General features: G+C 36.3%; 3 protein-coding genes and 2 pseudogenes across 6 annotated transcripts in view; 4 read left to right on the forward strand and 1 right to left on the reverse strand.

Moving 5' to 3' along the window:
* Nucleotides 1-468, reverse strand: part of LOC143560203 (cathecol O-methyltransferase 1-like) — a 6,371-nt pseudogene extending 5,903 nt beyond the window's left edge. Inside the window, exon 1 of the transcript XR_013140078.1 lies at nucleotides 129-468. The product of XR_013140078.1 is annotated as a cathecol O-methyltransferase 1-like (transcript). The remainder of the gene's footprint in view (nucleotides 1-128) is intronic.
* Nucleotides 469-22,680: 22,212 nt separating this feature from the next.
* Nucleotides 22,681-26,334, forward strand: LOC143560204 (protein PSK SIMULATOR 1-like). The gene is made up of 2 exons (XM_077048556.1): nucleotides 22,681-22,774; nucleotides 24,490-26,334. The coding sequence occupies exon 2, from the start codon at nucleotides 24,516-24,518 to the stop codon at nucleotides 26,214-26,216; it is 1,701 nt and encodes a 566-aa protein (XP_076904671.1). The 5' UTR covers nucleotides 22,681-22,774; nucleotides 24,490-24,515; the 3' UTR covers nucleotides 26,217-26,334.
* A 1,158-nt stretch (nucleotides 26,335-27,492) lies between these two features.
* LOC143560190 (uncharacterized) lies at nucleotides 27,493-28,113 on the forward strand. Its single transcript, XM_077048548.1, has one exon. The coding sequence runs from the start codon at nucleotides 27,493-27,495 to the stop codon at nucleotides 28,111-28,113; it is 621 nt and encodes a 206-aa protein (XP_076904663.1).
* LOC143560186 (uridylate kinase PUMPKIN, chloroplastic-like) lies at nucleotides 28,015-31,025 on the forward strand. Of its 2 annotated transcripts, XM_077048544.1 has the most exons (7): nucleotides 28,015-28,093; nucleotides 29,122-29,245; nucleotides 29,332-29,385; nucleotides 30,070-30,161; nucleotides 30,243-30,478; nucleotides 30,554-30,709; nucleotides 30,789-31,025. In XM_077048544.1, the coding sequence occupies exons 2-7, from the start codon at nucleotides 29,147-29,149 to the stop codon at nucleotides 30,869-30,871; spliced, it is 720 nt and encodes a 239-aa protein (XP_076904659.1). In that variant the 5' UTR covers nucleotides 28,015-28,093; nucleotides 29,122-29,146; the 3' UTR covers nucleotides 30,872-31,025. The 2 variants fall into 2 exon arrangements, with proteins under 2 accessions (XP_076904659.1, XP_076904660.1); XM_077048545.1 differs by lacking the exon at nucleotides 28,015-28,093 and having other exon boundaries at nucleotides 29,059-29,245.
* Nucleotides 31,026-35,371: 4,346 nt separating this feature from the next.
* LOC143560205 (pyruvate kinase 1, cytosolic-like) lies at nucleotides 35,372-39,351 on the forward strand (annotated as a pseudogene). Its single transcript, XR_013140079.1, has 14 exons — nucleotides 35,372-35,518; nucleotides 35,629-35,784; nucleotides 36,594-36,671; nucleotides 36,742-36,874; nucleotides 36,981-37,061; nucleotides 37,156-37,227; nucleotides 37,378-37,467; nucleotides 37,560-37,704; nucleotides 37,905-37,993; nucleotides 38,396-38,491; nucleotides 38,572-38,639; nucleotides 38,722-38,821; nucleotides 38,920-38,979; nucleotides 39,043-39,351. The product of XR_013140079.1 is annotated as a pyruvate kinase 1, cytosolic-like (transcript).
* Nucleotides 39,352-72,089: the final 32,738 nt, after the last annotated feature.

The following is a 72,089-nucleotide window of genomic DNA, read 5'->3' on the forward strand; positions in this document are numbered from 1 at the left end:
TATATTCTAACTTAAAAAAAATAACAAATTTAAAACACTTGTAATGTTATAATTCACTCTACACTATATTTTCGTATAGAAGATTACCACTTTTATTGATTCTATATCGATGATACCACTAAACTTACCAACCGTCAGTGAACACTTTATCTTGAACCAACTGCATGAAGGGACCTAAGGATGCCCCATCTTCGTTCGGGATGAAGTATTTGGCAACGGGAGCGAGTCCATACACTCGAACCAGCCTTGATTCATGGACCCCTTATGTGCAAGTGACAATCGAGTGGCTTGCAAGCAAACGAAGCATCCGATCAAGCATGTTGGGTGCATCTGGGTTCGAGATTGATAAACGAGAAGCAATATCATAACTTGAGAGTCGGGCGTCCGGCCCACGCCCACACTCGGCTATAGTCTTAAGACATTAAGCTTGAGTATATTCCCTAGCACCTTGGACAATGATGCGGAGGAAATCAATGTTGGAAAATTTGTTACGTGTGCATTAGTAGGTTGTTATGACACAACAAATGCACACTAATAGACATTGATGAATGAGATATCGATGTGTGATTGTGTGTATTTGAAAGAAAATACTATAGTGGTGTATCCCACATCGGTGGGATGGAGAACTTGTGCCTTGTTTTTCCTCTATAAATAAAGAGGTAAACTAAGTTGCAACACACACCAAACCTTACACACAACACAAGCATTGTTGCAAGGTTTTTCCAACTTCTTCTTCTTCTACATTTCTAGTTTCTTTTATTCGAACCTTTTTCAGGTTTACGGTTGACTCCGACAGTACTACTGCTCCGGCTGTTGTGCCCTGGGAAACAACGAGTTCTCTTGGGAGACTCGAAATATTGTTTTAAGGGCCCCGTGTTCAACACGATCCTCAGCCAAACCGTTTACATTTTTTTTATATTGTATTTGGTTTATTTCTTTGATTCTGTATTGTATTTCAGATTCTTATATTCTATTGTATTGTATGAGTAATAAAACTGTTTGTTAATTTTCTGTTTATTTACTCAATTCACGAATTCGGTTCCTACAATTTTAAAACAGTATTTTTAAAACCGTTTCGTGAAAACTTTGTTTAAATTTTCAGAAACTATTCTGTTTTGATCCAAACCAGTTTTGTTTCAAAATAGTATATGTTTTAAAAAATAGTTTTTTCTTTTCTGTTTTGGTCTCAGAATCAAGAATTGGATCTTCAAAGTTGGACTTAGACAGATTCGTTCTTGGTTTAGCATTCTGAAATCAAAAAAGACTCATTTTTTGGGCTGTTTTTGGCTATCTAGCACGAGATAGCTTATCGTGAAAACTTTGTTTAAATTTTCAGAAACTATTCTATTTTGATCCAAACAAGTTTTGTTTCAAAATAGTATATGTTTTAAAAACAGTTTTTTCTTTTCTGTTTTGTCTCAGAATCAAGAATTGGATCTTCAAAGCTGGACTTAGACAGATTCGTTCTTGGTTTAGCATTCTGAAATCAGAAAAGGCTCCTTTTTTGGGCTGTTTTTGGCTATCTCGCACGGGATAAATTTATCTCGCAAATTTCAGAATTTTCTGAATTTTTTTCTAAGTTACTAACTTGGTCTGTTTTCTGTGTTTAAGAATGACAGGACCAACCCCAAACACTTCGAATGCTACCCCTGCTGTCCATTTGACCCCAGCCAATGTGGGAGCGGCCACAATGGCTAACCATGCTGAAAAACCCGAAAAGTTCACGGGTGTCCACTTTAAGAGGTGGCAGCAGAAAATGTTTTTTTACTTGACAACCTTGAACTTAGCACAGTTCTTGGAGAAAACAGCCCCCACACCCACTGCCCAAGATGATGCCCAAAGTATGAGTGCTTTGAACGCTTGGAAACATTCTGAATTTCTATGTCACAATTACGTGCTCAATGGTTTGGCGGATCCATTGTATAACGTCTATTATGGGATAAAGACTGCCAAAGAACTATGGGAGTCTTTAGACAAGAAGTATAAAACCGAAGATGCGGGAACAAAGAAATTTGTTGTGGCCCGTTTTTTGGACTTTAAAATGGTTGACTCCAAGACTGTGATCAACCAAGTCCAAGAACTACAAGTTATACTTCATGAAATTCATGCCGAGGGTATGACACTTAGTGAAACGTTCCAAGTTGCAGCCATAATTGAAAAGTTGCCTCCTAGTTGGGTTGAGTTTAAGAATTATCTTAAGCACAAACGAAAGGAGATGACTATTGATGAATTAATTGTTCGTCTTCGAATTGAGGAAGACAATAAAACGGCTCAAAAATCAGCTCGTGTGGAGCCAATGGCTAAGGCCAACATGGTTGAACTTGGACAATCTTCTAAGGGGGGGCATAAGGGTAAGGGTAAAATGGATAAGGGAAAGGGAAAGGTGAACCTTGGACCGAAGAAGGAGGTTGGGAAAAAGAAACCTCAATCTTCAAACTTCCAAGGTGTTTGTTACAATTGTAATGAGAATGGCCGTCGTGCGAACCAATGCAAGAAGCCTAAGCGTGAGTGTGCGCATATGGTGGATGAAAATGGTGAACCGTTGGTGGCAATGATCACCGAGCTCTCGGCAATGATTGAAGAAATCAATCTTGTGGGGGACAAACCGCAAGGATGGTTCATTGATACGGGTGCGACCCGTCATGTGTGTGGTAACAAGACCCTCTTTAGCACCTTTAAGGAGGCTGCTAGTGATGCTAAGTTGTTTATGGGGAATCAAGCAACGGCCGACATCAAGGGTGAAGGGAATGTGATCTTGAAGATGACTTCGGGAAAAGAGCTTACTTTGAGCAACGCTTTGTATGTGCCTGAAATTCGTAAGAATTTGGTTTCGGGTTGGTTGCTTAATAAGTATGGTTTTCGTTTAGTGTTTGAGTCGGACAAGTTTGTCTTGACTAAGCGTGGAATGTATGTTGGTAAGGGCTATGCCCTCAATGGTATGTTTAAACTTGATGTAACCGTGATTGGAAATGAAATGAATAAGGCATCTACTTCTGCTTATATTATTGAGTCTTTAAATTCAACTGTTTGGCATGGTAGATTAGGACATGTAAATTTCAATTCACTTCGTCGTTTAATTAAATTAAAAAGCATACCAACATTCCACATTGATACAAACTCGAAATGCGAAACATGTGTTGAATCCAAATTTACCAGATTATCCTTCAAATCGGTTGAAAGAATAACTGAAACACTTAATTTAATTCACACTGATGTGTGCGATTTAAAATTGTGCCCAACAAGAGGGGGAAACAAATATTTCATCATGTTTATTGATGATTGCTCAAAATATTGCAATGTATATTTACTTAAAAGTAAAGATGAAGCAATAGAAAATTTTATCTTGTTTAAAAATGAAGTTGAGTTACAACTTAACAAAAAAATTAAACATGTGAGAAGCGATCGAGGAGGTGAATACGTTTCGCCATTTGCGGATTTATGCGCACAAAGTGGCATAATACATGAATTAACCGCTCCTTATTCTCCACAATCAAATGGCATGGCGGAACGAAAGAACCGTACATTGAAAAAGATGATGAATTCCATGTTGGTTAGTTCTGGGGTGAGCCATGACATGTGGGGGGTGCCATTTTAACGGCAAATTATCTTTTAAATAAGATAACTCTCAAGAATAGGGACGAGACTCCTTATAAGTTATGGAAGGGAAGAGAACCTTCGTACAAATACATGAAAGTGTGGGGGTGCCTAGCTAAAGTTATCGTACCACCTCCTAAGGCTCTTTGGATTGGTCCCAAAACTGTTGATTGCATTTTCATTGGATATGCTCACAATAGTAGTGCACATCGATTTTTGGTACATGAATCCAAAAATCCAAATGTACACGTAAACACTTTCATGGAGGCGAGCCCCAATACTATCTCGTATTTTGAGCACGTGTTTCCTAAGTTAGGACACACACATGAGGCCTAATCATCACGAGCGAATGATGTAGGTGCAAGCTCGTCAACACAAAATGACGACTTGGTTCATGAAGGAACACATGAACGGCCTGAGACTGAGGATGGTGATTTAAGACGAAGCAAAAGACAAAAGGTTGCAAAATCCTTTGGTCCTGACTTCGTAAGCTTTATGGTTGAAGGTGAACCTAATACCTACCATGAAGCGGTGACCTCACCTGAAGGACCTCAATGGAAAGAAGCAATCAAGAATGAAATTGATTCGATCTTACAAAATCATACTTGGGAATTGGTAGATCTTCCAATTGGTTGCAAACCACTTGGATATCGTTGGATATTCAAAAAGAAGATGAAAGCCGATGGAAGTATTGATAAATACAAGGTGAGGCTAGTGATCAAAGGTTTTAGACAAAAGGAAGGTCTAGACTATTTTGATACTTACTCACATGTAACACGTATAACCTCTATAAGGTTGGTGCTTGCAATCGCGTCTTTACGAAGTTTGGAAGTGCACCAAATGGATGTAAAAACGGCTTTTCTAAATGGTGATTTGGAAGAAGAGATATACATGGAGAAACCTGAGGGTTTCTTTGCCCCTGGTCAAAAGGGTAAAGTATGCAAACTCATCAAGTCCTTGTATAGCTTGAAGCAAGCTCAAAAACAATGGCACCAAAAGTTTGACCAAGTCATGATTGGCAATGGTTTCAAAATTAATGAGTGTGATAAATGTGTTTATGTTAAAAACACAAATGGAGGTTATGTTATTTTATGCCTTTATATGGATGACATGCTTATCATTGGGAGTAATGATAAAATGGTTCAATCTACAAAAGACATGTTAAAGGCATGATTTGACATGAAAGACATGGGTTTAGTTGATACTATTCTTGGAATAAAAATCATTAAAAACCAAAGAAGGTCTTACTTTGAGTCAAGCACACTATGTCGACAAGATTCTTGAAAAATTCAACAAGGAAGACAAGCGAGTGGTCGTTCTCCTGTTGACACTACTCTACATCTATGTAAAAATAGAGCTGAGCCGGTTGCTCAATTGGAGTATTCAAGAATCATTGGAAGTCTAATGTATCTCATGACATGTACGAGACCCGATTTAGCATACGCGGTGAGTAGGCTAAGTAGATATACTAGCAATCCAAGTGTTCAACATTGGAAAGCTATTATAAGGGTGCTTAGGTACATAAGATACACAAGAGACTATGGTTTGCATTATACCAACCATCCAGCTGTGATCGAAGGGTATACTGATGCGAACTGGATTTCGGATATGAAAGATTCCAAATCAACAAGTGGGTACGTGTTCCTACTTGGTGAGGCAACAATATCTTGGAAATCATCCAAACAAACTGTAATTGCTAGATCCACAATGGAGTCTGAATTCATTGCCTTAGACAAATCTGGGGAAGAGGCAGAATGGTTACGTCAATTCGTGGAAGACATTCCACAATGGCCAACGCCGTTGTCGGCAATTTGCATACATTGTGACAGTGAGTCTACAATTGGTAGATCTCAACGTTCAATGTATAATGGCAAATCAAGGCATATGAGACGTAAACATAACACGATACGACAACTACTGTCAACGGGTGTTATCACGATTGACCATGTGAGGTCAGAAGATAACATTGCAGACCCGTTAACAAAAGGCTTAAGCACGGATAAATTTTATAAGTTTTCGAGAGGAATGGGACTAAATCCCGCGATAAAGGAAGTATGAGGGAAACCTAACTTAGCAAACTGGAGATCCCAAGAGCTAAGTTCAATAGGAAAACTTAATCATATGACCAGAGGCAGTCACTGTGGGGGAGTACCCCAAAACCAAAGGGAGTCTTGAACTTCCTAGTCCTTTCTCCTAGGGAAGTACCCTAAAACCAGTGACATTTGGGAGAGGTTAAGCATATTAAGGTTAAGTGAAGTAACCATGATGCTTTTAATGATTCATGGGAATCACCTATGTTAGAGAGAAGTGTGGTCGCTTCGAATGGAATTGTGGGGAGGCGCAATTTCCTAGAGCTCTCGCAGAACCAGGACCATGATCCATGACCATAAAGGACACAAGAATGAGGGGTTGACCAAACCAGGGAGAGTATTGTAACACCCCGACCAAAGGCGGATTATACATCGGGGCGCCACATATTGTTTCATTACTCGTGACACTATTTGGGTGTCAATATTTAATAAATATATTCATTCGCGCACGCGCAAAGTAAACACAAGATAACATAAAGCAACATAATTCAGTATATTATAAGGCAAAATATTCGAACAACAATAACTTGTCTTGATACATTTTAATCTAGGTCCAAAAGTAAAAACGTCCTACGTGTCCACAAGCTCCAAATGTAGCTACAGCAAACCTGAACATGTGTTAAAATAAACGTCAAACACTTGCGTGTTGGTGAGAAATCAAGTTTAATACAATACATAGATAACAATAAATCTGCGCGCAACATGTGTATGTCTGGTTTTCAACAAGGGTGTAATCCGATCGGGACCAAATCTAAGATTCATAGACTGCCAGTGCTCACAATTGAGCTCACAAACAAGAAAGACTGTGCAAGTGTAAACAAAAGAGAAAATCATAAACGATAGTTCTCCCGTGTTCATCTAATGGTACCATGAGAACTGCGGAATAGACCGACAAGACGGTTAATGATCCACACATACAAATAAACAGCCAAGTCTACGTCCTCAACACATGGGATACTGCGCGACTAAAGTTCATAAACAAGTTTAAGACTCTAAGTTTGTATGAACACATGAACATCCCAAAACATTAAAAGCAAAAAGGGATTAGGTACGAGATTACTCACTTGATAAACGATGCGGTGTAAGATAAAGCAAGAACCAACTTTAAACAAGCACAAGTTAACCTATAAATAAGATTATTGTTTTAACGATTGGTTTTAAGTCTTGATTATAAGTTAGCATAATTAATAAGTAAATTATTATATATAATATATATATTACCGGAAAAGCAGGGCAGAACAGGGAGGAAGACGGAGGCAGAGAGGAAGACGGCAGAGAGAGCAAGGAGGAGGTTAAATTAAGTGTTTGTGTGTGATGTGTTAGGAAAAATAAGATTATTATTTATAGGGAAACCCTAGGGAACACAATCCCTAGAAAAGAGGAAAAGATCTCAAAAAGCAAAAGATTCCAAAAGCAAAAGATATCAAAAGATATGGCAGCTGCAGGGGACAAAGGAAAAACTGACAGGTAACAGTAAACAGGCATGGGCGGGTCAGATAAAGGTACTGGTCAAGCATGGAAAAAGCAGATCTCAAAAGATAATGTCAGTCACTTTTTCTGTCAACCAATGGGGTTGGTGCGCATGCTACGCCGAAAGTAACTTTTCAGACATAAAATAGGTCAGGTCAACAGCACAGAAGATAAGACAACACAAAGCAAACAGGCTGGATAAGATAGAAGAAAAGATAAGTCTAGCGCGAGAAAGCTGCGCGCGAGAAGGCTAAGGCGCGCCGCGGGAAGAATCACATTTCTTAACGCGCCGCGGGAGGAACTACAATTCCTAGCGCGCCGCGGGAAGAACTATAATTCTTCGCGCGTCGTGGGATGAACTACGATTCTTAGCGCGCTGCGAGAAGAACTACAAATCCTTAGCGCGTCGCGGGAAGAACTACCGTTCTTAGCGCGCTGCGAGAAGAATTACAATTCTTAGCGCGCTGCGAGAAGAGTTCGTCTCGCGTATCGCTGGAACAGCTGGTCATCACGCAGGCTTCCTTGTAAGGAGTCTGGCGCGTGGAGCTGCGCAGACAACCTTAGGCGGGAAGAAACAAAGGACAAGGAGAGTTAGGAGAAAAAGAGGGGAACAAGGCAGAGGGGTTAAACAGGAGGGCGGGACGGCGACAAGAGAAGAGGAAGGCGGAAAGAAAGAGAGAGAAAGAGGCGGGAAGGAAAATATATTATTATTATTAAAAGTAAAATATAAGTATAAATAAATATTAAATCATAAAAGAAAGAGATCGGATAAGGGAAACGGGTACCTGGGTCGGGTCGGATCGGGGCAGATGTCACAGTCTCCCCTACTTTAAGAAATTTCGTCCTGAAATTTATCTCGAAGTAGGTTGCGCAGAGAACAGGTGCGGGTACTTGATCTTCATTTGATCTTCCCTTTCCCATGTAAACTCGGCTCCGCGCTTGGACTCCCAGCGAATTTTCACGATAGGGATACGACTGCGCTTGGTTTGCTTAACCTCGCGATCCATAATCTCAACAGGCTTCTCAACGAAATGCATGGATTCGTCAACTTGAACTTCATCAAGTGGAATATGAAGGTTCTCGTCGGCTAAACACTTCTTGAGATTGGATACATGGAACGTTGGATGCACATCACTGAGCGCGGGCGGCAGGTCAAGTCTGTAGGCAACTTTTCCTACACGCGCGAGAATCTTAAATGGTCCAACATATCGAGGAGCAAGCTTACCTTTCTTCCCAAAGCGGACAACACCCCTCCAGGGCGACACTTTGAGGAGAACAAGATCACAAACTTGAAATTCGAGAGGCTTTCGCCTGCGATCTGCGTAACTCTTCTGTCGGCTTCTAGCAGTCAGCAGATGATCACGGATCTTGGCGATTTTATCGGTTGTCTCTTGAACAAGTTCGGGTCCTGTGATTTGAGTTTCACCCACTTCGCTCCAACAAATCGGGGAGCGGCACTTACGACCGTAAAGTGCTTCAAATGGGGCCATACCGATACTGGAATGATAGCTGTTATTATAAGAGAACTCGATCAAAGGCAGGTGTGAATCCCAATTACCTCCAAAATCAAGAACACAAGATCGGAGCATATCCTCAAGAGTTTGAATAGTTCGCTCAGACTGTCCGTCAGTCTGAGGATGATATGCCGTACTCATGTCCAAGCGAGTTCCTAGCGCAGATTGGAGAGATTTCCAAAAGCGAGATATAAAACGGCCATCGCGATCGGATATGATGCTCAAAGGAGTACCATGACGGCAGACAATTTCCTTGACATAAAGCTGCGCGAGTTGCTCAACACGGTAGTTTTCACGAATGGGCAGAAAGTGAGCAGACTTAGTCAAACGATCCACTATTACCCAAATGCTATCATGTTTGCTTGCTGTCAAAGGTAACTTGGTAATGAAGTCCATCGCTATACCTTCCCATTTCCACGTAGGAATTTCTGGTTGTTCGAGCAAACCAGATGGGCGTTGGTGTTCAGCTTTTACCTTAGAACAAGTCAGGCATCTAGCTACGAACACAGCAATATCCTTCTTCATACCGGGCCACCAATAAGTAATGCGCAAATCCTTGTACATCTTATCAGCGCCAGGATGAACGGAATATCGAGATTTGTGCGCTTCACTCAGGATATCAGCGCGAAGATTCTCATCAAAGGGAATCCAGATGCGATTGAGATAGCAGAGAATTCCACTCAGATTGGGCACAAAATGCGCTTCCGCGCCACACGCTAACTCGGCGCGAAGGTTACCATTACTGATGGATGCGCGCTGCGCGTCACGAATGCGCGATTCAAGGTTGCTTTGGATCGGCGCGAAGTGAAGCTGCGTGCGTGGCAAGATACAGTTAAGCTGGCAGGGTTTTCGGCTGAGCGCATCGGCTACCACATTAGCCTTACCAGGATGATACCGGATCTCACAATCGTAATCGCTGATGAGTTCGTTCCATCGGCGTTGCCTCATGTTGAGTTCCTTTTGATCAAAGATATGCTGAAGGCTTTTATGGTCAGTGTAGAGGATACACTTAGTACCATAAAGGTAGTGTCTCCAGATCTTCAAGGCAAATACGACTGCACCAAGTTCGAGATCGTGAGTCGTATAATTCTTTTCATGAACCTTAAGTTGCCTTGATGCGTAAGCGATAACCTTGCCTCGTTGCATAAGAACACAACCGAGACCTTGGTTGGATGCATCGCAATACACGACAAAATCTTCATTACCCTCAGGTAGCGCAAGGACAGGAGCTTCACACAACAAACGCTTGAGCGTCAGAAAGGCTTCTTCTTGTTTCGAGCCCCAAATATACGGTTTACCTTTGTGCGTTAGAGCTGTTAAAGGCAAAGCGATCTTCGAGAAGTTCGAAATGAAGCGCCGGTAATAACCAGCTAAGCCCAAAAAGGAACGGATCTCGGTAGGAGTGGATGGCGTAATCCAGTTCTTGATTGCTTCAATTTTGGATGGGTCGACATGGATACCCATCTTGTTAACAAAATGACCAAGAAACTGTATTTCATCCGACCAAAATTCACACTTGGAAAGCTTAGCATAGAGCTGCTCGGCTCTAAGCTTTTGCAACACCAACCGAAGATGTTGCTCATGCTCGGCCTTGGTCTTAGAATAAATCAGAACGTCATCGATAAACACAATCACGAATTTATCCAAGAAAGGCTTACACACCCGATTCACTAGATCCATGAAAACGGCGGGTGCGTTGGTTAAACCGAAGGACATGACCAAGAATTCAAAATGGCCATAACGAGTTCGAAAAGCAGTCTTCGGAACATCTTCATCGCGGATGCACAACTGGTGATAGCCAGAGCGGAGATCGATCTTGGAGAAACAAGAGGCACCTTGGAGTTGATCAATGAGGTCGTCAATGCGCGGTAAGGGATACCGGTTCTTAATGGTGAGTTTGTTCAACTCGCGGTAATCAATACACATGCGAAACGAACCATCTTTCTTTTTAACGAACAACACCGGAGCACCCCAGGGCGAAGAGCTAGGGCGAATGAATCCTTTAGCGGTCAACTCTTGAAGTTGGCTTGCCAATTCTTGCATCTCAGCGGGCGCAAGACGGTAAGGAGATTTAGCTACGGGGGAAGCACCAGGGACAAGATCAATACGAAACTCGACTTCCCGAACGGGAGGGATACCAGGAAGATCATCAGGAAAAACTTCAGGGAAATCACGCACAACAGGGATATCGCGAAGCTTCTTCTTTCCTTCATCGGGTTTGACCACATGGGCTAAAAATGCAATACACTTCTTCCGCATGAGTCTTTGGGCTTCGGCGCAAGACATAAGCTTAAGACCACTGGAGGGTTTCTCGCCGTAGATATGAAGGTCACCATTTTCTCGAGGAATGCGAATCAACTTCTTGGCGCAAATAACTTCGGCGCGATTATGCGAAAGCCAGTCCATACCAATAATAACATCAAAACTTCCAAGAGGCATGGGGATGAGGTCGATCAGAAAATCGTTTTCGTTAAGGTTAAGCGTGCAATCTTTAATCACTGAGTTAATTAAAACAGTTTCGCCATTAGCCACTTCAACTGAAAAATTTTCTTTTAAATCGTTGTGCGGTCGCGCAAGCTTCTGCTCAAACGCGCGAGAAATAAAACTTCGATCGGCGCCAGTATCAAAAAGTACAGAAGCATAAAATCCGTTAAGCAAAAATGTACCATTAACTACGTCATTAGTCGCTTGCGCTTGGTGCGCGGTTATGTTAAAAGCTCGTCCGCGTGTCACTTGGTTCGAAATCTGGTTCACCGGATTCACTTGCGTAATCTGAACTTGTAGTCTCGGGCACGCGTTCCGGAAATGACTGGGATCACCGCAGTTAAAGCACGATCTGGGTCGTGGGTTTTGGTAGGTTGGTTGTGGGTTCTGCGGGTAGACTGGTGGTGTTGGCACAATTGGATTGGCGGGAAGGACTCTACAGTTTTCTGCAAGGTGACCAGTGCGGCCACATCGGTTACAAAGTCGACATGGGACTTGAGGTGGGTGGTGGAGTCTACAGGTTGGGCAGAAAGGGTGATTTCCTGTGTAAGGTTTCTTAGTTGGCGGGGCAGGGAGTGCGGGATTGGTTAGGGCATAGTTGTGGACTATAGGGGGAGTTGGGTAGGCTGATAGTGGGTTAGGCGTGTAAACTGGAGGTTGGTAGGTGGGTTGCTGGACTATGGGCGGGCTGGTAAGCGCATAAACTTGTCTGCGCCTACGCTTCGGGTTGTTACGGTTTGAGGGTTCAGGTTTGGTTTCTGTTGGTTCAGGGACAGTCTTGGTGAGTTTGGTTTTTTCAGTTCCCCGCAGGAACAGGGTTCCTGCTCTGACATGGTTGTCGCTGAGCACAGCGGCCAACTCAATGGCGTCAGGGAGGGTTACTGGGTTTCTGGCCCATACAGAATCTTGAATTTCCATGGGGAGACCCCCAAGGAATTTCTCGATGGCTCGGCGGGAAGGGGTAACAAGGTGAGGGACAAGCAGGCTTAGTTCATGGAAACGCGTCGCGTACTCGCGCGCTTCGCCACTGTACTGCTTCAAGTTCCAAAATTCTTCCTCCAGGCGCTTAACTTCATTGGGAGGGCAGAATTCTCGCGTCAGAATTTCCTTGAATTCCTCCCATGTCATGCTAGAAGCAGTTTCTGTGCCACGCGCATGAGCTACTCCATTCCACCATGTAAGCGCTCTAGATTCCAGGACACTGGAAGCATATAGGGTTCGTCTGTCAGGAGGGCATTGGGTATGGAGGAAAGTGTTTTCTATTTTCTCAAGCCACTAGAGCATCACGGTGGCTCCTTCAAGACCTGTGAACTTTGGAGGGTTACCCGCGTTAAAGGACTTAATGTTGTAACCGGAGGTATTGTTTTGGCTCAAAGCTTGGGCTATTGCGGCGGCCATTTCCTGGGAACGTTGCAGCGAACGTCTGCGCGAGGCTTCTCTCCTCTGATGACGGCGGGATAGCGGAGGCATTCTATAAAAGTTTTAATTTTAGTTAATATCTTGGTTTTAGCACAAAGTATAACCTCGAAAAGCTTGGTTTCGCGGAGTCAGTTACTGTCAAAAGTTAAAGTAAAATAAATGACCCTAAATGCAGACTTAATAAAGGTAACAAATTCGAATCAAGAATCGATAATTCATGTATCACCATGACTTTCCGAATTCCCAATTTAAAATATACGAGCAAACGAGTATTGGGGGTTGACGATTCATGTATCACCATGACTTTTCAATCCTCAATATAAAATATACAAGAAAATGAGTATTGGAGGTTGACAATTCATGTATCACCATGACTTTTCAAGTCTCCAACCTCAGAACATAATCGTAAATGGAAATTGAAAATCAACTATTCATGTATCACCATGACTTTTCGGATTTTCAAATCCCAACAAACGAATATGTAAGAAAAATCAATAAAAATCGAAATTCAGCAAAAATCGAAATATCGTGAAATAAAACATAAAATCAAATACTGCGTCTGCGCAAGCATATTTATAAACAACGAGTAATTAACAATAAGCGCGCAAACATGAGATTTCTCTCATGCGCGAGAAGGGACTCTTAGGTAATCTAGGCCGTTACGTCTAACCACCTATCCTAAAGTCACGGAGCTCTGATACCAATCTGTAACACCCCGACCAAAGGCGGATTATACATCGGGGCGCCACATATTGTTTCATTACTCGTGACACTATTTGGGTGTCAATATTTAATAAATATATTCATTCGCGCACGCGCAAAGTAAACACAAGATAACATAAAGCAACATAATTCAGTATATTATAAGGCAAAATATTCGAACAACAATAACTTGTCTTGATACATTTTAATCTAGGTCCAAAAGTAAAAACGTCCTACGTGTCCACAAGCTCCAAATGTAGCTACAGCAAACCTGAACATGTGTTAAAATAAACGTCAAACACTTGCGTGTTGGTGAGAAATCAAGTTTAATACAATACATAGATAACAATAAATCTGCGCGCAACATGTGTATGTCTGGTTTTCAACAAGGGTGTAATCCGATCGGGACCAAATCTAAGATTCATAGACTGCCAGTGCTCACAATTGAGCTCACAAACAAGAAAGACTGTGCAAGTGTAAACAAAAGAGAAAATCATAAACGATAGTTCTCCCGTGTTCATCTAATGGTACCATGAGAACTGCGGAATAGACCGACAAGACGGTTAATGATCCACACATACAAATAAACAGCCAAGTCTACGTCCTCAACACATGGGATACTGCGCGACTAAAGTTCATAAACAAGTTTAAGACTCTAAGTTTGTATGAACACATGAACATCCCAAAACATTAAAAGCAAAAAGGGATTAGGTACGAGATTACTCACTTGATAAACGATGCGGTGTAAGATAAAGCAAGAACCAACTTTAAACAAGCACAAGTTAACCTATAAATAAGATTATTGTTTTAACGATTGGTTTTAAGTCTTGATTATAAGTTAGCATAATTAATAAGTAAATTATTATATATAATATATATATTACCGGAAAAGCAGGGCAGAACAGGGAGGAAGACGGAGGCAGAGAGGAAGACGGCAGAGAGAGCAAGGAGGAGGTTAAATTAAGTGTTTGTGTGTGATGTGTTAGGAAAAATAAGATTATTATTTATAGGGAAACCCTAGGGAACACAATCCCTAGAAAAGAGGAAAAGATCTCAAAAAGCAAAAGATTCCAAAAGCAAAAGATATCAAAAGATATGGCAGCTGCAGGGGACAAAGGAAAAACTGACAGGTAACAGTAAACAGGCATGGGCGGGTCAGATAAAGGTACTGGTCAAGCATGGAAAAAGCAGATCTCAAAAGATAATGTCAGTCATTTTTTCTGTCAACCAATGGGGTTGGTGCGCATGCTACGCCGAAAGTAACTTTTCAGACATAAAATAGGTCAGGTCAACAGCACAGAAGATAAGACAACACAAAGCAAACAGGCTGGATAAGATAGAAGAAAAGATAAGTCTAGCGCGAGAAAGCTGCGCGCGAGAAGGCTAAGGCGCGCCGCGGGAAGAATCACATTTCTTAGCTCGCCGCGGGAGGAATTACAATTCCTAGCGCGCCGCGGGAAGAACTATAATTCTTCGCGCGTCGTGGGATGAACTACGATTCTTAGCGCGCTGCGAGAAGAACTACAAATCCTTAGCGCGTCGCGGGAAGAACTACCGTTCTTAGCGCGCTGCGAGAAGAATTACAATTCTTAGCGCGCTGCGAGAAGAGTTCGTCTCGCGTATCGCTGGAACAGCTGGTCATCACGCAGGCTTCCTTGTAAGGAGTCTGGCGCGTGGAGCTGCGCAGACAACCTTAGGCGGGAAGAAACAAAGGACAAGGAGAGTTAGGAGAAAAAGAGGGGAACAAGGCAGAGGGGTTAAACAGGAGGGCGGGACGGCGACAAGAGAAGAGGAAGGCGGAAAGAAAGAGAGAGAAAGAGGCGGGAAGGAAAATATATTATTATTATTAAAAGTAAAATATAAGTATAAATAAATATTAAATCATAAAAGAAAGAGATCGGATAAGGGAAACGGGTACCTGGGTCAGGTCGGATCGGGGCAGATGTCACAAGTATTGTGTGAAGGCATATTGTCGTCTACACAAATGGGGGTCTGTTCAAAGTCATCGCGACTACAAACCGCTAGGAGGCTAAGTATACTTCACAACGTAAGGTTCAAAGGGTAACACCTACCTATCCGACAATACTCAACTACTGAAACTTACTTCGAAGAATTGATTTCCATTCATATGGGGGATTGTTGGAAAATTTGTTACGTGTGCATTAGTAGGTTGTTATGACACAACAAATGCACACTAATAGACATTGATGAATGAGATATCGATGTGTGATTGTGTGTATTTGAAAGAAAATACTATAGTGGTGTATCCCACATCGGTGGGATGGAGAACTTGTGCCTTGTTTTTCCTCTATAAATAAAGAGGTAAACTAAGTTGCAACACACACCAAACCTTACACACAACACAAGCATTGTTGCAAGGTTTTTCCAACTTCTTCTTCTACATTTCTAGTTTCTTTTATTCGAACCTTTTTCAGGTTTACGGTTGACTCCGACAGTACTACTGCTCCGGCTGTTGTGCCCTGGGAAACAACGAGTTCTCTTGGGAGACTCGAAATATTGTTTTAAGGGCCCCGTGTTCAACACGATCCTCAGCCAAACCGTTTACATTTTTTTTATATTGTATTTGGTTTATTTCTTTGATTCTGTATTGTATTTCAGATTCTTATATTCTATTGTATTGTATGAGTAATAAAACTGTTTGTTAATTTTCTGTTTATTTACTCAATTCACGAATTCGGTTCCTACAATCAATTCCATTGCGTAAATAAAGTGATCCTCACTAGAACCCATTCTTGGTTGTGAATTGCTAGCAACTTATGGCACTCCATCCATCCCATGTTGCAACCCTTTATAAAGACATGTTATAGGTTCTAACAAATCAAATACGCATACAATAAATACGTGGTTCCCTCTACAAAGTGAACCCTAAAGCTGTATGTAGTCGGCACCAACTTGGGGCGATTTCCGGCGAGAATGGGCGAGACCCCCCCCCCCCCCCGGATTTTAGGGGCGATAAGAGGGGGGGGGGGTATTTTAGCCTGATTGTGTTTAGTGTTTAATATTATTATATTAGTATGTGTGTGGGTGATATATATATATATATATATATATATATATATATATATATATATATATATATATATATATTGGGCTACAACATCATTGCACCCTTAAAACAAAAACCCCACAATTTGTTGACTATGCGCTACATGGCGAAAAACGTCTCATTTTGTAACCCCTCCACTGCATATAGCCTGAGGAAACTATAAGAATCGGTTACGTGTGTGAAGAAACAATATATATATATATATATATATATATATATTGGGATACAACATCATTGCACCCTTAAAACAAAAACCCCACAATTTGTTGACTATGCGCTACATGGCGAAAAACGTCTCATTTTGTAACCCCTCCACTGCATATAGCCTGAGGAAACTATAAGAATCGGTTACGTGTGTGAAGAAACAAGGAACATGATACACGGGTCAGACATTGCACGTTATTGGTTATGTGAGAGAATGGTGTTTACATCCATCAATGCTCACAAAATACATCACAACTATAGATTTTTTGTGGCATTTATATTGTGTCGTTTCTGCACATGTGCTATATAGTACCTTTACTAGCAGTGGCAAGCTTAACTTTAAGAGTTGGTTATGAAATTAACTTTTGTTTGTAAACATCAACCGGAGAAGATATTGACCACTTCGGATTTTAGATTCAACAATTAACTATTAACCTAGTCTTGTTCATTGGAAAGTCATTTAGCAATGACTCTATGAACGATTTAATCAATTGATAGTTGTTAAACCGAACTTAGCGGGCTATATTAACACCACTATTAATTCAGCACAAATCAACAACAATTGATAAAAGCAAAACAAATAGATATCAATTCACTATCACATATAGCACATTCAATCTTCTAAATGTTCAAACACGAGTCGAATAATACGTAACAATGTAACTTGGCGTGTTACTATTCAATCTGAAATAACTTAACAAAACCTTGGTTTGAATTTATCTCTTTTATGAGATAAAGTGGAAAGATAAGCAAGACAGCAAAAGATTCATATGATCATAAGAATGAGCCCTTCCTGTTAAAATCTCATAAGGGGTTTTATTGTTAAAAATTTAGGTAGGAAACTAATTGATTAAATGTGTTGCAGTTAACACATAATCACCCCAAAACTGAACTGGCAGCTTAGATTGAAACATAAGAGATCTTGAGGTTAAAAGCAAATGTTTATGCTTTCTTTCAACAATACTGTTTTGTTAAGGGACAACTACACAAGTGGTCTGATAAATAATTACTTTACTCAACAAATAAGCACTTCGAATTGATCCATACCCCCAATTCAAAAGCATTATCAGATCTGACGCATTTCACATTGGTGCTAAACTGGTTATTAACCTAAAAGACTGAAGTAATGGAAATGCATTGCTTTTAGTTGAAGAAAAATGTGTCCATGTGGTTTTGCTGTAATCATCCACTGTTGGAAAGTTGAAACCAACCTTGAGATTGAAGCTTCAATAGCATATTAGGTTGATCGATGTAGCTTAGTTGCCAATCGTGAATGACTTCTTTCTCTCAACTTCTGATCGATGGTTATTGAAACGCCATTCAATTTATTACCCTAGGTTAAAAGTAATTGCAAAAAGTATGGGCAGACACATTAAATATGGTGGGCTTTAAAATCGATATAACGGTGTGAACCAGTATTCTATGAAAACCGACCGATTTGATGTCACAACAAACCGTTCTAAAAACTGGGATGATTATCCCGGGCACCTTGGCGAAATCCGGTTCAACCAGTTGAACCGGCCGGTTTAAACCGGTATTTAAAATATTCGTTTTCATTATGAATTCAAATTTAAAACTAGATTATTTTGTTTTGTTCTTGAATATGATTGTTGGCTAAACCCCCAAGCTACTTAGGTTTTTGATTATTACTTTGTAATTCGCGGATATTAACTTGGTTTCTGGAATTTATTGTTGGTTAATGCTAGAGTAACAAATCTTTTTTACAATTGATTTGATGTGTTTGCGTATCTAGTTTTGATTTATTACTAATCTTTGTTTTGCATGTATTTTATTGAATGTCTTTTAGTTATAGGTGCATGTTTAGGTCAATTACTATGTGTTTGTGATTATTTTATGGTTTTGCCAAACACAGTAATCTATAGGAACATTGATTGATAATTTATTAGGGCTTTATATTCTACTTATCTAGGGAATAAGAGGTAACAGATAGTAGGGTTGTCCTTTGGATTAGGTGTTTAAAGCTAGAACGCTCTAACAGGAGGTTTCCCTAGTTTTATTGTAATTTCATGTCTTATCGATTGTTCTTAGGTTACATGGCACTTTAGGGTGTATTGAGATAGTGAGACTAAGACTAATAGGTAAATTGACCATCCGGTAAGTTTACACACCCCTTAGGATTTCCTTTTAAGTCACACACGGAGAATATAAGCTTTACTCTAGTAGGTGGTTGTTCAAATCCCGTTAGTTATCAGTTCGGCTTATAAGCTAGTGGAGTTTGAACCAACATTTAAATTTCAACAATGAGCAGCTAATGAGCGACTTGTCTTGTTTTCATCCCTACTTTTATATTAGGATGCCATACGGCTTGTTCTTTAATTTTGAACCCAGTTTGAATAACTTAGTGGTGCTAATGCTTATGTAATTATCTTTTACAATAGTTGAGAGCTCGACTTGGATATTGAATGGACCCTATATAGTTATCATGTATCTCATATAATTTACACACTTAAAACTATAATTGCATACATAGTGTATGCTTCGATGACTTGTAAAATAGATTTCGACGTTTTATGTTTTGTGTAGCGTATAATATAAATGTCATGTCAACAATTTATAGACAGGGACGTACATGTTTCTTCCTTTTGCTCCAACATTTAGTGTATGAAATGGCACTTAAAGAAAACCTATGGGTATATAGATATTTGAATTCAACATGTCACATCTCTTGAAAAGGTATTGTTCATGTATTTATTCGATAGGCCCAAATCTGAGCATGTCTGGCTACTATGATGAAAAGGAGCTCCCACTACATTAATTATCTTGACCCTTGGTTAGTTGGTTCTCTTACCTCCATAAGTTTTATTTCAATTTTTAACTGCCGTAGGTGGCGTAGGATGTGTGGATTGTGGTAGTGGGTAGATGGGGTGGGGTGGTTTAGGGTTAATACTTAATGCCAAAAGTTTATGCTAAAAACATGGTTATCTACTTATCTTAAAGCACTAGTCATTATCTAAAACTAAAAGGACATGGTGCATATGGGTTGCCAATTTGAAGGTTAGACCAGGGGTAATGGGGCGGTGTGGGTGGGGGTTGGTTCAGGTGGCTGATCACGTGTCTCGCGAACACCACCACACCCTTCATGTGATCAGGGGCGCGGACGAGGGGGGTGGCCGGGACCGCGGGGCTTGAACAAGGGTTGAGCAAGGGTTTGATTAAATTAACAATCAAGCCCCACTACACCCTATGGGGCTTGATCACGAGCCACGTCAGCACCTACGTGTCGTAAATGTATTGAATTACTTGGGGCTTGATCAAGCGCCACTACCCTTAACCTTATATTATATATGATGTGATATGTCATACCATATATGGTCATTTCAATCATGTGGGATCATCAATATTACTTATTTTGGTTATAATTTGCTAATTGCCATTGCAATAATAAATGTATATATATTTAATTAAACGGAAAAGCACATTAATTAAACTCACCATGAGCTAAACAGACATCAAGAAAGAAATTTGTAATCTTAGTTGAAATAACTCGATTAGATCCTTCAAATTAAATACACAGGTGTGCATATATGTTTTAGTATAAAGGTGGATAGATATGCCCAAGATATAGTAAGAACCTTTAAAATAATTAACTTTGAAATCCAATCAAATTTTTGAATTTGACTCATATAAGTCAAAATATTCACAAAGTTTACGTTTAGTATATCTTATTGAAGCGTGTTGGTGTAAACATGCATAAGCATATGTTACTTATTTTGATAATGTTATAAGTATAAACACATAGATCAAATGTTATGTTAAGATAACTACATGTTCACAAAATATGTTTTCCATGAATTACCACAACTAAATGAACGATAAAAAATTAGATAGAAAGCAGTGTCGTCTTGTGTGTAAGTCAAACAAAGCCAAAGCTTAGGCCTCCAGTTTTATAGGGCTCAATCTAAAACAAGGTTTGTATTATGTGTGTTTAAAAGTGAATGTTTTTTATAAAATAACTCGGTGATGGACTACAAGTTAAGGAAGAATGTCATTTAGCCATTATAATTGCATATCATTCATATTCCATAGTTCATGATACACTCTGTAATACGCATATAAAAAGAAAAAGAAAAAAAAACTCATTATTTTAGTTCATTTTAGGCCTCCGAACACGTTGAGCTGGGCATGAGTGTTAATCTAATAAAAGTCTTAAAAAGTATAGTAAAGTAATATTCGTTAATGAGATCGTCTGGCTTCATGGAGTGCCGGTGTCTGATCGGGATGTTCGTTTCATGTCTGAATTTTGGAAAGAACTGCAATGTCATTTGGTTTATTATTTTTTGTGACACCATTAAAGATTAGGCCTAAGTTTGTTATTTTTTTTCCAAAATTGTCAAAGCCCAAATGTCAACAACAAAAAGAAAAAGAATCAACTAAATTGCATGAAATAATGGTTTGATACTTTGATGTGGGCAAAATTGATAGAAAACACAAATGAAGGAATATGAAAATAAAGTATGATCGACAAAAAAAATAAACAATGGGGGACCTAAAACAATAAACAAATAACTATTGGGTGCCCTGACTAATAAGAGACGATCTTTGAGTTTGAGGGGGTGTTTGGCTGAACTTACTTTTTTTTTGCTTATTGTTTTTTAGAAAAAAAGTTTCAATTTGTCTATACGACCATTTTGGGCCTCTAATACTTGGGCTTGCTAGCCGTTCGCCCATCTCTTTTGGACTTGGGCTCTATTCTAATTTGTCCACTGCAATAAGGTCTTGGCCCAGGATGTGATGGTACTAATAATCAATTTTAGACATGCCCAAACCAGTTAACCGGTTAATCGGGTCGGATACTACCCGGTTTCAAACACAAAAACCCTAATGGTATAACCGGTAACTAACCGAAAAAAACCCGGGTTTTTTAAAAAAATTGTTAAAAAAACCTAAAACCTTTGGGCCAAAATGTATAACCGGTTATAAACCATCAGGTATAAACCAGTTTTTTTGGACAGGTTGGCTTGTGCACCTCTAGTTGACATAATGTGAGTCTCTACTCTCTAGCTTGGGTATAACTAGGCAACTTAATAAATATTCACGTAACTTATATGATAATTACGCAATCTATTTTTTGCAATTATGCATGTACAATTGCATATTTACATAACTTAAATGATAATTACATTTAACAATATTCTTTGATTAATATTCTCTTATTAGTCGTTAAAAAAACAAAGTTACATAAGCAATCCCTAATTAATATGTAGTTAATTAATTAGACTATTATAATTATATAGAGACTTGAACATACTTTATACAAATAAAGGACTAATATTAAACCATGTAATTAATTGTGTGGTATATTAGTTCCACTTGTTTTCTCTGCATAATCTTTCCATGTGATAAGTTGGGAACGAGCTTGTACCAGAATGGTAAGAAAAATAATTGGTATTTCATGTAATTCAGGTTTGATTCCTACCTCTATCATATAGTTTCGGTGAGTAGATATGTTCACTAGTTGGATTCTTGAACTGAACAAGTTTTTTCTCACCACACTGTCGTGCATTTGAGCTAGTGTTTACAAACGTTGGCCTTAGATGAGGGTATCCCAGTACGATAAATTTAGCAGTAGCCCATTTAAAGGATTCGTTTACTGTTAAAAAATGAAATAATTATAAATTCGTCCTTTAAATATACGCGATTTATGGATCAGGTTCTTTAAAAAGTTTATTTGTGGACGCTACCCTTTATATGACAAAATACATTTGCTTATTGTCCTTCACACTAACTGTCATTCAGAAACTCAGCTAAATCCAAACATGCCAAGACTTAACGGTTTTTGTTTAACATATTTTATTTAGTTTCTTTTTATAATAATATAATAAATTTGTTTTTTTAATTATAAATACTTAAATAGTATGCAATATGCATAAAAAGACTTAAATGCCCACACATGCCAAGATTTAACGGAGTTTTTGGATGCCGGTTAATCAAAAAAATGAAAATTAAACAAAGATGTCATGTAAATGACACCGCGTGCGTATAAACATTTTGGATGAATGAATAATAATAATTAAAAACCATTGAATTAATTGTGTGGCATATTAATTCCACTCGTTCTCTCTGTATAATCTTTCCATGTGCGAGTCACACACACACACACACTCACACTCACACTCACACCCACTGCACCTTCCTCCCTCCCTCTTTCGTATCTTTAAAACTCTCTCTCTCTTTACCTTGAACTCCGTGCTCCGATTCTGATTCAATCGGTGAGTGATTTTCCGATTCATGTTATCTGTACTCGAATTCATTCAATTACAATAACACATTGTTAGCTTTGGCTTACGTGCTCACACATTCACCTGAAACTTTGAATCTAGGGTTTTAAATATTTGAATAGTGTGTGTTTGAGAGAGTATGGAATAAGAGTTCCGATTCATGTTATCTTTACTTGAATTGTTAAGTTTCTCATTATTTATGGTGCTTCTCGTTTCTAATACAGAACATTGTTAGGTTTTTGGCTTATGTGCTCGCACATTCACCTGGAACTTGTGTCTAAGGTTTTAAATATTTATGTAGCGTGTGTTTGAGAGAGTATTGAATAAGAGTTCTTTTGGTTGAATTTTGATTCAGATTTAATGATATTGAGATTTGTGAAAATTGGGATTCTAGGTTGTGAAGTTAGATCCCCAAACTAGAGCTATTTAAAAAAATCGCGGCTCGTAGCTTGCTCGATAAAAATTAAAGATTAAAAGCGAGAATTAAACAAGCTAAAAAAACTTGATTTGAAATGACCTGAGGCTCATTTTTGTAACCAAGCGAGCTTGACTGAAGCTTGGCTCGACCTTAGGCTAGTTAACTTCTAGCTCGAGCTCGAGTCTAGCCAAGTTGCCTCGTTTAAATTGGAGCTTGAGGTCGAACCCACCCGGGCTGTTCAATAAGCTCGCGGTTCGTAGCTTGCTCAATAAAAACTCGAATAAAACAAGCTAAAAAAACTTGATTTGAATCGATCTGAGCTGAGCTGGATCATTTTTGTAACCAAGCTGAGCTCGACCCAAGCTTGGCTCGACCTGAGGCTAGTTAACTTCTAGCTCGAGCTTGAGTCTAACCAAGCTGCCTCGTATAATTTGGAGCTTGAGGTCGAACCCACCTTGGCTCTACTCGTGAACAGCTCTACCCCAAACCCTTGCCATTGTTGTAATTTTTTGGTACTAATTAGGCAGCTTGCATGTTTTATGGACAATGAATTGATAGATGCTATTGGTTTCACTGATAAAAATTTACCAGTTGTAGCAGCATATGAACATATGCTTTAAATTAATGTTACAATTATTGAATAGTTTGATACTTTCATCAATTTTGACTCAGATTCATTAATATTGATGTTGTAAAGGTGGGGTGACCTGTTGACTTTCAAAAGTCAAGATTCTTATTGGTAACCTCTAATATACATACACATGTATGTTTTATTTCAAACATTATATTATTTAGTGTTGTAGAACTCGCAAGGCGCTAGTCGGGCAGTGGGGTACCAACTAGTGATTAATCGGCCTGGACTGTTATATGTGGTTTTTCAAAGTTATGTACTTATGTATATATATACAAATTTTTTCAAAATTTTATATATAGTCTTTCAAACTTATTAATTGCGTTGGATTAATAAGTATAATTTTTCAAATACTTCAAAGATTTTGACAGTTTTTGACCGACTGCCGATTTGTTGGTCCAATTAGGTGAAATCGAATTGTTAGCATACCGATTAGTGTTAATCGATGACCAATCACGATTTTTTGTTCACTATGCTTTCTGTACACTGACATTATCTATTTGATAAAACGTAGAAGTGTAAAAAACATGCATTTAGAGGTTACCGTTTGAATAACGTTTATATTTTGTTCACTGTGCTTTCTATACATGTTAAACCGCAACAAACTGTACCTTTTGAGATTGATTATTGACTGTTACTTATTTTATATTGATTCAGAATCAGAGTATTCTTGAGGGTGCACCATGGTTGGCGAGTCATGGTTCCATGGTCTATGGAAACCTTCAAGAAAACATGACCACGGTCCCGATAAGGTGCGAATTGGAGTATTAGTATTCGAAGTAGCAAGTGTAATGTCTAAGTTAGTCCATCAATGGAACTCACTATCCGATAAACAAGTCACAAAACTTCGGGAGGAAATAAGCAGCTCAACGGGTATCAAAAAGCTCATTTCAGAGGATGATGATTACATAGTCGATTTAATATGTGCTGAAATGCTGCATAATTTAGAGAACATGTCGAAAGTTGTCACGAGGCTGTCGAAGAACTGTAAAGATCCGGTTTTGAAATCTTTTAAACGCGCGTATGACGATTTGATTCAACTCGGTGTTGATCAGTACCAATGGCAGTATTCCGGGAAGAAGATGATCAAGAAAGTGAAAAAGATGGAAACTTTTGTTACGGTTAACTCGAATTTGTATCAAGAAATGGAGAGTCTTTCGCAACTTGAACAAGTCTTGAAACGAATCAAGAAAAACGTTGATCACGATACCATAACCGTTGTTGATTTTACCAAGAAAATGGCGTGGAAGCAACACGAAGTGAAACGGTTAAAAGAGATTTCGTTATGGAACAAAACTTATGATTACGCGGTTCTTATTTTAGCGAGATCGGTATTCACTATCTTTGCAAGAATCGGACACGTTTTCGGGGCTACCCACGTGCTACCTCAAAAAGTTCACGAATCTACATTACTAGATTCCGGGTTGCTTCAAGAAAACTACCCGGTTCATAACAGCTTCACGAGATTCTCGTCGGGCCCGTTAGGGAACGTTGGCGCTAAATCCGGGCCGGTTTCAAGAACCAGTAATGTGAAGAAGTACTTTTCGGGCCCACTTGGTAACTCGATCATGGTTCCGAGTTCCAAAACTCGAAATATGAATTCCTTTTCGGGACCCATCGGGAAACTAACGTCAAAGTCGGGACCTTTAGCGCGAGCCGCTCGAACCGGGCTCAAATGGTGGCATATCCGCGATAAATCGTCAAAAATCCATGAAAAGAAGATGGATACCCCGACCCGTTTAAGCATCGGTGGCCCGTTTACAGGGTGTATGATGGGTGGTAACGGTAACGGGTCTCCATCCGACAACCCGAATGCCGCCTCGTCTACCGCTAAATTCCAAGTTCAAGAAACCCGTAGTTCGAAACCAAACCGCTTCGACCCACCACCCGAAACGCTCGGTGCGGGTGCGTTAGCGCTACATTACGCTAACGTGATCGTGGTTCTCGAAAAGCTTATTGCGTCACCTCATTTGATCGGTCATGATGCACGTGACGATCTATACAACATGCTGCCTAAAAACGTGAAAACCGCGCTTCGTGTGAGGCTAAAACCGTACGCTAAAAGCTTAGAACAGGCGGTTTACGACCCGGTTTTATCGGACGAATGGAATGATGCAATGTTAGGGATTCTGGATTGGTTATCTCCACTTGCTCATAATATGATAAGGTGGCAATCAGAGAGGAGTTTTGAGCATCAAAATATGGTTTCCAGAACAAATGTTCTTGTACAAACAATCTACTATGCAAATCAAGAAAAGATCGAGGCGACAATAACCGAGCTTCTTGTCGGGTTGAACTACGTTTGGAGGTTTAGTAGAGAAGTTAACGCGAAAGCTTTGTTAGACTGCGACAATGGTGTTGATGATTATGTTAACATGGGTTAGTATTGGTTTTAAGATGTGTGATGTTGACTTAATTACTGGTGGTGGTATAAGTAGTTTAGGGCTATAAAGCTTGTCATATGGAGAATGTTTACTCAAATGTGAAAAGTTGTTTAGAATTCTATTTTCATGTTATACATGTTTTAACCTTTATAATCTATAAGGTTGGTAAATTCTCTTTGACAGGTTTCAGGTGCAATTCCACTGGTTTTTCATTGTTAACCCTCTTTAGGTTTAAAGCAACTAGGACTCTAGGGGCGAGCAATAACCAAACTAGAAAATTGGATTAACCAAAAATTGATTATTAGCTTTTTTTACTCTCAGTTAACCGAATTTAACTTAATGAACCATTTATGTTTTTACCCATACCAAAATCTGATGTGTTTCATGTTTTATATAATTATGCCTTCATCATTTTATGTATTTCTAAGCAAAAATTTTAGCCCAAGTTTGATTTTGATTATCACTTAAAATTAACCAATCGAACCGAAAATCAACTAACTAACAAAAAAAATCATTTGGTTAATAAAAAAGATTAGCTGATGATTTTTGTGTCGACTTTCTATTGATGCTAGTAACTGAACTGAACCGTGCACTCTTCTAAAACCATCAATCAATGTAAGTTGAGTTTTATCATGCACTTATTTTACCACCTGATCTCAATAATCAATGCACTGTCTACAAGTTTTTTTTTCTCGTAGTTCTTAATATAAAATTAGTTTTCAAAACATGTTCCAATATAATATGTAACATTGTTCCTATAATAAATACATCTCCAATAGATGTGTAAACGAGCCGCGTCAAACCCGAGCTTGGCTCCTTTTAACTTACGAGAGCTTGGCTCGTGAGTCATTTTTCCATGCTCGAGTTCGGCTCTTATATTTTGAGAAAATTTTCACGAGCCTAAGCTCAGCTCGAGCTCATGTCCAATATCTTAAACGAATTAAAGCTCTGCTTGAGCTTGGTTGTACAACCTAAAATTAACACACAAAAGTTAAAAAAGATAAAAATTTCAAAAATAAACAAGGCTCGTTAATACTTGACGAGCCTAAACGAGCTTCCCGTTGAGCTCAGACTCAATTACTAAACAAGTTTTATCAAAGACTCAGACTTGACTCGCTTTGGTTCGTTTCTAGCTTTTTAATATTTATCGGTCCGAAGCAGCTCTACTCGTTTATACCCCTTCACGAGGTCCCCGTTAACGTCGTTTGTCTATTCTTCTTCACCTTCTTCTTCATCCTACAAACCACAAACCCTAACCCTAACCACCTGTTCTTCAATGGCTTCATCACCACACAACGAATCACCTCCAACCGACGAACCGGGCAACGGCGACACCACCACCGCCGCCGCCGCCGCCGTAACGTCTCCGGCCACCCCTGCCGCCGTCAATTCCGACGAAAACCTAACCAAAACCCCTAACAAAAAGCAAAAACTCGAGTCCACTTCGGATCACCGGAAGGAACGAGAAGAATGGACAGCTTCGGAGATCACAATCCTACTCGAAGCCTTCACGGAGAAGTACTTAGCATTGAACCGGACGAATTTGCCGCGAAAGGATTGGGAAGTTGTGACCGGATTGGTGGCGGAATGCAGCGATAAGCAGTCGCGGAAAGGCGTGGAGCAGTGTAAGAATAAGATTGATAATTTGAAGAAGAGGTATAAGTTGGAGACTCAGAGAGTGGAGAGTAATGGCGGTGAGAGTAAGTGGATTTGGTTTAAGAGAATGGATAATGTGTTTGGAGTCGGACATGTGAAGGCGAAGGCGAAGGCGAATGCGAATGTGAGTGAAGCGGTTTCGGATGATGAGGAGGAGGATTATGAAGGTGAGGGGAAATCGGTGGGAGTGTTGTCGGTGAACCGAATAGGCGGTCTGCAAGGTTTGTATATGACAGTTTAGTTATCTGTATACGGTTAACATAAATTAACATAAATAAGTAGTTATCTGAATGATCGATCACCTTTGCAGTGATGCATATTTATTTGAAAATTGGACTATGATTATGTATCTAGTGATCCAGTTCAGTGTCAAATTTCAGTAGTTTGTAATTGATTCAGAGTTCAGCATGTTGTGATCTGTTTAGTTTTTCAGTGATCGGTTTTAGTGTTTTGTGATCAGTTTAGTGTCAGATTTCAGTATTATGTGATCGGTTTGTATCACAAAATACTGAAATCTGATACTTAACGAACTCAAAAAAATGAAATCTGATTGTGATTTATGAACTGATCACAAAATAGTGGCAATCGGATACTAAACGGATCACAAAATACTGATATTGGATACTAACCCGATCACAGACTTCTGAAATCTGATACTAAGCTGATCACAAAATATGAAATCTGATACTGAACTGATAAAAAATAGTGAAATTAGATACTAAATGGATACCAAGCCGATCACAAAAACAATGAAATCTAATACTGAACCCAAGGTCGGCTCTCAAGGAGGGCAGGGTGGTCAACTGACACCGGCCCGACACCCCGCTTGGCCCGAAAATTTTTAAAAAAATTTTATGTATTTTTTTGAAAAAAATATGTATTTTTAATGTTTAAATCCAATTTCTCAACTCATTTAAGCCTATATTTTATAAACAAATTTTTTTCGGACAACCCAAATTATAACCAAGTAAGCCCATTTCAAAATTTAATTGAACAAAAAACTCTTTTACTTAAGTCCCCAATTTTTTCCCGTCTTCAGCCTAAAAAAAATTAATTATTCTTAGAGCGGCTGTGACTGAACCGATCCCAAAATACTGAAATTTGATACGGAACAGATCTCAAAATAATGAAGCCAGATTTGGGTATTTTGTTTATAATTGAGTATCAGATTTCAGCATTTCATGGTACTAGCATTTGTTTCAAATCATCTTATCTAGTGTTCTTATATACGTGTTGTTTATGTTCAAAGGCTTGCTCCTCACAATGGCTCTATTATGAACAAAAAGTCGAGTACAAACGTGAAATGGAAAAGGGTAGTCTTTAAAGTTAGTGGCAGTGCATTAGCCGGAAACGGTCAAAGCATTGACCCGAAGGTTCAATTTTTAAATTGCCGTTTGAGTTGACCTCATGAATATGTTGCAATCTACACATTCGTTAAACTTGATTTTTAAATTTTTAGGTGGCTTTGCAAATAGCAGAAGAAGTAGCCACTGCTTCCCGTTGCGGTGTGGAGGTACTTATCTCTCTTCCGTTTAACTCTAACCGAACAAACGATCTAACACAGACAATTTTATGAACGGAGTTTTGTTGTTCGTGTCCGTTTGTTAAGAAAATGATTGTTAATAGTACAAACGAGTGGTTCACGAATGTGAAATGAATGAACATAGCTAAACATAGATGAACGAACATAAATGAGCAAACACCAATTAAAATTATATATGAACATAAATATGTTGGACCTAAAAATTTATTAAAAGTAAACCAAATTGTAATGGACAATTATAAAAGTAGACTAAATTGTAACGGGCCTAAAGTTTTTAGAACAATATGTAAAAAATTGTAAACTAACGAACATAAATGAACGTAACGAACGATGATAGTATGATACATAGATATAAACGAACGAACATAAACAAACGTTCGCAAACACAAATGAACGAACAAGAAACGTGTTCATGTTCGCTCGTTTAGTTAGATGAAAAAACATTGTTCATGTTTGTTCGGTTATCAATAACTTGACATAAGCTAACTTCCCACTAAACAATTCACTGAACGTTTGGTTCATTTACAGACCTAGAAAACTGCATGTAAAAGCAATCAGTTTTATAATATAGATTAGATGAACAAAAAATATTGTTAATTATACTCTTAACATATACTCGTAAATGTTAATAATCATAAAACTTATGATTTATAGGCTGCTATAATAATCGGAGGTCGTAACTTCTTTTGTGGTGATTCATGGGTATCCGCAACTGATTTAGACAGGCCTACAGCATACCAAATCGGGTACTTCTAGTTATTTATTTTAACTTAAAACACTATATCTTTAAAACAAATATTCTGATATTTATACAATGATAAATGTAGCATGATGGCAACAGTTATGAATTCAATACTGCTTCAATCAGCTTTACAGAATTTAGGTATTCCAACTCGTGTTCAAAGTGCGTTTGTGATGCCAGAACTTGCTGAACCGTATAACCGATTACGAGCCATGCGTCATCTTGATAAAGGACGAGTTGTTATTTTTGGTGGGATCGGGGCTGGAACTGGGAACCCACTTTTTACCACTGATGCAGCTGCTGCATTAAGAGCCTCCGAGAGTATGTTAATTTACTTTTTTTACATTTTTGGTCCAAGTATATATTGAATTTGACAATGTTGTTTTTGTTGACCAGTCAATGCAAATGCTGTGATTAAAGGTACAAATGTAAATGGTATCTATGATAATAACGCCACACTCGACAAAATTTCGTTTCGTGATGTGGCTTCTAAACAATGCACTTCGTTCAATTTAATGGCGATACAGCTTTGTGAAGAGAATGCAATATCTGGTTAGCTTATTTTCTCTATATTTTACTCTTTTCCTTATTTTTCATTTGATTTTAATTGTTTTTTTTTTTGCATTTATAGTTGTGGTATTTAACATGTTGGAGCGCGGGAATGTATCAAAAGCGTTGACTGGAAAACAAGTTGGCACCTTGATTGAAAAGTAAAATTTTCACCGAGTTTACTCACCCCCGGAACCTATTTGCCCATTTTAGTTCGAGTCTAGTTACAGTAAAACCATTAGGGTTATTTATTTTGTACATTATTGTTAGCAGATTTTAATAAACTAACTTGTAGAATTGGTTTTAGAAGGGTTGAATGTTAATAGTTTCGGATTAAGCTGATTGTATACAACACGACACGTTTAATACATCTATTTAACCTGAACTTGGCACCGTTCAATAAATATGTAATTTTCTTAAACACCAACACGGCCATATAATAACGGATTACACGGCACAATACGTTAAATAAGATTAAATGAAACAAGTTCAATAACACTAATCCATGACATGCTTTACACACCTATGTCAACATTGTGAATGACATAAAAAGCATAATTTAGTTATTTATAAAATAAATTGTTTAAATAAAAAGGAAGGCATGAATGTGTCGTGTTGACTTATTGACTTTATATAGTACGACTAGTTAAACGTGTTATCTGTGTTATAAACAGGTTGACCTTGTTTAGACGGGATATCAATCATGCCAGCCCGCTTATGTTCCAAACTCGTTTACCCTAAACATTAACCCTTTTTAACTCTCAAGTGGATATCAATCATGCCAGCCCGCTTATGTTCCAAACTCGTTTACCCTAAACATTAACCCTTTTTTAACTCTCAAGTCTCAATAGTAATATCTGCTCAGTGGACCATATTTGGGGTAGGTTAGATGTGTGGTTTGGATTGGATTGGCTGACCCAACTATTCAATGTGGTTTAACAAAAGAGAGAAGGTGATGACCCAGAATCCAGCTTTTCATCTCTTTTCTAAATAATCTGATTTATAGAAGTTTCAAATATGTTTTCCAAAGTTACCAAGCACGTGCAAAGGCCGTTTATTATATAGAAAGATACTTAATTTTGAATACAATCTAGTTACAAGAAAATATATATCGGTATGTTAAGAACACAAAATTAAACGGAACGATGTACTTTGATTTGAGAAGAAGTTAATGAACAAAATTTATTAAAGAAAATCAAATCAAATGATAAAGGAATATTATTGGCGTCGACAACTCACCCACCCCCTTTGAACCCGCTAAAACCTGCAAACATCAGCGCCGTCTACCCGCAAATACCCTCACACGCGCACACCTTTTTCGCTCCTCTACTCTCTCTGTCCTCTTCTCTATGTGGGTACATGCATGGGTGGCGATGGTATACCCCCTCAGCAACCTTTACCCGTGAGACGTGCCCTAAAAGAAAAAAAAACATACACGTGTCAAGTTATCTTTGGAAAAGTTACTATACATAAAAACCAAATTATAAATTAGTATGATTAAAAACTTTGGTGCCACAAAGTTTTAAGGTTATGACTTTAACTATTTATATAATTAGTTTCAAGAATTATTTAAACTGTTGAGTTGGTTTGATGGTTGATGGAAAGTTTTCTAAGTCTTGTCCCATTGTATGCTCAACAGAGGTGTACAAAAAAACCGGTTTCACCCAAACCGACATTTTCAGGACCAGTTCCTGTTAAGATCTACCAAACCGGTTTTTAAAACCGAACTGGTTTGAGAAAAAACGGTTTATAAACCGGATCGAACCGACGTGACCAGACCGGCCTATCTTGCTTCTAAACGGTCTATAAACCGAACCGGTTAATAAACCAAACCGGTTCGGTTTGGGTTTAAAACTGGTTTTGTATACCTCTAATGCTCAAGTTCAAGTCTCCGTTGTGTAGTAGCATTTTTTGGGGGTTTTTTTAGTTATCCAAGTATTGATTGTTGTATTAGGCTTTTTTTTTAATTATGTTTTATTTGTTTATTTTTTTAAAATATGATGAAATTATTTTTTAGTTTTAGTTTTCTTGCATGTAATGAACTTAATTAATATCAATTGAATTCGCATCGAGTCGTCGCCGTAACACCAACATTTTTGTCTTAATAATGTTAGCTTACCGTAACTATTTTTTAGGTTTAGTTCCGAAACTTAACAAACATATACCGACCAAATATAACAACTGTGTTTTATCGACTGGATAAACGTTGTTTTAAACGTTGTTATCTACTGATACCGTATCGAGCTGGTACCAACCAAACACAACTAATATTTTACCTGTCTGGTGGACGGGAATATTAATACGGGAATGTGATGACTACGTTAATTGAATAATGAATGAAGAAACTTACAAAACAAATGTATAACATTTCCCAAAGAGCCCCAAAAAAACAACGAAACTACTCTAAAACAATTTGAATAAGCCCTTATGAAACTATAAACGGGCTCGTCCTCTGCATTTTTGAATCTTATATTTATCTACATTTTTTTATATATCTTTGTAACTAAACCCATGCCCGAGTAGTTATTTCCATACCCGAAGATCGATAACAAAAAAGTTGAGCATGACATGCACAAAAAATAATATATTGAATCATGATTTACAAAGTCAAAAGTTCCACAATAACAAAAGAATAAAAATAAAAAAAATAAAAGTCTGCATAAGCTGGACTACATTTCTACAAGCATGTAACATATGTCTCGAGCATGTGGACAAACTTTCCAAACATGTTGTGGCCCGAACTCATGTGGACAAACTCCATTTCGTCTGATGTGGAGAAAAATAAGTAGATACGGATATCATAGAGATGAGCTACACATACCCTCTCCTTTTGGATATTTAGCTCCCTGTCAAGATGCTTACACTCCTCTTCATGTTGAGATCTCAATTCCCATAACTTAGCATCATGTTGATTATTGAGTAACTTGGTTTTCTAGATGAATATAAAGTCAGCCAATTTATAAGTGCAATATGCATGTATCATGAATCACTCATCAAAACCTCAGATAAGGATTTAAGTACCTCTCATAGTTCTTTCTCAGCATGGAGTCGCATCTCTTTTACCTCTTCAACATAATAAGATTTTATATTCGCCTAGACGCTTCCTTCTTGTCGTTCTGATGGGGGTGTTAACCTGCAAATTGAGCACAAAAAAAGTTTAATTACTAATATTATGTGTTAATAAGATAATACCTACACAAAATCAAAAGGAATTGATAATTTGATAAATTTCAGTTTTTCAAGGCTAAAGATTAATTATTAAACTTGATTACAATGGATAAGCTAAAAAGAAATAGAATTTAAAAAGAGACCAACTAATAAAGCAAACAAACTGATTGAGAATGGTTGTTAAAGTTTAAACAATAACTTACATGTTTCAATGTAGCAAACTAATTGTGAATCTATGGACTCAAATCACCTGTAACCGAAGATATAGTTTGTATCAAATTCCAAATTGTAAGTAATAAATAAAGTTATTGTTTAAACTTAAATGACTAAAAAAATCATAACAACAACAATTAATTGAATTGAATGATAAAATCTTAGATAACTAAAAAAATCGATCAAATTAATTGAAATGATGTATTGCAATTAAAGTGCATTGGAACCGAGTAATTGCACCATGCAACTATACTATACTATACTTTGTTTGTGAACGGAATAATTCGAATTCAGTCATGATCAAATAAAATCTCGTCATCGATTTACAAACAAACTTACACGTTGACAGGTGGTGGCAACGATGTTGATTTTGAACAATGAAGAAACAACCAGCAATCAGTATCAATTAAAAACATCAAACGATTTCCATATAAATTTAAAATCAAAAAACATACCTTTTATCGCCATGAAGCAAAGAGGAAGAAATAAGGATGACGTATGTTCTCTCCTCTCACCATAGAAGAAGGTATAGAGGTTAAGGAGGGGACGTCGGGAGAGAAAAGGGGAGAAGCTAAAACCGTCAGAACTACCGATGGAACTGCCGTCTAAGTGATCATCAATGATCAGGATTTCACCAGTTATTTTCTAGGGCTGAGATCTTTCCAGACTCTTCTCTGGCCATATAATATATAATTACCGGTATTCAGTTTTTATGTATTCGATATCGGTATCATTTGGTTCTGGTATATTAGTGTATTTTCAGTGGTACTGATCACTAACCGAACCCAACAGTACCATAACGGTACTCGATTTCCATGACTTCGGTATCAATATCATTCAGTTTCAGTAATATTCGGTATTTTCAATGGTACCGATATCAATCGGTACTCAATTTCATGGTACCGATACCGATTGGTACTGAATCGAAAAAGTAGCACGGTATTTGGTATATGGTTTCCCTCATTTTCAGTATCGTTATGTTACGGTGACGTACCACTTCAGCACCGATCTCGTCCCTTCAAAGCTACGAGCAGTCAAGCAACAATGTTCAAGAGAGAATTAAATTGACTTTGAGTTTTGCTTGCTAGATGTCATCACAAATGAAACTGATTATGTTAGATGCTTTTGAATCAGAATGTTTAAAATTATGACATAAGTTTTCTGGACATAATTGGACAACTCACTACCCTGGACACTAGAAACTTTTTACCAAATTACAATATATAGAGATCATCAAACCCTGAAGTTTTGTAGCATAAATAACTAATTCAACCCGTCTAATGCACGGGTTCTAAAACTAGTAATAAATATGAATATTTGTCATGTTGTGTAGTGGCACGATTCGATTTTACATGGGGAGATGCTGAGTTTCACCAGGAGACATTGGAAAACTTAAAGATTGCTATCAAGAAAACAAAGAAACTGTGTGCTGTAAGTTTCATTACTACCTCATCTCATGAACAACCATTTGTTATTACAGCTATAAACCATCAAAAGATTAGACATCTTTTCTTAATGTAATTATATTTGGTGTGCTGTAGGTTATGTTAGATACAACTGGCCCTGAACTCCTTGTTGTCAACAAAGGTGATCATCCTATACCTCTTGAAGCAGATTCATTCGTAGTTTTGACACCCGATCAAGAGAAAGAAGCAACTTCAAGTTTATTGCCAATTAATTTTGGCGGTCTAGCTAAGGTAATAAATTCTTATTTACCATAATCACTACTAGAAAACAAGTCATTTTCTCACAAAAACTTCCTACAAATTTCCTACGACAAATAGTTCCAACAAAAAAAATAAGCTCAAACTTTGCTACAATATTATCTAATAAAATTATGAATAGTTTTTGTAGGAAAGTTGTAGGAAGTTTACAACCACATGTTTTTGTAGCAATTTAGTAAGAAAACTTGTTGGAAAACGGTTGAAACGATTTTCAAGCATGTGTTTTTCCAACAACTTTTTTGTTAGAAAATTGTTAAAAACTGAATTTTTCCAACAAATTTCCTACAATTCGGTTGTAGAAAAACATCTCTTTTTCTAGTAGTGAATACTAGCTTCAAACCCGGGGATAGGTGGAAAAATGAATTACACATACTAACGATTTTAGAATAAATTCAAAAATATTTAAATACTAATTAGGTTTCGAAAATATATTAGCTATTATATAATGTAATTTGTTTTCCATTTACTATTTGTTTGAAAACAAAAACTACCTAATTAGGTTTCAAAGTTTCTTAAAATAAAATGATATATTAAAACAAATGTGTTTTATTAGTGTAATTAGTATTTTTATTTATATATATATATATATATATATATATTACTAAAAAGTGAGATATATTTAATAAGAGAGAGGGGCGGGAAAAAAATGGTTAGAAGGGATTTGGAGGCGACACGTGCTAATTTTAGATTTTTATTTATTATATAGTTTAGATTTAGATTAGTTTCGTTTATTAAACCATACTACTGTATGTTTAATTTGAAGTGATTACTGATGTTTGTAGGCAGTAAAGCCCGGTGACACCATTTTTCTTGGCCAATACTAGTTTACAGGAAGTGAGACAACATCTGTTTGGATGGAGGTAATTTGTACTTGTTTATTTACTAACTTAAATTCTGATTTTGAATCAAGTGTTTATTTATGCAATGTAGGTTTCCGAGGTTAAAGGTGATGATGTTGTTTGCTTGATAAAAAAACTCAGCTGTTCTTGCTGGTACATTGTACACTTTACATGTTTCCCAAGTTCATATTGATCTACCAACACTCCCGGATAAAGATAAAGAGGTAAACAATCTCAATATCTAATAAATATACAATTATTTTTAAAACAAACCGAAGGGTTCTTTATCGATCAATCAAGTATTATTTTTTCTTTAATGTTTGATTGTAGGTTATCAGCACGTGGGGAGTCAAAAACGGTGTTGACATATTATCACTGTCGCATGCGCGTACCGGGCAAGATATTCGAGAAGTATAGGATTTACTCCTTAATTTCTTACATATGTAATTCAATTGTTTGTATTGACTATTTTCCACATACAATTCAATTCTCTTGCTTTTTGTAGGCTCGTGAATATCTTTCTAAACTAGGCGACCTCAGTCAAACTCAGATTTTTGCAAAAATTGAGAACGTAGAGGTGAGATGCTTGTTTTGGCATATTATTCTTAGAGATGATCACATAATGTATATAGTTAGTTTCATTTATTCGAAATTCTAAGGGCGTTCTCGTCATTCAACAAGTAGTGCATATGTTAATGTTTTTACATGTGTGTCCGATATGATGCAGGGTCTAGTGAATTTTGATGAATTACTTCAAGAAGCAGATGGAATTATTCTAGCTAGGGGCAATTTGGGAATAGACCTTCCACCAGAGAAGGTGAGCGTAAAATTACCTGTTCTCATTTTCCGAGTATTATCATTATCATCGTCATTATTTTGTAGAATCGTACCCGAGTTTTATTATTTTAGGTATTTTTGTTTCAAAAAGCAGCTGTTAACAAATGCAATATGGCTGGTAAACCGGCTGTTATTACTCGTGTTGTTGATAGCATGACTGATAACTTAAGGCCCACCCGTGCTGAAGCTACTGATGTTGCTAATGCTGTTTTAGATGGTAATTAATTAAGTACATTATAATCTTATATTATCTACAATTAGATATCCCTATAATCAGAGTATAGTATGTTCTACCCTATTAAGCGCATATTTTTTATTTTGCTCGTAAGTGGATTATTTTTATATTTTATAGAATATAAATTATACAAAAAACGTAATTGCTTGTCTTATGTGTGAAAATGTTTTTGTTTGAATCAGGAGCTGATGCAATTCTTCTAGGTGCAGAGACAATGAGGGGTTTGTACCCTGTCGAAACCATCTCTATTGTCGGTAAAATTTGCGGGGAGGTATTAATTTCTTGCTGATTTTAAATAGTCGCTGATGCTGCGCCCTTTGTCATTTTAATTATATGCCACTTGACATCTGATTCGACGCATAATAATTTTTTATAATATATCAGGAAAAGATAAACTTATGTAGAATCAGTTGAACCAAATAAAAGACCGTTATTTTAAATTTGTAAATAAAATTAATTTTTATAATCTTTTCATGTACGCTTTTCTTTGCATGTCTGGTGTCTGATGTGGCAGCTGTTATGACATAAAGTAGTGCCACATCAGCAATTTACAGTCAAGTTAGTTAATACGTGTCAGTTGGTAAATTGTGAAGTTAATTTTTAATTTGTGCTATATTTGTCTGTTAATCATACATTATTATTCAGTTTCTTGATTTAGCTTTACTGTATACAGTCTGAGAAAGTGTACAATCAAGACTCGTATTTCAAGAAAACCGTCAAATATGTCGGTGAACCAATGACCCACTTGGAAGCTATTGCTTCCTCTGCGGTACAGTATATTATATAACCTATGGTTATTATTTAAATGATAAAATCATAAGTATATTAAACCGTAAGATTCAAATATAGGTTCGTGCTGCTATCAAGGTGAAAGCATCGGTTATCATTTGCTTCACTTCATCCGGAAGAGCTGCAAGGTGTGTATTTTATAGTATAAAGTTTAAAAAAAAATCTATTTTCCCATTTTGTAATAGTTAATAATCAATATAAAATCTGCAGGTTAATTGCGAAGTACAGACCTACCATGCCTGTGCTCTCGGTGGTGATTCCACGCCTTAAAACGAATCAACTTCGTTGGACATTTACCGGTGCTTTTGAGGTACATACAATAATAAGTTGTTTTCTTTTTTGGTAAAAATTTCATTACTTGTTTATGGGAAATTTTTTATTCTCGTCCGGTTTTTGGTGATCTTTAAGGCAAGGCAGTCACTCATCATAAGAGGTCTTTTCCCTATGCTTGCGGATCCTCGACATCCTGTAAGAAATTCTTCATAAATTTATTAGTTTTGTGAAAAAGCTGATAAATGTTTTATTTTGCAGGCGGAATCTACTGGTGCGACAAATGAGTCAGTTTTGAAGGTGGCTTTGGATCACGGTAGGGGTATCGGTGTGATAAAGCCGCATGATCGGGTTGTCGTGTGCCAGAAAGTTGGTGATGATTCCGTGGTTAAGATTATCGAGCTTGAAGATTAGCAACACTAATTAGTAATTACTAGTCCACGGTTATTTACGTATGTAATATCATGTAACTTCCTTTTGTTAGATTTCGGAGTGTGTTTGTTGTTGTAATGTATATCACCAAGCCTGTGAGCTATAAGTTTTTGTTGTGGCGTTACATAACGCGCTAAAAAACGAGTGTTTATGTGAGACATAACGTTATTACTTATTACATTTAACCATAAGGCCGAGTGTTGTACTTGCGTGGTACCCTGCTCCATCGGCATGGTAATTTTTCGCTCCCCACTGCATCTCCAGCCGCTTCCAGTTTCTTCTTAATGTCGTGTGGTGAGTGTCTATGCTCCCAGCCTCCCACTGCTGCAGGCTCTCACGTCGCTCCGGTGGCACCCAACTAGTATACTGCATAAGTAAACCATCAGATGAAGCATGTCTATGAGTTTTTCTTATAGAAAGAATATAGTTCAATACATTTAAACTAGCACAAGATATTAAACTTATTATCTCATACATAATCTATACTATATATAATGAGTAAAGTATCATTTTTGTCTTTGTGAATTGGCAAATAATGCGAGTTTAGTCCAAAAAGTTTATTTTTTGCATATAGACCCTTTACGTTTCCCAGTTCTTGCCATTTACATCCAAATCACTAACCGCGTTAAATTTATTTGTTAAGTCATGGGTAGATATGTATTTTCATCCTTTCTTTATTATAATACTTATTTCAATGAACTGCGGTTTACGTCTCTCTGGTTTGTCCAAATCTGCAGTTTTAGTCCAGTAATTTCAAATTTGCAATTTTATTCCTATGGTTTCATTTCACTTGCAATTAAACCTGAATTCCCTAATCTCGTTAAGTCTGGTCGTTAAACCCATCAGTGTGCCCTTTACGTGAGGGGCAGTTTTGTTCCTTCTTTTTTCCCTTTTCCCCAAATACACCCCAACCTCTCACGTGAGAGGGCTTGCGAATTAGGACTGAGGTTTATTTAGGAAGAAAAACGACAAAACTGATCGTCATGTGAGGGGCTCGCAAATGGGTTAACGACCAAACTTAACGAGGTTAATAAATTCAGGTTTAATTGAAAGTGAAATGAAACTACAAGTATGAAAATTGCAAACTTAAAACTATTGGACTAAAACCGCAGATTTGGACAAACCACAAGGACGAAAACCGCAGTTCACTGAAATAAGTATTATAATAAAGAAATAGTGAAAAGACATGTCTACCCCTGAATTAACGATTAAATTTAACGGGGTTAGTGATTTGGATGTAATTGGCAAGAACTAGTAAACGTAAAGGGTCCATATGCAAAAAAATAAAATTTTTGGACTAAACTCGCATTATTTGTCAAACCAGAAGGATGAAAATGACACTTTACTTCTATATAATAAATAAAAGTTTTCTTATGTCAAATATCATCATATTAGAGTGATCTTAACAAAAGTTTCCCTCCTCTCCATCATATTAAATGCATTTATATTTCTTATTAATATTTTGTAATTCAATTTTTTAATCTATCGTATTCTCATTTTAATAATTATTTTCTGATATGAAAGATTTAATACCAGCATAAATACATTATTTTGTTTTACATAAATGTATTGTATTAGTTATTAATATTACGCTTTTATAAGTAACCAATATTCACGTTGATTTAAATAACTAATTCAAACGTTAAGATTTAAAATATATTATATTAATTCACTAATATTAATGTTTATAAGAAATGATATTTTTGGATGAAGAGCAAGCTTAATTTAACATTAAAATTTTTAATAAATTTTAACTTATTATATATATATATATATATATATATATATATATATTGTTTACTAAATTAGAAGTTTTTTCTTTCAAAACCTTAAAATATAAATTCACTATATATGTATTCTCAGTGTATATGTTAATTAAAACAAACGGGTTTCTTTAACCGGTTAAAAGATCAAATATGGTTCAAGTCAAAACAGTCTATGATAGTTCACGGTTTGGTTTAATAGAGTATCCATATACAAGTTCTTTTTTTTTGCTTGACCATTTAATCAACCCATTATTTATATTAAGTTCATCATTTTAAAAATTAACAGGAATAAAAACACTAGACTACATGTTTTAGTTGTTCAGATTGTTAAGACAAATTCTTACTTTAGGAATACAAATGTTAGATTTAAGCTCATTGTTAATCAGATGATAAATTAACTTTATATGTCCTTTTAGTTTAGAATATTTCAAAAATATAGATTTCTTTAGTGGGCGAATAATACTTGCAACATAAAATGAGTTTGTTTAATAAACTAACAACCATTTGTTATCCATGTTTCCAAGATGAAAAATATTACCATTGTTTAGATGGTATATGTCAGAAATAATATTATATGTTACATGAAAGTATTACTTTCCTAATGTTTTAAATGGCTTAAAAATCTAATGTTGTCAAGTCATAGGTTAGTCTCAAAAGCCAATGTTAAAGTGGTACTGTTTACAATGTTAACTAGAAAAATAGCCTATGCAATAAAGTAAACTACATGTGAAAATAAAATGGTTATCATGTTATAAAAGCTGAAATCATATCTGGAAGTAATATTGGAACTCACAATTTTATTCTTAAAAAAATCATATACCTTTAGATAAAATAATTAATTTCAATTTTCTAAAAAGAAAATTTTCGCTTTATGTTTGTTATGCAATGGAGATGAATAAAAGTTAAACCTAATCACTATAGATGGTCAGTGTGTTTTTCAGACAATCTGTTTTAACTCATGGGTGAGTTATGTGTTGCATTATTTGGAGTTAAAAGCAGAAACAAAGTGAAACTACTAATTTATTTTTATATAGAGGGAAAAGTTATAATTAAAATTACAAATATTGTATTTAAAGAAATATTTAAAAATTTAAGAATTTTCAACAATTTTATAATTCCATATTGTGTAATTTAGTCTATCATATATAATATATTATATCTTTATATATGTTTAACATATTTTTTGTATTTCATAATTTCATATGGTGTTATTATTAAAAAAAAATATTTATTTAACCCGTGTTTCACACGGGCACCTAACCTAGTATATATATAAACGAAACCTTTAAAAGCTCTCTGGTTGCTCCCTACATTCTTTCAAGCCACAAGATTGCATTATTTGTAAATAGAGGCTTTTCATTCATTTAACCCGAATTCACGAGTGGATCTCACCAAATCCAGATAGTCCTTAAACATGTTATAACATTCCATTAACTTAAAAATTATTCTCACCAAATATTTGATATGAAAATCCTATAAAATAGGTATATACTTAAAATTAATATATGAATTTTTTTTTAAAAAAATATTATTTATATATAATTAAGAAGTAATTTTATAGTAAAAAATATAAGTGGGCCATGGTCTCACCAAACCTATATTGTTTTTAAACTGTGTTATAATATCTCGTTTATTTGTGAAACCTTTTCGTCATCAAATCTTAAGTATACAACTAACTTCCTTACAATAAATAAAATTAGAATCCAAAAAACTATATATATATATACTAGTTTTTATCCCCCGTATTACGGGGGGTGTTTTATATTGTTTGTTCTAATATTTATTTATTTTTTGAATTTATATTTTTTTAGTGTATGAAAGTTAATAATATACTTATGGTTTGGTTTGATGAGACCCAAGATCCGTTTATTTTTTTACTATAAAATTGGTCTTTTAATTTAAATAATATACATATCTTTTTTAATAATAAATAAGATATTAATTTTAGTATATCCTATTTTTTAGGGTTTTTACATCAATAATTTGGTGAGAATAACTTTTAATTTAATGAGATGTTATAACCCGTTTAAGAAATATATGGGTTTGGTAAGACCCATACCCATGAATTCGGGTCAAATGCATGAGAAGCCTCCATTTAAAAATCAAGCAAATCTGGTGACTCCAAAAATAGGGGGAGCGACCATATCGCGACACATAGGATTTTTATGTTTTCGTTTATATTATATATATATATATATATATATATATATATATATATAGAAACGAATAATATAAAACAACTCCGTAATATAGGGGATAAAAGCTAATATACTATAAATTTAAACTTGCACAAGATATCATACATGTAAAGATATTCAACCTTGAAATTATATATATTAAGCTTAAAATTGATCTTGAATTCAATTCCCTTTGGTAACATGAACCGAAATCATTACCCAATATGCGAAGCCAAACCATCAGAGCAAGTTATTGGATTTTGTAATTAGTTTTCAGTACTTTATATTATATGATCATGGTCGTAAAAATCTGGCTAGGCACCAATTAATCGCTATTTGGTCAAATTGGTCAAATTCGATAAATTTATATTTGAAATTGGGAAAATTCCCCAAATAGCCTATTTTGACCAACACTTTCCATGAACAACCATGGTTTTCAACAAATCCCCAAAATGGCCAAAGAATTCCGTCAGATCCGACGGAAAAAAGAATTGATCCGAGGGATTAATATAGCCTATTATATGTTCACGCGTATTCGATTTTCTGGCGAATTCGACGTTATTTTAAGTTACTTGAGGGATTCGTGTTCTAGGTGACGTAATAATATACAATCGGATTCGACGGTTCAGTTCATGCTTCCTTTGGATCCGACTGTTTAGTTTTTCCGTCGAAACCTAGATTTTTAATTTGGGGGTTTTTGATTTTGAGCTCAAGAGGGAAATTGAACACTATGGTTTGTGTTCTCCTTTAAAAAGTATGCGATTTACACAATGGATTTGCTTGAATTTGTGAAGAAATAAGAAAGATGGAGATGGAGGTTGGTTAAGAAAGTTTAGGGTTTGAGAAGTATAAGATGAAACATTCCGTCAGATCCATTAAAAATTATGTCAGATCTGATGGTTCTTTAACGAATTCCATCGGATCTATTAATACATTGACACGTTGCGCGATTTTGAAGGCCCGCAAATTCCGTTGGACGGTGTTTAAATTCCATTGATCCGACGGAATTCTTTGGTCGTTTTGGAGATTTTTTGAAAACCACGGTTATTTCTGGTCAAAATAGGCTATTTGGGGAATTTTCACTATAAATTTTGGTATGCACACATATATTTAAAAAATTACATACGAACTCAAATTCAATTAATTCTTAGTAATCTCGATTAATCGTTGGATCCCAACTCCATTACCCAACTAGCGCCTACCGAGTTCTAGAACTACTCATCAAAAATAATTCAAAGAGATCTTAGGTAACAAAATCATAAACATTGGAAAAAAAATTCACCAAATGGTTATATTATTACCGATTATTATAACTAAAGGCTAAATATCCACCATGCATGCATGCATCATAAGTTATAATTCCAAATCATAACACTGATGAGTGATGAACATATGAAATTATAATTTACAACCAAACACACCAAACCCTTCTCAACTTCAACCAATCTACTAAACTTAATCACCGCCTTCGTTCCTTCAGAAACCACATGCTTCGCCAACTCACCAGGCAACAAAAGCTTCCCAGCCGACTGAATCTCCCTTGACGTGATAGACGGCTTGTTATTGTACCTAGCAAGCCTAAACGCCTCCTGCGCGAGCTTCTCAAAGATGTCGTTAACAAACGAGTTCATAATCCCCATGGCTTTGCTTGGGATGGCTAAATCCGGATACACTTCCTTCAACACCTTGAATATGTAGCTCTTGTACGTCTCCACGGGTTTTTTGGATATTTTTTTCTTTTTGTCCGTGGCTGCGGACGCATCCTTTGGGAGGTTTTTCTCGGATAGAGGTTTTTCTTCGGCTGCCGGGTTGTTTTCGATAGGTTTTTTTTCTGCCTTTGGTGCCATTGAAATTGTTATGTGTGAAGGATGTTTATGTTTGTTTGATGGAGTTAATAAAGGTGGTGGTGTGGGTTGTTACTTGTTAGGTATATATAGGGTAATTAAGTGTGTTGCTATTGGTTGATATTAGTTAACATGGATTGTGAGTTTAAGCCGTGGATTATGTGGGAATGTTATTGGATGGTAAAGATTGAAATGTGTGAAAGCACGGAAATTCAAGTGGAAAATGACGCGAGTTAATCAAATAATGTAATTATGTAATTACATCGTAGTTTAATTACACTATACTAAAATTACACAATGCTGTATATATAATTATAATACTTGAATCTTACAATTAGCACGTTAATTTAATTTATATTTAAAAACCAGCAACTTTATAGTAAAAAAAGACAGCTTTTTAGGAATTGTAAGAATACATTTATAAGGTATTTAGATCTAGGACATAGTTGTTGGATTAATAGTTTTTGAGGATATATAATTTAGGTTACATACTTTCTTATATTGACTCATGTTTTCTAAACTTAAATTTTGTGCTCTTCTTACCATTATTAAGAAACCTTTTGTTTTTATTATAAGTTCTCTCTCTCTCTCTCTCTCTATATATATATATAATATAAACGAAAACATATAAAAAACCTACGTGTCGCGATGTGGTTGCTCCCCCTTTTTTTGAAGTCACCAGATTTGTTTGATTTTTAAATGGAGGCTTCTCATGCATTTAACCCGAATTCACGGGTATGAGTCTTACCAAACTCATATATTTCTTAAACGGGTTATAACATCTCACTAAATTAACAATTATTCTCACCAAATTATTAATGTGAAAATCCTAAAAAGTAGGATATACTAAAAATTATTATATGATTTTTTTAGAAGATATTATTAATTAAGAAACAATTTTATAGTAAAATAAGCGGGTCTTGGGTCTCACCAAATCCAAATAACTTTTAAACCGGGTTATAGCATATTAGTTATTTGTGAAACCCTTTTATCGTCAAACTCTAATATATTATAAATTTCCATACAATAAAGAAAAATTAAACTCAAAAAAGTATATAAATATTAAAATCGAGTAATGTAAAACAGCCCCCGTAATACGGGGGATTAAAACTAGTATATATATATATATATATATATATATATATATATATATATATAAACAAAAACATAAAAAATTATACGTGTCGCGATGTGGTCGCTCCCCTTTTTTTGGAGTCACCAGATTTGCTTGATTTTTAAATGGAGACTTCACATGCATTTGACCCGAATTCACGGGTATGTGTCTTACCAAACCCAGATATTCCTTAAACGGGTTATAACATCTCATTAAATATAAAATTATTCTCACCAAATTATTGATTATAAAATAGGATATATTAAAAATTATTATATGATTTCTTTTTAAAAGATATTATTATTAAGAAACAATTTTATAGTAAAAAAATAAGCGGGTATTGTGTCTCACCAAACCCATATAACTTTTAAACCGGGTTATAACATCTTAGTTATTTGTGAAACCCTTTTATCATCAAACTTTAAGTATATTATAAATTTCCTTACAATATATAAAATTAAACTCAAAAAAATATATAAATATTAAAAACGAGTAATGTAAAATAACCCTGTAATACGGGGACAAAAACTAGTATATATATATAGTATAACGTTTAACTCGACTTGCTAAACACCAATTATATTTAGGTACGATTACTATTTCAATTGTTATTTTTACCATTATTATTATTATTATTTTAGTATCATATGCATTTAATGTAGTTAATTAAATATGCATTAAATAATGTATATTAGTTATTAATTAGTGGATGACATAATAAAAAATAAATATAAAATGCTAAAAACGTATAAAATAGTGAGTAAGTTTAAAAGTTATACAGAGAATAGTATGAGTAAGTTTAAAAGTTATACAGAGATTATTAATTTATCAAAAAAATTATTTTCATGATTTCATTCAACTGCAATTATGAATTATTTCAACTTTAATATGTAAAGGACTTTTATGAATTATGATAATAATATAAAGTATGTTGGTTTATTAAGTGTAATATATTGTTAAGGAAATTTTATATGTAAAAATTGTTGAAGAAGTTTAACGAAAAAAAACTGAAAGTATGTTGGGTGTTCTTATGGTATTTGCTCTAACTATTTAGGTCGTACGTTACAAAAATTGTTGTCAAATATCGTTAGTCTGGCATATGATTCTAGTATCTTGTGCTTTTGTTCCTAGGGAGTTGCTAACATTTAAATAGAACAAAAGCAAACATAAAAATAAAATTAAGACTTAAAATATATAGATATATGTTTATTTCATTTAATAATGATCATATAAAAACAATATAAAAACAAGGATACATGTCTCATCATTACCAAGTATGTTTTAAATACCAACCATCTGGAAAAGGTTTATTATCTATAGAAAAATAAAAACCATCATTCTTCGCTAACCAGTAGCAATCTCTAGTTCCTCTACATTCAGCTGCTATATGTTTGAAAAAAACAAGAATCTTGACCGTTTTAATCAACTCCATATTAGGCGTCATCGAGCTAAATTTACACACGAAGTATGTGTTGTCTAACCAGTCTTCACGGAACGACCATTTAAAATACTGATTAGGCACCAAGGTTTTGGTTCCTAAATCATCGTCACTGGACCAGCAATGAGCCATCAACTTACCAACATCGCCATCAGCTATATGTACTGTGTACCGCTTGAAGAGATTTTTGGTGGAGTCTTTACCAACCATGGAGAATACATCATTCACCCAATGCTACAACCAATGGGTTAAGGATAAAAACAATCATAAGAGAACAATATTTTATTGTAAAGCCCATGATAGATAAAAATGTTGCAAGTGACTATGAGAATCTTGAATCTTGATATTTATAGACGAGTGTGTTATTAATCGCATATTATTCGAATCTAATTGTAATTAGATTTGTAGGATTCTCATTCCTTTTTCCTTCTTCAAATTTTAAATTATACTAAAACATACTATATTTTTTATATAATTTATTAAATAATACGTATTATTTTCTTTACCTTTATCATTTACTTTTTATTTTTTTCTCTACTCATAGTCACTTTCAAAAAAATATTTCTAAAAAAATACAGGGGTGAAAAGTTAACTTTTCAAATATACTAAAAAATCACTGTGTTTTCTCTCTTTTACTCAAAACAACCTAAATCACTTCATATGTTATAAAAATTAACATTACTCACTAAATTAGATTAACAATAGGTGAATGCTCTAACAAGTTATTATCGCGCTTTGTGGTGGTTTAGAGTTAAATTATTATCTATAACAATTGATAAGTTTGGTGTCGCTAAGCCTTGATTGAGGCACTTGGCGTCACCATACTTGTCAATTCAATTTTTCTTCTTTTATTGTTTTTTCTTTACTATAGTTCTAGTATCGTAACGAAATAACGTAAGCAGACTAAATGTCAGTTTTGTGGTTTTTTGTTTGACTGACTTCTGGTACCGTAACAAACGTGATGGAAACCAACTGATTCCGTCTAGACTCATCGTCTCAACATCCATGACCGTTGTCTCAAGTTTTAACAATGCTCGAGTTTACCGACGGACACAACCCCATTCGTGCACCTCAATTGTTATATTAACTGTTTTTGCTCTGGTACCGTAACGAAAATCAATGAATGCCAATTTTGTTTTGTTAGTTTCACTATCTAAACGAACGTGAAGGAAACCGACCGAATTCACATAGACTTAATATATTTTGTTTTAAATCCAGTGTCGTAACACACGTAACGAACACCAACCGAATGTCAATGTTTTTTGTTGTTTTAGCTTGCTACCGTAACAAACGTGACGAAACTGGTTGAATTTGCGTACACTCACCGACTCAATGCCCGAGATCAACAACGCTCGGGTCTTCCCAACGTCCGGGTTTTACCAGCCGACGCCACCTATTAGCCCACCACAATTTTTTTTATTTTTTTTATTTTTGGTTTTTAGTTACGATATCATAACGCACGACACCAAACCGATCAAATTCGCGCCGACTTATTGCCGCAACGCCTGGGACCGATAACACTTGGGTTGTACCAACCTGCCCGTCGCAACGCGCCGAGTAAAACCCGATTTAAAACATAACGGTGTTCGGATGGATACGTCTGATTGAGTAAAAAATATTTTATTTGAAACTAGCAGTTGGCGCGTCGTTCCGGGTAGATCGGTTAAATCCCGGTGGTGGTATAACTCAAGCATTGAGTTGGTAAGGCGACACGAATTCGGTCGGTTTTGGTTAAGTGTGTTATTATACCGGCACTAAAACCAAAATTTTTTATGTTTATTTGTTAGGTAAACTCAGTCGATGGTAAAACCCAAGCGTTATCGGTCCAGCCATCGAGGCGATAACTCGACAAAGATTCGGCTGATTTTGATTACGTTCGTTATAGTATAAGAGCTAAAAGTTAAGAAAAAACAAAATAAAAATCGAGATAGACCAATGGGTTTTGGCTACTTTTGTTAGGGTGCCTGAGCTAAGAAAAGAATATATATATATATATTAAAAAAATGCGAGAACCATTTTGAAATTGAGAACTTTGAGAACCATTTTGAACAAAAAAAATTCTTTTTAAGAAAAATAAAAAAATTATAAAACAAAAAAACGCGAAAATAAAAAAAGTAAAAAAACCAAAAAATTATTTTTTCATTCTGGTTTCATAAAAAATAAAAAATATATTAATTTAGCAAATTTATACATATGTGTATAATACAAATTTTTATATTTTATACAAGTTATTATTTATACACATATGAACAATTAGGATAAATGATAATGTACACATGTGTACATTATGTAAATCGAGATTAAATAAAAATATACATTTATGTTAATTAGGTTTTTTTTATTATGAAATCGGGATGACAAATAAAACTTTTTGGTTTTTTTACTTTTAAAATTTTTCATTTTTTTGTTTTCTATTTTTTAAGGGTTTTTTTGTGACTTAAAAAGGTTCTCAAAGTTCTCAATTTCAAAACGTTTTCTTAGAATCATCACCCTATATATATATATATATATATATATATATATATATATATATATATATATATATATATATATAACTTAGGTGGACCAATGGGGTTGTGTCGGTTGATAAACTCGGCCCTTAGTAAAACCAAAGTGTTGTCGTTCGTTAACGTAGAGTCTATGAAAATCTACACGAATTTGGTCGGTTTCCGTATATTATTCCGAGACAAAAAAAAATCAATGATTAATATGGTGCTGCCAAGTGGCCCAATCGGGAGTTGGCTTCACGAAATTCTCAATTGTTATGGATAATTTGGTATGTGTGTGTATATATATATATGAAAGATTACATACGAACTCCAATCCTATTAATCATTAGTAATTACAATTAATTATTGATCACTAGCTCACTACTAGCGTCTAATGAGTTTAACAACAGAATAAACAATATTCACGAAAAATAGTTCAAAGAGATTTGAGGTAACAAAATCGTACAATGTTGGAACAAAATCCACCAAAAGGTTATATTATTATCATTTATAACTAGAGGATCCACAATGCATGTATATCACATATTATAACTTCAAATCAAGACACTGATGAACACGTACATGAAATTATAATAAAAGAGTTCACAGCCGACGCATCTCCCTTGACGTGATGATCGTCTTGTTATTGTACCTAGCAAGCCTTGACGCCTCCTGCGCGAGCTTCTCAAAGATGTTAATAAACTAGTTCATAATGCCCATGGCTTTGCTTGATAACCCTAAATTCGGATGCACTTCCTTCAACACCTTGAATATGTAACTCTTGTATATGTAACTCTTGTATGTCTCCACGGGGTTTTTGGATCGTTTTTTCTTCTTGTCCGTGCCGCGGACGTGTTCTTAGGGAGGTTTTTCTAGGATATATGGGTCTTTTCTTTTAAAGCATTTCCAGTAGCTTATCTACATTAATAAAATTATATTAATTATTATATTATATATTTTATATTTTTAATTAAATACTACATTTTTATACCAATTATTTTTTTCTTTCTCCTTCACTCAAAACAATTTTCAACAAATATTAAAGATTTATATACAGTATGAAAAGTGTTTCTATAAATTATTCATAAATAGTAACACATTCTGTCTTCTCTACTCACAAACAAACTTAAAAATATACAGTCAATGTTCACATAATTTAGAGAAGTGAGAATGCTCAGAGCATTCACAATGGGTTTTTCATATAATTATGTGAGTAAGATCTCTATTTTTTATGATATTTCCAACGTGATTTCCCGAATTGAAATAAGTTTCTTTCCTAAGGGAGTCTTCGATATTTTACTTATACATTTAGGCCCTTGCCGGCCCACCATTTGTTTCTTAGGCCCAAAAAAATCCAATATTCTTTAGTGGTCGAATGATATAAAAAATAAAATATCGAGCCCTACTCCACCCAAATTCACAAACCCTAATTTTGTTGTTATCGTCTTCGGTGCCCACTACCGCCGTTTGTCGCCGCCAACCCCAGGTCGTAATGTTTGGTTTCCGATGTAAGATGAGAACAAGGGATGTCATCTCATGGTAAATCACAATTAATTCTTGTTGTATAACTCATATTTCCTTCCATCTCGTTTTCAAATGCGATATATAGCAAACTTTCCACTTTGTTATAAATACATCATAATTATCTTTGTTTTCATTATGAAGGAACCGAAGAGCGCACATTTCAGTCATTTATAGCATGTTAATTGCTCATAGTATTGTAACAAGCATCTCATGCCTTTCAATACATCTGGAAATTCAAGTGGAAAATGACGAGTTGACCAATGTTTGTTTGTAGCGTCTATGTATTCATTTTCATCTCTAAAATATATGGGTCTTTTCTTATAAATATATTATTTGCAATGTTTTAGAAGAGAAAAAAAGTATGATGTTATACTAGCAAGTGAAATACAAATATAAAGATTGCATTCTATTATTAACAACTCAAGTTTAAAAAATTAATAAATTTGAAGTAATTAACACTATGGAACACAATATTACAATTTGATGTAATATGATCGTCACTTATTATAAACCTTGTACATTGCGATTATGTATGTGTTGTCATAGCTTATAATCTAAGTAAACTGCGGTTTCGTCTTTGTGGTTTGTCTAAATTTGTAGTTTTAGTCCAATAGTTTAAAATTTGTGATTTTTGTCCATGTGGTTTTATTTTACTTGCAATTAAATCCGAATTCACTAACTAGTTAAGTTTGTCAGTTAAACCCATCAGCGTGTTCCTCACGTGAGAGGAAAATTTGTCAGTTTTCTCCCCAAATACAACCCAGCCTTTCACGTGAGGAGCTTGCGAATTAGGATTGATGTTTATTTTGGGATAAAAGGGACAAAGCTGCCCTGACGTGAGGTGCACGCTGATGGGTTTAACAACCAAACTTAACGGGGCTAGTGAATTCGAGTTTAATTGCAAGTAAAATGAAACAACAGGGACGAAAATCACAAATTTAAAACTATTGGACTAAAACCGCAGATTTGGACAAAACATTGGGACGAAAACCGCAGTTTACTCTAATATTTAATAATTTTCTACTAATATGTAAATGAATATGAATGATCTTAAATGAACATTATAAACGAACGTTAATGAGCATAAATTAGCGAGTGATATAGGTGTTCGTGTTCGTTCGTTTAATTAAATGAACACAACATAACTGAACTTTCCGCCAAACGGTTCATGAACAAGCAAAATAATTAACTAATCCATAAAGCTTAATATTGCATTTATAGTGCTTATGTCACCTTTTCATCATTATTTAAATTTAAGTATCACCACTAATCAAGTTATTCGGGTTAACCCGAAACCCGATTTTTTTTCAAAAATAAACCCGAACCCGACCCTATTAACAATTCGGGTTAACCCGATTAATACTTTTTGACCCTATTTAACTCGACCCAAATTAGCTTATTCGGGTTCGGGTCGAGTTAATCGGGTTCGGGTTTTTTGAGCACCCCTACACACTACGACCGTCCACCACCACCATCATCCACCACCCACCCATCGTCTGCCACCGCCACCACCACCCACCCTTTGCCATCACCACTTACTACCCCACCACCCACCCACTTGTAACATCCCGAAATTTCAAGATAATATTAATTATATTACTTAATAATAGAGGGAAAGTTTACTCGGGTTATCAGGAAATAAATAAAAGAGTAGGAGTTGGTATGGGTCGGGCTAGTGTCGGGTAATGGACGTTGGTTATGGATTTGGATTAATTGAGATGGGTTAAATGAGAATGGGATTTCAGAGATATAAATACCCCCAAAATCCCAAAATATCTTTCATTTACATCTATTTCTTCACACAGTCAAAACACACACATTCTAACCGATCAAGATTCGAAGCCGAGACCCGAGATTTTGTTGATAGATCTGAGTTGGTAAGGTAAGAACAAATCCAACAAAGCTAATATTACTGAAAATGGTTAGGATTGGATGGGTTAACCGGACCCGAAACCCAAACTGCCCAAATCGGACCCCTAAAACGTCGATTTTAGGCCGAATTGATGGTTGGGATTTGTAGGCGCCGATCATACGATTCCGTGGGTACCAAAATCGAGTTATTTGGCTAAGAAACGAAGGATTTATGGGCAAACAGATCTGCAGCGCAATAACTTCGCCTGCAAGATTAAGTTCGCCTGATGAACTTCGCCTTCAAGCGTAACTTCGCCTTCAAGCGTAACTTCGCCTAAGGATAACTTCGCCTACGGCCAAGTTCGCCTAAGGATAACTTCGCCTGAAGCCAAGTTCGCCTAAGGATAACTTCGCCTGAAGCCAAGTTCGCCTAAGGTTTAACTTCACCTGAAGTGAAGTTCGTTTAGAAAATAAATTAAAAACGATAAGTAAAAGTAAGCTAATACTAGGCCACCAGATTAAATCAGGCGAGTATTGATACGTGTAACTTATACAGTCAGCCGAGCTCAGTTAAAGAAGGGATTTACAACTATCGGAGGAAGAAGCAGAGTTCAGGTGAGTTTCTAGCCCCATTTATGTGTTATGTTTTCGGGGCTGTGTGCATACTCAATATGTTTGTTAATACGCTTATCCTAAGAGATAAGTGTATGCCTTATGTGAATGATATGATATGTATGAATGATTGCTTGATGGTACGTGAACGATCTTCGGATATTGCACGTACTGTCAGGTTGTAACGCTATGTGTAAGGTAAGTAGGATATGTATGTTTATGTGTATGAACGTGATAAAGATAATAAAAGGAAGAAATGATAATGTATGGTTGTATGGTTACGGAAAGGGTACCGATATATATAGAGTTCCTTCTATGGAAAGTATAGTGTTCCTTCTATGGAAAGTATAGTGTTCCTTCTATGGAAAGTATAGTGTTCCTTCTATAGAAAGTATAGTGTTCCTTCTATGGAAAGTATAGTGTTCCTTCTATGGAAAGTATAGGGTTCCTTCTATGGAAAGTATAGGGTTCCTTCTATGGATAGTAAAGTGTTCCTTCTATGGAAAGTATACAGAGTGTTCCTCCTATGGAAATTCTATATAGTATGGTAATGGTAAAGGTTCTTTTAATAGATATTACGTGATGATCCTCCTATGGATATTTATACGAGGTTAAGGTAGAAATATGTGTCTTCGGATACGTTAAGAAATATATGAGAATAAAATTGTATGTTGCCTGATTAACTAGAACTCACTCAGCGTAGCTGACATTTAGTATGCACGCAGGTGAGCTGATTATAGAGTTAGCATGAGGATGACACACGGCATGGATTTAACGGCTGGCATCTGAAGAAAGAAGTAAAGATGTTTTAAATGTAAAGTTTTGTGTTATGGTATCAAAGAAAAGATTTAATGTTTTGTAACAAATGATTGATGTTTTATATTCCGCGAAAAGTTTTAATAAACTCTGATTTGAAGAACTGTGTTTATGAGTAAATCCGACGCTAAAGTAGGGTCACCGGGTTCGGGGCCTTACAAGTTGGTATCAGAGCATAAGTTCGAGAGATTTAAGCATCCTACATGCTTAGACTCGAACAGAGAATGGGATTTAAGTAAGAAAAGAAAGAAGATGCCAGTTCAAGAATGCCATGTGTCGCTAAAGCAAAAATCAGTAAAGGTAAGGTGTATGATTAAATGATATATGTTAATAAGAAAGAAAAGATACGTGAACGATAAGGATAGAAGTAATTGATTGTTTGATTTGACTAACTGCTTAAGTAGAACCAGCACAAATAGACTCATAAAGGGAAACGAATAGGACACGGAAAGCAACGTGATCAGCTAGTCACAGCTGGCCACTGTTATTACCTGTTAGCCTTGCTATCCTTGTACTAAATAGTTCCTTGAGTGATGATGTTTGTGTTGTCCCTTTAAGAATACTGATGGCTGGAGCTGGAGAAGTTGTGGGAACTGGGGGTCGCACTGGACGTCGTGGCAGGCCTCGTCTTGTCCGGCAACCCTCGGCAGAAGAAGCTTCCCACACCGAAGATGAAGGGAGCGCCGCAGGAGGAGACCAGAACAACAACGAAGAAGTTCAACTTAGCCCTGCAGTTCAAGCAGCCATTGTTCAAGCTGTAGTTGCTGCTGTGAAGAACCTGAATCCCGAAGGATCTGCTGGAAGCCGTGAACGAACCGTTGAAGGGGCAGGTGGTAATAATAGAAAGGATGACGAGAGGGAAAGGGGTGACTCGAGTGAGGTAAAGTCTGTGAAAGATGATGATAGGAAGAGGGGCCGAGGCGGTTGCAACTATAAGTCCTTCAAAGGTTGTGACCTGCCTAAGCTGACTGGTTTAGGAGACGCAATCGCTACTCTTCAGTGGATAACCGCCATGGATAAGGTTATCCGCATTAGCGAGTGCCGTCCTGACCAAGCTGTCGGTTATGCCACTCAATCTTTTGAAGATGAGGCTATGTATTGGTGGGAGAGTGTGGAGCAGAGGAAGACCCGTGAAGAGATCAAGGCGATGAGTTGGAATGACCTAAAGGACATGGTGATGAAGAGGTTCTGCGCTGATACAGAAGTTGAAAGAGTGGAGATGAAGTTTCTAAATTTGAAAGCGGGGGAGATGACACAACGGGAGTATACTACTGAATTCAACCGCATGTCTAGGTTGGTACCTGACATGGTGAACACCGAAGCTAAAAGGATCAAGTGTTACGTAAGGGGACTTCCTTGGAATGTTCGCACTTTGGTTAAGTCTGGTAGGCCCGCAACATTTGACTCGGCCGTGGAGTTGGCCGAGATGATTTATGAGGACCTTGCCAACTGTGAAGGGGAGAAGATGGAACCGAAGAAAAAGAACCCAACCCCAGAACCAGAGGAAGCCAATGAGGTGGATCCACGCAAAAAGAAGGCAAGGCAAGAGGGGTTCACTGCTTGTGAAAAATGTGGGAAGAGACACCCCGGAGAGTGCAGAAAGGGATTAGGTGTTTGCTACAGGTGTGGAAGAGCAGGACATTCCTCTTGGGAATGTGATGATTACCATAGGTGTCACAACTGTGGAGGACGTGGGCACCGGGCAAGGGATTGCAGGAGGCCAAAGGGAGGGCATGAAGGAGAGAAGAGCGCTTGAGGTTTAACAGATTCCTCCGAATGATTAGAAAAGACATTCAAGAAGGCTAGATGCTAGCCATAAGTATTAAATCTATGTGTAACTTATTGATGACTCGATGCGTGTTATTTTATGTTGAAATTTAGACTGGTGTTTATTAATTATGGTACAAATTGTCTGAATGCATGTTAGTCATGATAAATTGACGTGTTGTGATGGAGTGTCGACTTAGACTTTAGCATTAATATGATATAAGACAAATCCTCTTAAAGATCGAAACGAGACTTGGTACATTGAGGGCCTCATGGACAAGCTACCTTAAATAGCTAATACACATGACCACCATTCGATGACTGCAAAGTCGGAAGTAAGAAGGGTAACACAGAAAACGAAGGCGATTCAATAAAGCGTGTAAATATAAGAAGTTTTCCTTTTATAGGGAATAAGTTAGGTTTCGGGGACGAAACCTCTTTAAGGAGGGAAGACTTGTAACATCCCGAAATTTCAAGATAATATTAATTATATTACTTAATAATAGAGGGAAAGTTTACTCGGGTTATCAGGAAATAAATAAAAGAGTAGGAGTTGGTATGGGTCGGGCTAGTGTCGGGTAATGGACGTTGGTTATGGATTTGGATTAATTGAGATGGGTTAAATGAGAATGGGATTTCAGAGATATAAATACCCCCAAAATCCCAAAATATCTTTCATTTACATCTATTTCTTCACACAGTCAAAACACACACATTCTAACCGATCAAGATTCGAAGCCGAGACCCGAGATTTTGTTGATAGATCTGAGTTGGTAAGGTAAGAACAAATCCAACAAAGCTAATATTACTGAAAATGGTTAGGATTGGATGGGTTAACCGGACCCGAAACCCAAACTGCCCAAATTGGACCCCTAAAACGTCGATTTTAGGCCGAATTGATGGTTGGGATTTGTAGGCGCCGATCATACGATTCCGTGGGTACCAAAATCGAGTTATTTGGCTAAGAAACGAAGGATTTATGGGCAAACAGATCTGCAGCGCAATAACTTCGCCTGCAAGATTAAGTTCGCCTGATGAACTTCGCCTTCAAGCGTAACTTCGCCTTCAAGCGTAACTTCGCCTAAGGATAACTTCGCCTACGGCCAAGTTCGCCTAAGGATAACTTCGCCTGAAGCCAAGTTCGCCTAAGGATAACTTCGCCTGAAGCCAAGTTCGCCTAAGGTTTAACTTCACCTGAAGTGAAGTTCGTTTAGAAAATAAATTAAAAACGATAAGTAAAAGTAAGCTAATACTAGGCCACCAGATTAAATCAGGCGAGTATTGATACGTGTAACTTATACAGTCAGCCGAGCTCAGTTAAAGAAGGGATTTACAACTATCGGAGGAAGAAGCAGAGTTCAGGTGAGTTTCTAGCCCCATTTATGTGTTATGTTTTCGGGGCTGTGTGCATACTCAATATGTTTGTTAATACGCTTATCCTAAGAGATAAGTGTATGCCTTATGTGAATGATATGATATGTATGAATGATTGCTTGATGGTACGTGAACGATCTTCGGATATTGCACGTACTGTCAGGTTGTAACGCTATGTGTAAGGTAAGTAGGATATGTATGTTTATGTGTATGAACGTGATAAAGATAATAAAAGGAAGAAATGATAATGTATGGTTGTATGGTTACGGAAAGGGTACCGATATATATAGAGTTCCTTCTATGGAAAGTATAGTGTTCCTTCTATGGAAAGTATAGTGTTCCTTCTATGGAAAGTATAGTGTTCCTTCTATAGAAAGTATAGTGTTCCTTCTATGGAAAGTATAGTGTTCCTTCTATGGAAAGTATAGGGTTCCTTCTATGGAAAGTATAGGGTTCCTTCTATGGATAGTAAAGTGTTCCTTCTATGGAAAGTATACAGAGTGTTCCTCCTATGGAAATTCTATATAGTATGGTAATGGTAAAGGTTCTTTTAATAGATATTACGTGATGATCCTCCTATGGATATTTATACGAGGTTAAGGTAGAAATATGTGTCTTCGGATACGTTAAGAAATATATGAGAATAAAATTGTATGTTGCCTGATTAACTAGAACTCACTCAGCGTAGCTGACATTTAGTATGCACGCAGGTGAGCTGATTATAGAGTTAGCATGAGGATGACACACGGCATGGATTTAACGGCTGGCATCTGAAGAAAGAAGTAAAGATGTTTTAAATGTAAAGTTTTGTGTTATGGTATCAAAGAAAAGATTTAATGTTTTGTAACAAATGATTGATGTTTTATATTCCGCGAAAAGTTTTAATAAACTCTGATTTGAAGAACTGTGTTTATGAGTAAATCCGACGCTAAAGTAGGGTCACCGGGTTCGGGGCCTTACAAGTTGGTATCAGAGCATAAGTTCGAGAGATTTAAGCATCCTACATGCTTAGACTCGAACAGAGAATGGGATTTAAGTAAGAAAAGAAAGAAGATGCCAGTTCAAGAATGCCATGTGTCGCTAAAGCAAAAATCAGTAAAGGTAAGGTGTATGATTAAATGATATATGTTAATAAGAAAGAAAAGATACGTGAACGATAAGGATAGAAGTAATTGATTGTTTGATTTGACTAACTGCTTAAGTAGAACCAGCACAAATAGACTCATAAAGGGAAACGAATAGGACACGGAAAGCAACGTGATCAGCTAGTCACAGCTGGCCACTGTTATTACCTGTTAGCCTTGCTATCCTTGTACTAAATAGTTCCTTGAGTGATGATGTTTGTGTTGTCCCTTTAAGAATACTGATGGCTGGAGCTGGAGAAGTTGTGGGAACTGGGGGTCGCACTGGACGTCGTGGCAGGCCTCGTCTTGTCCGGCAACCCTCGGCAGAAGAAGCTTCCCACACCGAAGATGAAGGGAGCGCCGCAGGAGGAGACCAGAACAACAACGAAGAAGTTCAACTTAGCCCTGCAGTTCAAGCAGCCATTGTTCAAGCTGTAGTTGCTGCTGTGAAGAACCTGAATCCCGAAGGATCTGCTGGAAGCCGTGAACGAACCGTTGAAGGGGCAGGTGGTAATAATAGAAAGGATGACGAGAGGGAAAGGGGTGACTCGAGTGAGGTAAAGTCTGTGAAAGATGATGATAGGAAGAGGGGCCGAGGCGGTTGCAACTATAAGTCCTTCAAAGGTTGTGACCTGCCTAAGCTGACTGGTTTAGGAGACGCAATCGCTACTCTTCAGTGGATAACCGCCATGGATAAGGTTATCCGCATTAGCGAGTGCCGTCCTGACCAAGCTGTCGGTTATGCCACTCAATCTTTTGAAGATGAGGCTATGTATTGGTGGGAGAGTGTGGAGCAGAGGAAGACCCGTGAAGAGATCAAGGCGATGAGTTGGAATGACCTAAAGGACATGGTGATGAAGAGGTTCTGCGCTGATACAGAAGTTGAAAGAGTGGAGATGAAGTTTCTAAATTTGAAAGCGGGGGAGATGACACAACGGGAGTATACTACTGAATTCAACCGCATGTCTAGGTTGGTACCTGACATGGTGAACACCGAAGCTAAAAGGATCAAGTGTTACGTAAGGGGACTTCCTTGGAATGTTCGCACTTTGGTTAAGTCTGGTAGGCCCGCAACATTTGACTCGGCCGTGGAGTTGGCCGAGATGATTTATGAGGACCTTGCCAACTGTGAAGGGGAGAAGATGGAACCGAAGAAAAAGAACCCAACCCCAGAACCAGAGGAAGCCAATGAGGTGGATCCACGCAAAAAGAAGGCAAGGCAAGAGGGGTTCACTGCTTGTGAAAAATGTGGGAAGAGACACCCCGGAGAGTGCAGAAAGGGATTAGGTGTTTGCTACAGGTGTGGAAGAGCAGGACATTCCTCTTGGGAATGTGATGATTACCATAGGTGTCACAACTGTGGAGGACGTGGGCACCGGGCAAGGGATTGCAGGAGGCCAAAGGGAGGGCATGAAGGAGAGAAGAGCGCTTGAGGTTTAACAGATTCCTCCGAATGATTAGAAAAGACATTCAAGAAGGCTAGATGCTAGCCATAAGTATTAAATCTATGTGTAACTTATTGATGACTCGATGCGTGTTATTTTATGTTGAAATTTAGACTGGTGTTTATTAATTATGGTACAAATTGTCTGAATGCATGTTAGTCATGATAAATTGACGTGTTGTGATGGAGTGTCGACTTAGACTTTAGCATTAATATGATATAAGACAAATCCTCTTAAAGATCGAAACGAGACTTGGTACATTGAGGGCCTCATGGACAAGCTACCTTAAATAGCTAATACACATGACCACCATTCGATGACTGCAAAGTCGGAAGTAAGAAGGGTAACACAGAAAACGAAGGCGATTCAATAAAGCGTGTAAATATAAGAAGTTTTCCTTTTATAGGGAATAAGTTAGGTTTCGGGGACGAAACCTCTTTAAGGAGGGAAGACTTGTAACATCCCGAAATTTCAAGATAATATTAATTATATTACTTAATAATAGAGGGAAAGTTTACTCGGGTTATCAGGAAATAAATAAAAGAGTAGGAGTTGGTATGGGTCGGGCTAGTGTCGGGTAATGGACGTTGGTTATGGATTTGGATTAATTGAGATGGGTTAAATGAGAATGGGATTTCAGAGATATAAATACCCCCAAAATCCCAAAATATCTTTCATTTACATCTATTTCTTCACACACTCAAAACACATACATTCTAACCGATCAAGATTCGAAGCCGAGACCCGAGATTTTGTTGATAGATCTGAGTTGGTAAGGTAAGAACAAATCCAACAAAGCTAATATTACTGAAAATGGTTAGGATTGGATGGGTTAACCGGACCCGAAACCCAAACTGCCCAAATCGGACCCCTAAAACGTCGATTTTAGGCCGAATTGATGGTTGGGATTTGTAGGCGCCGATCATACGATTCCGTGGGTACCAAAATCGAGTTATTTGGCTAAGAAACAAAGGATTTATGGGCAAACAGATCTGCAGCGCGATAACTTCGCCTGCAAGATTAAGTTCGTCTGATGAACTTCGCCTTTAAGCGTAACTTCGCCTTCAAGCGTAACTTCGCCTAAGGATAACTTCGCCTACGGCCAAGTTCGCCTAAGGATAACTTCGCCTGAAGCCAAGTTCGCCTAAGGATAACTTCGCCTGAAGCCAAGTTCGCCTAAGGATAACTTCGCCTGAAGCCAAGTTCGCCTAAGGTTTAACTTCGCCTGAAGTGAAGTTCGTTTAGAAAATAAATTAAAAACGATAAGTAAAAGTAAGCTAATACTAGGCCACCAGATTAAATCAGGCGAGTATTGATACGTGTAACTTATACAGTCAGCCGAGCTCAGTTAAAGAAGGGATTTACAACTATCGGAGGAAGAAGCAGAGTTCAGGTGAGTTTCTAGCCCCATTTATGTGTTATGTTTTCGGGGCTGTGTGCATACTCAATATGTTTGTTAATACGCTTATCCTAAGAGATAAGTGTATGCCTTATGTGAATGATATGATATGTATGAATGATTGCTTGATGGTACGTGAACGATCTTCGGATATTGCACGTACTGTCAGGTTGTAACGCTATGTGTAAGGTAAGTAGGATATGTATGTTTATGTGTATGAACGTGATAAAGATAATAAAAGGAAGAAATGATAATGTATGGTTGTATGGTTACGGAAAGGGTACCGATATATATAGAGTTCCTTCTATGGAAAGTATAGTGTTCCTTCTATGGAAAGTATAGTGTTCCTTCTATGGAAAGTATAGTGTTCCTTCTATAGAAAGTATAGTGTTCCTTCTATGGAAAGTATAGTGTTCCTTCTATGGAAAGTATAGGGTTCCTTCTATGGAAAGTATAGGGTTCCTTCTATGGATAGTAAAGTGTTCCTTCTATGGAAAGTATACAGAGTGTTCCTCCTATGGAAATTCTATATAGTATGGTAATGGTAAAGGTTCTTTTAATAGATATTACGTGATGATCCTCCTATGGATATTTATACGAGGTTAAGGTAGAAATATGTGTCTTCGGATACGTTAAGAAATATATGAGAATAAAATTGTATGTTGCCTGATTAACTAGAACTCACTTAGCGTTGCTGACTTTTAGTATGCACGCAGGTGAGCTGATTATAGAGTTAGCATGAGGATGACACACGGCATGGATTTAACGGCTGGCATCTGAAGAAAGAAGTAAAGATGTTTTAAATATAAAGTTTTGTGTTATGGTATCAAAAAAAAGATTTAATGTTTTGTAACAAATTATTGATGTTTTATATTTCGCGAAAAGTTTTAATAAACTCTGATTTGAAGAACTGTGTTTATGAGTAAATCCGACGCTAAAGTAGGGTCACCGGGTTCGGGGCCTTACACCACTGTCCACCTTTAGTCGATTACCACCATCGTCTACCATCCACCACCATCATCTACCACCCCACCTTACGCCACCACCATCGTCCACCACCACCACCATCCACCGTCTGCCACCACCACCCACCACTATCACCATTCAGCACCACCATCACCTAATACCACAGTTCGTACACCACTATTAGTTTATGTTGGCAATCTACAGACGTTAAAAAACAAAAAAAATATTCTTCTTGCAGACTGCAGAGGTTTGGTCCACCTCTTCTTCTACAGATGTCTGTAGATGTGGTCCAAAAACTGTAGATATTTTTACATCTGAGAAAACAAACCGCACCTAAAAGAAATGTAAAGAAAAACTAAAATACAAGTAGACGACTTTATTAAATTATATATGAATAATTGAATATATTATTTGCAATGTTTTAAAAGAGAAAAAAAGTATGATGTTATACTAGCAAGTGAAATACAAATATAAAGATTGCATTCTAATGTTAACAACTCATGTTTAAAAATATTAATAAATTTGAAGTAATTAACACTATGGAACACAATATTAAAATTTGATATAATATGATTGTCACGCTTATTATAAGCCTTGTACATTGTAATTATGTATGTGTTGTCATAGCTTATATCTAAGCAAAAATTAACATTGGAATCCAATGTGGATGCTTTATCCTTAAGTTATATAATTTGAAATTATGTACTTATAATAGTTTAAATCTAGATTAATTAATTTCATTTAATATTGATTAATCATAACTATATTATATCAATATTAAGTTTATCATAACCAAAAAGTTACATAAATTGAATCAAAAATATATACTTACCAACCCTTTTGTTTTAGTTTCGGTAGCAGTTTCGGTAGCGTAACACGCTTAACCGAAACCAACCACATTCACGTCATCTCATTGCCATCGCAATGTCCAGGCTCGAAACCCAGGGGCATTGCTTTTTTTATTTTATTTTTTTGCATTAATTGGCAGCATAGAGACTCCTTTAGACCCAACAAAACTATATAATTTAATTACTTTTTTAAGTTTTAACTCTGCTATTATGTTGTTTCTTGTGATGGTTGGTTATCTTTTATTTTTTTCCCATGTCACATGCATTTTTTTTCTTTTGTTTTTTTTTTGTTATGTGTAGTTTTCTTTTTAGCATTTTCATTGTAATATGATATATTTTTTTTGTTACTTACATAATTGTGTACAAATTAAGAACTTTATATCAAAGTTATGAAACAAAACAAGTTGGAACTCTTACCAACAAATTATTTACATTTTGTAGTGTGGCTTGAAAAATTAAAATTTGGATTATGTTGTATAGCTAAGGATCAAATTTTGTTATTGGATCAAATAAACTGAATAATTTTAAAACTACTAATCAAACAAAGACAAAACAAAATGCCTCTAATTTTTTATTTCGTTTTAGGCCATCTAAATGGTTGGGCCGCCACTGTCCGGTATTTAACAAGATGTTTACACACAAAAATATATTAAAAGATGATTGAATTTTTAAAAAGATCTTTACCGGTGACATGAAAATTAAAATAAAAAACAAAAAGACAGTAATTAAAGGCTTTATTTAAATTTATTGGCATTATCGGTAGTGGATAAAACTTAAAAGCATTGTATTTCGCTACACACTATTCTTTATCTTTGAATTGCAGTTGGAATTTTTAACAAGATTTAAAACCTTTAAAATCATGTGTTGATCAGGACTAAATGTAAAGGGTCTAAGCTTATTAAGTAATTTTGACCTAAGTTACAATGCTTATAATATTAGTTATATTGATAATTAGTGTTTGTATTAAATTTACATTTTAAAATGAGAATATCTCATATAATAGTAACCAAGTTTAAAGAGTGTTCCAATTAGGTCACTCATGCATATTTTTTCCCAAATCGGGTCACTAAATCTTCAAATAGAGTCTCATCAATTTTTTTTTGGGCGTCAAGAAAGAAATGGAGGATAAGATGTGGGTGTCGGAATTTGCAATATATGTAGTTAAATTTAGAAAATTTTAAAAACATTAATTATATTAAAATTCAAAAATAAAAAATAAAATTCACGTCGCCACTCAACGTCAACATAAAAAGAAGATAAAAAAATTTCCTATGTGAAACAAAAAAAAAGGCTAAAAAAAATGTTAAAACCTTTACTTTATTAAAAATGAAAGTTGAGTTACTTAATTGGAACACTTTTTAAAAGTTGAGTGGTATAATGGAACATTTTTTAAACTTGGTTACTATTCTATGAAGTTGCCTCTTTTAAAATTTATAAATCTCTAATTTGGTTTTTCTTAAACGTTAATTTCTGAATTTTATGACGGTCGGTTTCAAAATTTAAAGGGTACGACTGCAAAGTTTTATCAGTTAACTCGAAATTATTATCTTATAATTACATATATAGGCCTGTAAATGAATCGAACCGACATGAATAAATGCATGTCCGTGTTTGTTCATTTTGCTTTCAACAAACACTAACACTTAATCTAACATATATTTGAGTTCATGTTCTTAGTTAAAAACTGAACGTGTTCTTCTTCGTTTATTTAAAGTTTAAATGGATAATTCACGAATATAATTAAACAAAGATAAATGCGCATGAAGGAACTTAAATGAATTTATTTAAATAAACACAAACAAACATATATAAAACATATTAGGGTGATATAATTCATAAATGCAAATAATATGTAATAATTTTCTACTAATAAATGCAAATAATATGAATAAATGCATGTCCGTGTTCGTTCATTTTGCTTTTAACAAACACTAACAGTTAATCGAACAGATATTTGAGTTCATGTTCTTAGTTAAAAACTAAACGTGTTCTTCTTCATTTATTTAAAATTTAAATGAATAGTTCACGAACATAATTAAACAAAGATAAACGCACATGAAGGAACCTAAATGAATTTATTTAAATAAACACAAACAAACATATATAAAACATATTAGGGTGATATAATTCCAAAATGCAAATAATATGTAATAATTTTCTACTAATATATACACAAACATGAATGAACTTAAATGAACGTTATAAAGGAACGTTCACGAGCATAAATGAACAAGTGAAATAGGTGTTCATGTTCATTTCTTTAATTAAATGAACACAACATAAATGAAATTTTCGCTGAACGGTTCATTAACAAGTAAAATAATTAACTCATCTATAAAGCTTACAATATTGCATTTATAGTGCTTATGTCACCTTTTCATCATTTTATTTAAAGTTAAGTATCACCACTAATCGGGTTATTCGGTTTAACCCGAAACCCGACTTTTTCCAAAGATAAACCCGAACCCGACCCTATTAACAATTCGGGTTATTCGGGTTAACCAGATTAATACTTTTTGACCCTATTTAACCCGACCCGAACTAACTTATTCGGGTTCGGGTCGGGTTAATCGGGTTCGGGTATTTCGAGCACCCTACCCACTATCCACTACCACTATCCACCACCATTCACCATCCACCACCCAGCCACCGTCTGCCACCACCCACCGTTCGCCACCACCACTGTCTACCCCACCACCCACCCATTGTCCACCACCGTCCATCACCACCATCGTCTACCATCCACCACCCACGACCATCATCTACCACCCCACCGTCCGCCACCACCATCGTCCACCACCAACACCCATCGCCGCCTTCAACCACCACCACCATCCACCGTCTGCCACCACCACCCACCAATACCAATATCACAATTCAACACCACCATCACCTAATACCACAGTTCGTACACCACAACAGTTTATTTTAGCAATTTACAGACGTTAAAAAACAAAAAAATCTTCTTCTTGCAGACTGTAAAGGTTTGGTCCACCTCTTCTTCTATAGATGTCTGCAGATGTGGTTCGAAAACCGCAGACATTTTACCTCTGGAAAATAAACAGCACCTAAAAGAAATAAAAAGAAAAACTAAAATACACGTAGACGACTTTATTAAATTATATATGAATGATTAAATATATTATTTACAATGTTTTAAAAGAGAAAAAAAAAGTACGCTGTTATACTAGCAAGTGAAATACTAATATAAAGATTGCATTCTAATGTTAACAACTCATGTTTAAAAAATTAATAAATTTGAAGTAATTAACACTTTGGAACACAATATTACAATTTGATGTAATATGATTGTCACGCTTATTATAAGCCTTGTACATTGTAATTATGTATGTGTCGTCATAGCTTATAATCTAAGCAAACATTAACATTAACATTGGAATGCAATGTAATGTGAATGCACTTATCCTTAAGTTATATACTTTGAAATTATGCACTTATAATAGTTCAAATCTAGGTTAATTAATTTCATTTAATAATGATTAATCATAGCTATATTGTATCAATATTAAGTCTATCATAACCAAAAAGTTACATAAATTGAATAAAAAATATATACTTACCGACCCTTTTGTTCTAGTTTCGGTAGCGTAACACGCTTAACCGAAACCAGCCATATCCGCGTCATCTCACCGCTGCAATGCCCGGGACCATCAACACTTAGGTTTTACCAATGCCACTCATCGGCAAACCGCCCAAGACCGACAATGCTCAAGTTTTACCAACATTCAGGTTTTAATGGTCAAATAAATGTCATTTTATGTATTTTATTTTAGTATTAACCTTTCGTAAGACCAAATTGGCGTTGGCTCACTACCGCAATGCCCGAGACCGACAACTCTTGGACTTTACGAACACCTGAGTTTTACTGTCTTACCGTCGCAACACTCGGGTTTTACTTACAGAATAAAAGTCGTTTTAAATTTGTTTTTGTATGTTAAATTTTTTAACGTTATTTTGACGACATTATTTATTAGATTTTAATGCTTGGGTTTTATCAACGTTGCTTATACAGTATCTAATGAAGGTAGCCTAATAATAACAGTTACGACCTTTTGAATATGTTAGTTTTTTTATAAAATAAGTAATTATATGAGCGTCAATACTGTTTCCAGCGTTGATAGATATATATTTTTAATTTAGTGTTGGTATCTTAACGAACTTAACACATACCAACTAAACCCACATTAGTGCAACACCGCAACACGACGGGTATAGAAACAAATCCGACCTGCCTCGACGCAACACGCCATGGGACTTTTTTGGATATTTCCAACGTGATTTCCCGAATTGAAATAAGTTTCTTTCCTAAAGGGAGTCTGCGATATTTTACTTATGCATTTAGGCCCTTGTCGGCCCACCTTTTGTTTCTTAGGCAAAAAAAAATCCAATTTTTTTAGTAGTCTAATGATATAAATTAACATAAATATCGAGCCCTACTCCACCCAAATTCACAAACCCTAAATTTGTTGTTATCGTCTTCGGTGCCCACTACCGCCGTCTGTCGCCGCCAACCCCAGGTCGTAATGTTTGGTTTCCGATGTAAGATGAGAACAAGGGATGTCATCTCATGTTAAATCACTATTTAATTCTTGTTGTGTAACTCATATTTCCTTCCATCTTGTTTTCAACTGCGATATATAGCAAACTTTCCACTTTGTTATGAATAGATCATAATTACTTATCTTTGTTTTCATTATGAAGGAATCGAAGAGCGAACATTCCAATCGTTCATAACATGTTAATTGCTCATAGTATTTTAACAAGCATCTCATGCCCTTCAATACACCTGGTAATGCTAAACTTTAGAGAACAAAATGCAATTGAATTATATGGACTTCTGATACCTTTGTGAGTAGGGCTGTTCAAAACCGGATATCCGAAACTTTCAGATAGTGAAAATCACTATCTGAATCCGAATCCGAATCGGAAACTTCGGATATCCGAATCTCGTATATCCAAATATCCGAAAAAGAAGTAAAAAAAACTTGTTTTAATAATAAAAACCATACATCATTTTAAGAATTCAAGTTTCCTAATCCAATAAATCAAACATACAACAACCAAATAACAAGTTTCTAAATCCAACAAACCAAACATATAAAATAAAATTAAAAAATATTAAAATTAAAATACCGGATAATTCGGATATCCGAAAAATTCGAAAATTACTATCCGAATTTGAATTTTTGGATATCCGAATCGAATATTCGGATGTTCGGATGTCCGAAAATTCAGATAGTTCGGATACGTATAGTCGGATTCGGATTCGGATAATTTTGAACACCCCTATTTGTGAGTGGTGAAGAGTGAAGTTTAACACCTAGCCTTATACTTTATTCTCCATTATTTCATTTATTTATAATTTGAAGCTGTTAAAATCATCATCTGGAGTTGTGAAATATTAATTGTACATGACCATCGGGAGGTCGTTGCACGTCTTAACTTAAACCATACAACTATTCTCAGTTATCTCTATATTATAATGTTTCTGAACGACAAAGAGTCTAATATGTAGATTTAATTTTTCGGGGTCATATCAAATATCAATTTCTCGACAACCGTGAGACCGTACCCCTCTAAGAATCATAACCGGATGAAATTCGTAAACCCTCACCCCATTTCGGATTCGGACCCGGGATTAAAGCCATGATCCATCCCTTCATCTAGATGTCCTTCGAATCGGCTCTAATGAGAATTCAATTGAACTTGCGTCTCAACTTAGGGAGGACGAACTTTTTCAATAATTTTATTAAATATTTATTTTAATAAAATATATTTTTAATATAATAATAAATTAACTATTTATTTACAAGCACTTCAAATAAATCTAAATGTAATAAACTTAACAAAAATATTTATTATAAATATAGAAAAATAACTATTTAAATAAATTTCATCTTGGGGGGGGGTGGATGTGATGTGATGGCATCACTCATCACACACCCCACCCAATCATATGGTGCCACATCACCAACCCAAAATCCATCACATGTGATGGTTTTTTACTAGGGGTGGTAGTGTGGTGTGATGGTGTGTGATGGATTTTTTTTTTTTTGTAACTTAAAATTTTAAAACAATATTTAATAGAACTTAAAAATAAAAACAATAGTTTACTAGAACATAATTCAACAAATTAGAATTAAAAAATAAAATTTATAATAAACGTCTACTCCTCGTCTGAATCAGGGAATTCCAACCCTAAAGAACCTATAAGCTCAACAAGATCTCATCTCAACCGATAGTGAATATCTTCATCCCGCAAGTCTAATTGGACATCATCGGGAACGGGAACTTGAGTCGGAGGATCCGATACCCAATCTGGAGAAATTGCATTTCCATCTTCTTTTATTAACATATTGTGTAATACGATGCATGCATACACGTAGCTAGAGATCGTGGCTTTTTTCATTGCACGAACCGGTCGACTAAATATGCACCATCTACCCTTTAAAACACCGAAAGCTCTCTCGACATCTTTTCTTGCCAATTCTTGCAACTTCTTGAACGCCTTTTCATTGGTCTCGACAGAAAACGAAAAGGCTTGCACAAAAAAAGACCAGTGCGGGTAGATACCATCGATGAGATAGTAGCCACGTCTGTAATATCTCCCGTTGACAAAATACGGACAGAACTGTGAGGTGCCATATGTTACGCTCTGAAACAACAGTGATATGTACAGAACAGTGATGTCGTTGTTTGAGCCGGGAACACCAAAATAAGAATGTCAAATCTATAAATCATTTGACGCAACCGCTTCTAGTGAGATGGTCGGTCGTTTGATATCACCCCTAACATACGCCCCTCGCAACTCCCGTGGACAATTCCTCCATTCGATATGTGTACAATCGATGCTACCGAGCATCCCTGGAAAATGCCATCTAGCCTCGTGTGCGGCGTAAAGACGTGTAATGTCGTGTCTTGTTGGTTTTCGTAGAAACTCTTTGGCATACAATTTTATAATCGCGTTACAAAAGAATTGTAGACATTCACGTGAAGTTCTCTCAGACATTTGTAAGTATTCATCGAATTGGTCGGGTGTCAGTAGCTGACGAATAGCGGATGTGCATTTTTGAAGCGCCGTAAAACTTCGTTTGCCTCTCGCGTCGTAAGATTCTTGAAACCATTCTTCGTTTGCTTCGACGTCGGCTACAATCTTTAAGAATAAAGATTTCGGCAAACGAAAGCGTTCCCTAAACATCTCGTCATTGTATTTCGGCTCCTCCACAAAATAGTCGTTCATTAGCACGTCGTGGGCATGTATACGATCACGCACCACCACTTTTTTCTTTGGACGGCTCGGGCCTTCAAGTTCTTTATATAGCAACGGGAACCATTCGAGAATGTCATCGTCCGAAGACGAAGAGCTATCGGTGTCTAAGGGCATCGAGTGTTTCAGAAATTCCATATTTTTTTTGTTGTGAATGAAGGGGAAGTTTGAGAGTGTTTTTGAGTTGGATTTGGTTTTGATTTGGATTTGGTTTATGTTTTTGTTTTGGTTTTATATTGTTTTTTTTTATTTAACCCCCTCCCAGCGGCTACGGCTACATCCCAACGGTACAATTTTTTGGAAACCACCACTCATCAAGCGTGATAGCTATCACGCAAATTCCCTCTTTATCACGTGACAAGGGGGCGGCGGCGGTGTAGAGAAGGTCACCACGCGTGATGGGTAATCCATCACGTGGTGCCCCGTCCCCCTTATTACATCAAAACATAACAAAACTTGAAAGTTTAGTTCAAAAACATTAAATTAAATAAAAAAATATTTCAATTAGACAATTATATATTATTAAATTATTTTTAGTGTCATATGTGGTAAAAGATTAAACTCCTAACAAACTCCTTTTTTTTTCTATTTTTGTTTTTTCTTACATTTTTCAAGTTGTATCTAGTCTTTTTTCTTGTATATTGGGCTTCTTAGCTTCTAGCAAGAAGTTTTCCTTTTTATTTTTATTATATTTGGTCTTTTTTAAAATAGAAAAAAAAAAACAAACTCAAGCATAGCATTCAATATAGGATAAACAAATGGTATCGATACCACCATCAACTTCTTGGGAAAATCAAGTTCGGGCTCGGTACCATATTTACCGAACTTTTGTCTATGGTATAGGTGCCGAACCAAGCATACTAGTACCATTTTTTTGAAAAAATCAAGATGGATTTCCGGAATCGGTACCAAGCTCATCATCTCTCAAACATTGTCACATATTTATTCTTGGGTTTTTAAGAATGACGTGAAATTTTGAATTTTTAAACATGGAGGAAAGTAAGCGGTGATGATGACATAAGAAATGTGAATTA

This window comes from Bidens hawaiensis, unplaced genomic scaffold (genome assembly GCF_021521415.1).
Source record: "Bidens hawaiensis isolate Kalapana, Puna unplaced genomic scaffold, B.hawaiensis_p1.1 tig00020232_1, whole genome shotgun sequence".
In the NCBI taxonomy this organism is placed as follows: Eukaryota; Viridiplantae; Streptophyta; class Magnoliopsida; order Asterales; family Asteraceae; genus Bidens; species Bidens hawaiensis.

What these genes read in the sequence shown, in the direction of transcription:
- LOC143560204 (XM_077048556.1), top strand. Translation starts at nt 24,516, where the DNA reads ATGGTTGGCGAGTCATGGTTCCATGGTCTATGGAAACCTTCAAGAAAA.
- LOC143560190 (XM_077048548.1), top strand. Translation starts at nt 27,493, where the DNA reads ATGGCTTCATCACCACACAACGAATCACCTCCAACCGACGAACCGGGC.
- LOC143560186 (XM_077048544.1), top strand. Translation starts at nt 29,147, where the DNA reads ATGAACAAAAAGTCGAGTACAAACGTGAAATGGAAAAGGGTAGTCTTT. An exon ending in GTCAAAGCATTGACCCGAAG is followed by an intron (nt 29,246 to 29,331) that starts GTTCAATTTTTA and finishes TTAAATTTTTAG; the next exon opens with GTGGCTTTGCAAATAGCAGA. An exon ending in CCTACAGCATACCAAATCGG is followed by an intron (nt 30,162 to 30,242) that starts GTACTTCTAGTT and finishes TGATAAATGTAG; the next exon opens with CATGATGGCAACAGTTATGA.